This window comes from Malus domestica, chromosome 15, assembly GCF_042453785.1.
Source record: "Malus domestica chromosome 15, GDT2T_hap1".
Lineage (NCBI taxonomy): Eukaryota > Viridiplantae > Streptophyta > Magnoliopsida > Rosales > Rosaceae > Malus > Malus domestica.
The window spans coordinates 9845035-9915685 of NC_091675.1; the positions used below are offsets into that span (position 1 = coordinate 9845035).

General features: G+C 37.7%; 8 protein-coding genes across 13 annotated transcripts in view; 4 read left to right on the forward strand and 4 right to left on the reverse strand.

Moving 5' to 3' along the window:
• The window catches only part of LOC103415518 (2-oxoisovalerate dehydrogenase subunit alpha 2, mitochondrial-like), a 3403-nt gene extending 233 nt beyond the window's left edge, over positions 1-3170 (reverse strand). The window contains exons 1-9 of the mRNA XM_008353843.4: positions 2771-3170; positions 2093-2230; positions 1788-1970; positions 1459-1616; positions 1243-1342; positions 878-989; positions 642-781; positions 351-536; positions 1-211 (exon numbers count right to left, since the gene is read on the reverse strand). The exon at positions 1-211 is cut by the window's left edge and continues 233 nt beyond it. Of these exons, the coding sequence (XP_008352065.3) occupies positions 44-211; positions 351-536; positions 642-781; positions 878-989; positions 1243-1342; positions 1459-1616; positions 1788-1970; positions 2093-2230; positions 2771-2998 (1413 nt within the window). The 5' untranslated portion in view covers positions 2999-3170 and the 3' untranslated portion in view covers positions 1-43. The remainder of the gene's footprint in view (positions 212-350; positions 537-641; positions 782-877; positions 990-1242; positions 1343-1458; positions 1617-1787; positions 1971-2092; positions 2231-2770) is intronic.
• A 7860-nt stretch (positions 3171-11030) lies between these two features.
• LOC114821301 (uncharacterized) lies at positions 11031-11555 on the reverse strand. The gene is given in 2 exon segments (XM_029093342.2): positions 11031-11164; positions 11474-11555. Coding segments are annotated over 2 exon segments (216 nt in total).
• Positions 11556-15632: 4077 nt separating this feature from the next.
• On the forward strand, positions 15633-17904 carry LOC103424766 (ABC transporter G family member 5). Its single transcript, XM_008362863.4, has one exon. The coding sequence runs from the start codon at positions 15836-15838 to the stop codon at positions 17852-17854; it is 2019 nt and encodes a 672-aa protein (XP_008361085.3). The 5' UTR covers positions 15633-15835; the 3' UTR covers positions 17855-17904.
• Positions 17905-18349: 445 nt separating this feature from the next.
• Positions 18350-24784, reverse strand: LOC103424765 (protein trichome birefringence-like 14). Its single transcript, XM_008362862.4, has 5 exons — positions 24409-24784; positions 23661-23913; positions 21697-21897; positions 19956-20151; positions 18350-19473 (listed from the first exon to the last, which is right to left on the reverse strand). The coding sequence occupies exons 2-5, from the start codon at positions 23815-23817 to the stop codon at positions 18639-18641; spliced, it is 1389 nt and encodes a 462-aa protein (XP_008361084.3). The 5' UTR covers positions 23818-23913; positions 24409-24784; the 3' UTR covers positions 18350-18638.
• Positions 24785-33518: 8734 nt separating this feature from the next.
• Positions 33519-36159, reverse strand: LOC139192530 (uncharacterized). Of its 4 annotated transcripts, XM_070814752.1 has the most exons (5): positions 34629-36159; positions 34448-34521; positions 34267-34364; positions 34086-34178; positions 33519-33910 (listed from the first exon to the last, which is right to left on the reverse strand). In XM_070814752.1, exon 1 carries the CDS (start codon positions 36001-36003, stop codon positions 35329-35331), a length of 675 nt encoding a protein of 224 aa, XP_070670853.1. In that variant the 5' UTR covers positions 36004-36159; the 3' UTR covers positions 33519-33910; positions 34086-34178; positions 34267-34364; positions 34448-34521; positions 34629-35328. The 4 variants fall into 4 exon arrangements, with proteins under 4 accessions (XP_070670853.1, XP_070670854.1, XP_070670852.1 ...); XM_070814753.1 differs by lacking the exon at positions 34448-34521 and having other exon boundaries at positions 34086-34159; XM_070814751.1 differs by lacking the exon at positions 34448-34521.
• A 5978-nt stretch (positions 36160-42137) lies between these two features.
• LOC103456266 (probable methyltransferase PMT26) lies at positions 42138-47499 on the forward strand. Of its 3 annotated transcripts, none has more exons than XM_008395951.4 (9): positions 42138-42646; positions 42895-44004; positions 44089-44238; positions 44716-44986; positions 45432-45542; positions 45638-45812; positions 46201-46473; positions 46675-46869; positions 46979-47499. In XM_008395951.4, exons 2-9 carry the CDS (start codon positions 42946-42948, stop codon positions 47205-47207), a joined length of 2463 nt encoding a protein of 820 aa, XP_008394173.3. In that variant the 5' UTR covers positions 42138-42646; positions 42895-42945; the 3' UTR covers positions 47208-47499. The 3 variants fall into 3 exon arrangements, with proteins under 3 accessions (XP_008394173.3, XP_008394174.3, XP_017178626.3); XM_008395952.4 differs by having other exon boundaries at positions 42357-42761; XM_017323137.3 differs by having other exon boundaries at positions 42357-42646; positions 42862-44004.
• Positions 47500-48402: 903 nt separating this feature from the next.
• On the forward strand, positions 48403-49469 carry LOC103400271 (nuclear transcription factor Y subunit B-7). The gene has a single exon (XM_008338924.3). The coding sequence runs from the start codon at positions 48551-48553 to the stop codon at positions 49259-49261; it is 711 nt and encodes a 236-aa protein (XP_008337146.3). The 5' UTR covers positions 48403-48550; the 3' UTR covers positions 49262-49469.
• Positions 49470-51745: 2276 nt separating this feature from the next.
• LOC103431441 (DNA topoisomerase 3-alpha) overlaps positions 51746-70651 on the forward strand; it is a 24101-nt gene continuing 5195 nt past the window's right edge. The window contains exons 1-19 of the mRNA XM_029094613.2: positions 51746-52152; positions 52340-52518; positions 52605-52677; positions 52942-53064; positions 53203-53324; positions 53402-53474; positions 53557-53673; positions 54255-54338; positions 55271-55450; positions 55577-55705; positions 57302-57376; positions 58216-58305; positions 58448-58552; positions 59203-59237; positions 60340-60469; positions 61440-61492; positions 61571-61670; positions 62464-62502; positions 69927-70005. Of these exons, the coding sequence (XP_028950446.2) occupies positions 51859-52152; positions 52340-52518; positions 52605-52677; positions 52942-53064; positions 53203-53324; positions 53402-53474; positions 53557-53673; positions 54255-54338; positions 55271-55450; positions 55577-55705; positions 57302-57376; positions 58216-58305; positions 58448-58552; positions 59203-59237; positions 60340-60469; positions 61440-61492; positions 61571-61670; positions 62464-62502; positions 69927-70005 (2080 nt within the window). The 5' untranslated portion in view covers positions 51746-51858. The remainder of the gene's footprint in view (positions 52153-52339; positions 52519-52604; positions 52678-52941; positions 53065-53202; positions 53325-53401; positions 53475-53556; positions 53674-54254; positions 54339-55270; positions 55451-55576; positions 55706-57301; positions 57377-58215; positions 58306-58447; positions 58553-59202; positions 59238-60339; positions 60470-61439; positions 61493-61570; positions 61671-62463; positions 62503-69926; positions 70006-70651) is intronic.

The window sequence follows — 70651 nt, forward strand, 5'->3', positions numbered from 1 at the left end:
TTCTTCCCATATTTCTTCACCGTGCCTTGAATCTAGTCAGAAGTTAGAGAGGAAAGTCGGATGGGTAATCGCAGGGGTGTCTTTGAATTGTATCTCTGAGCAATTTCTCCTGCTCGCGGAGATCGGAAGAGGGAGAGTCATATACATCTGTGAAAATGTCAGCAATTGGAGGTTTGTCAACTTTCTCTGCTTCTTGGATTGCATGTAATATCTGCATTGCAACAAAAACGCATAAACAATTATTCAGAAAACACGATTCTCATATTTGGATCTTACACCTTCCATATCTGTTCTGTTCAACAACATGTTCTGAAGCGTTTCTTCCAAAAAGAAGTAATAGTACGTCTTACCCGCTTTCTCGCACTGTTTCTGGCCTCTAACTCTTGCTTATCACTCCACCAACTATTGTTTTCCATCCACTTTCTAAACCGAGATACAGGGTCTCGTTCCATTTTCCACCATTCAATCTCTTCGACTGGACGATACTTTGTCGAATCATCTGAAGTGGAATGGTGTCCTACTCGATATGTTAATGCCTGTCAATGGAAAAGATCGAAACCAAACATCAAAAGTTGAAGAATACGAGTTTCAACAATGTGGCTCACAAGGCCAGGAAACCAAATAAAAATCCTTTTCTTTACCTCAATTAAGATTGGTCTCTGTTCTCTGATTGCCATGTCACGGGCAGCATGAACTGCACCGTACACAGCAAGTGCATCATTACCATCTACTCGGATGCTTCGAATTCCATAAGCCCGGCCTTTGACAACAACGCCATCACCTGCCCAAAGAAGAGGAATAAATTATTACTTTGCTTCTATGCATCAGCACGACGTTTGATAGAAATTGTAAAAATACAAGCAGAGAGATGGAATACTCCGAAACTGGTCTGATGTAGGTGTACTGATAGCCCATCCATTGTTCCGACAAAAGAATATAACCGGAGCCTCCTTAACAGCCGCAAAATTCAAGGCAGCATGGAAATCACCCTAACATAATTTGCTTGATCAGAAAAGAAGAACCAAAACCAATGACCTCTAACTTATAGGGACACCCCTCCACAAAAACAGTGAAATGCTGGGCATCAATGGGATAAATGCAGAGGCTATAACAAGATTTTGAATCAACAGAAACATGAGGGACTTAGTAACCTTGTTCGCCGCTTTTAATTATATTCGCCTAAGGCTATTAAAAACGTTGGAGGTGCGAGCACTTTTAGGATAAGATTCAGTGGTAGTTTACCTCGCTTGTGCCACCATCACCAACATACGCGACCACACATGCATCTTTCCTGTCCATCTTTAAAGAATATGCAGCACCAACAGCCTGTGGAAGTTGTGTGCTGCAAAGCAGTATAAATTATTTGTGGTGTGACCTTAATCATTTTAGTGAAACATTTGGAAATGGTCTACATATCAGCCAAAAATAATCTCCGACATAAAAAAATTTATATCTTACGCCACGGTTGATGCTATAGTTACGTAATTGAGCTTGTTAGATCCATAATGGATCGGCATCTGCCTGCCTTTCCCATAATCAGCTTTGTTACTGAAACACTGGTTTGCAAATTCTTGTAGAGTGAAACCACGCCACAATAGCACTCCTGCCTCCCTGTACTGCATACATGTCAAAGAAAACTTCTCTCAGCACCTCTCATGATAAACTATTGAATCAACTGATGAGGAAAAAGAAATTGAAATCTTAATGAGTAGGAATGCAGGTGTGGCGTATTTAACTAGAAAGGATATTATAGAAAGTTGTTATATATGCATATATGTGCTGGAAACCTGAGGAAAGACAATGTCGTCAATGGTGAGTGCTGCCGCAGATGCAATATTGGTAGCCTCTTCACCAACTGTGGTCAAATAGAACGAAATCCTTCCTTGCCTTTGTGCTTCATAGAAAATGGTGTCCATGGTCTGAAGAGTAACCATGTTGGTATACATTTTCACAGCAACTTCCTTACTGACCTGTTTAAATTGGTAATATATAAGTCGCAAGGTTACTTCCTTTGGGTTATATTATATTCGTGTTCGTAGAAAAGAAAACGGAAACTCATTATTGGAAGCGAGACAGAGGGAATTTCCAGTACCTCTACATAGTTGCTGGACAAAATTTGGTTCCCATTGTCATCAAGGATGCGATAACAGCATTCCCGCTCCTCAGCAGTCTCGGATATGAACCTCATTTCAGGAGTGAACTTGACCTTTCCTTCGGGAAACACTAAAGCCTGTAGTGAAGAAGCGATATTCTTCAGCGATTATATGTGTATATATGCAATGTGCAAGCTCACAGGCCTCTCGGAAGCAAATTTATGAAATTACGCAAGAATGTCTCATCTTGTAATTCATCCAAGATACTTAAACACCACCTCAATGGTGCCTTACTTGGTTCCTAGCTAAAGTGCAGTACTAAATCTCTCGGAAGTAATAACTGCAAGAGTGTTTTAGCAAGAAGGTAAAACTGCAAACTCCTTCATAACAGATCACACGGCCCATCGGAGTCACTCTTTTAGGTAATGATCCATCAATTCAATGCTGGATCATTCATCACGGAGTCAAATTTGACAAGAACATCTTTCGCTTCTAGTTTGCTATATTTTCGCTTCCGCTAAACTAGTCTAAATTCCGCCGCCTGACTCTGTCCTAAATCAGTGCTGCATTTCAACATAATCTAGTTGTTGTATAGAAAGAACAGGAAATGAATGCAAGCCGGACGCAATCAAACTGGAAATTAAAGAGTAAAGCCATAATTTACAACAAGAAGATACCTGATCGTGATTGCGATCAGTCGTATCCGAATCCGGCGTCTTTTCTGCATTGACGGATTCAAACCGGCGAGAGCAGAAGTTACTGAAATCTCCGGCTGCCGGGATTTGGAGAATTTGAGGAAATGAAGGAGGAGCAAGTGGAAGTGGAGATTTTGGAGTCCAAGAGGTGAGACCGAACGATGATGATTTGAGATGTTTGATAATGGTGCTACCTGATTTCCTCATCATCTTCTTCTTCTGAAAATGTCCAACTTCCCAGGGAGAGAGGTAGGGTTTGTTAGCTGTCAGTGCATGGACTGTCGTGGGAGAACCAGTGCTCTGCTTGTACTATATGGAATTGAAGATAAGAGTGCCAAATCAGTAGGACTATAAAACAGCCGTTTCGGAAGCAAACTTGTTTGATTACTCTGGACCCACTGCCCACTACCAAAAGGCATCGATACCAATCTTACAACTCAGATCCCACGTGTCTCTTCCTGGTGTTTAACAATAAATTATTAAGGGAAATGGATCCTCTCCGGATCCCTTCCTTTTAATCCACAAAATCAGAGAATCTGTACCATTGAAATTTGATCTAATTGCTATAAACAGGGATTTACTTTAAAAGTTATAATAACTTCAGCCGTTGGATCAAATTTTAATAGCATAGATTCCTTGATTTTGTGAATTAAGAAGAAATGATCCATAAAGGGTATTTTTCCATTATTAAGTGATACAGTAATACCACGGACATTGCTGAGTGGTAGTACATCTCTACTCATAATTCGCCATCTGTACTGCTAATACAAATCATCAACAAACTTAAAATAGTAATAATATTCGTACTATGTTTTTGTACCACATTTTCATACCATCTTAGGTGGCATCTAATGTGGACAACTACATCATTTGAAAAATTTGCAAAATCCAAAAAAATGAAGGAGAAAGACTTCTCTTATACCACAATCATAATTTAATTAACTAGTTTTTCTTAATTATTAGTTTATTAAATAATAAACTAAATTTAAAATTTTGATTAGTTCAAATGATATGACTGTACACAATATCACTTAAGATACTATGAAAATATAGTACAAAAACATGTTATAAATAACGGTACTCAACTTAAAATTCTGCCGTTTAACAGCTAACACCACGTAAAAGTGTTTTCCTTTTATTCGGGTTTTTTTTTAATTTTTTTATTCGGGGGTTAATTGTTTTCCTTTTGTTTGGGGGTTAATTAATCTTTATGGCTACTCCGTCGCCGTCGCTGTCGCCGCCTCTAGATTTGACCACTTCCTTGCGGTCGCATGCCATTGAATAAAAATGCAATTGCAGATGTTTGATAGAAATTAAGAACTTTCTTTATTTTTGCCGTCGTAAATTATTATTATGCATAAAATTGATGATTTATTTCTCAAAATTAAGAATTTTCTTAAAGAGGATTGAAGGGGATTTGATAGTAACCGAATCAATTGAAGAAACAGAATTGAGCCGCATCGAATCATCGATGGCTGTTTGCCTTCAATTCAAACAGTGGCTTGGCTTCCACCATTAACTGGATTTGGGATTTATCCCATCTTCTTGATGTCTTTCATGACTATACACTTATAGAAAATATTATTGCAGATAAATTGCAGATGCAAAACGTAAAGCTCTTGCTACTAGTCTCGCCACCGTCAGTTCGTCAGTCAAGCTTTTGGGTAGCGTCGGCCGTATGGTGGTTAACCATCCTGTTTAGAGCAAGTCCACCTTAAGGACTTTGCACCAGCACTCAGCGTATTTATCCGTTCAAGTGAACAGTAATAGGTTAAGGCATCTCCACTTCTAAAAAAATGCGCTGGCACCCAACGTATTTATTTGGTGTGTGTGTGTTTTTTTTTTTAAGTTTATTTCGGATAAGATTTTTAACCAATTTTGGATAAAATTTCAAATAAACTTAAAAAAAATACACACTAAAATAAAATTACATACTCATCAAATAAACTTAAAAAAAAAACACACTAAAATGAAATTACATAAACTCATCAAATACACTTTATTCTTCAACCACAAACTTTATTATTTATAGAAAAAAAAATAACATTTTAAAAAAATTTCTGTTTTTTTTTTAAGTTTTCTGTATTTTTTAAATAATTTTTATGTATTTTTTTATAATTTTTAATATAGTTAATTAATATGGACAGTTGGATTTGAAAAATATTCAAATCCAAGAGTCAGGGAGTTGCCACGTGGCCACTTGCCCAGCTTCTTGGTCAGTCAGTTTTGAGCTGGCCCAGAGACCAGCATGGGCTGGGCCCCAGGCTGTTGCGCGGGCTGGAGGTAATGGACAGAGTGCTGGGCTATTTTTTGGACTGAGTGCTGGGCAATGTCCACGACTTGCTCTTAGGGTTTGTAACTTTAGAATTAATGGCAGAAGTTTATGTGTTTTAATGTACAGATGGCAAAATTTGAGTGGAGATGTACTACCACTCAGCAAAGCCAACTGGTGGTACCGTATCACAATGAAAAATAATAGCCACTTATTTTTAAAATTAACGTAACTCCTCATTTTAGTTTCTAAAATTTAAAATCGATGAAAATGGTTCTAATTTGTTCACATCAATTATTTTGTTAAAAAATCTCCGTTGAATAAAAATAAAATGACATAAATACCCTTTATTTTTTGTCAATAATTTTAGGCATTGAATAGATTAAGGGTAAGTTTGTCATTTAGACTAACATTGTTCTTTAATACTCTGGCTAAATTTTAAGGATGGAAGAAGAAAAATTATTTTTGGTTTAGAACCTAAAATTTTTAGACAAAATTTAAGTTTCAATTCTAACCATTAATGTTGGTCTAAATAGTAATTGCTGGGAGAGGAGATCAGTACAAATCTAACTTGTGTGCATAAATATGATTGTTTTGTGCAACTAAAACCATCTACAACTTTAGAGCCAATTTTTTTTTTCTTGGAGAATAGATTTGTCATGTGATGAACTTAAAAAATCTGAAGTATCATGTGTGTTCCGTGAGCACCAAGATTTAAAAAAACGTTAGGCGCTAGTTGGGCCGCAGACAGGGGTCTAGCGCCTAGGCGGCTATAATGGCCTAGACGGATTTATGTAAAATCTATGGTATATCTTGTAAATACGTGACTATTTAATCTTAAAAAAAAAACTAGACTTGTATGAATAATAAAAAAATGAAAAAATGCAAAAATAGAAATAGAAGAATACACAAAGTATGTACATCTAACAAGTTCAATACGTAAAAAACAGTAAGCACATAATCATGATAAGCAGTATTATTGGATGATAGACTAAATTCTTCTTGTTCAGGATCCTTGCATTGGATTGGATATAGACTAAATTATTTAATCTTGTTGCATCTAGTTTGTTCTTGATCCATTTCCATAAGTATACCACCATGAAACAAAAAGAAAAAAAAACACAATTAATAATAATAATAAAAAAAACCAGACCGCCTAGGACCGCCTATGCGCTGACTAGGACCACTTAGCTCTAGACCAATTTTTCAAAACGATTTGCACTAAATTGCGGCAGGCCTTCATCACCTAGGCCGGTTTTTAGAACACCAGTGAGAAAAGGGACATAAAGAACACCAACACCAAGAAACTCGTGAAATACTATGAAATAGTATGAAACACATAAAAGAAATATACATATACAATGGATCAGCCCCACTAACCCAGGGAAATCTTGGGCTAAATTTGGCCTGGAAATGAGTTTTGAGTTTTAAGTCATATTTGTCCTAAAGGTTGAAGCAAGTTAATATAAGTTTAGAATTTAAAATTTGATTTTTACTCTAAATGTTGGAGTAGGTGTTTTTAAAAGAAGCATAAAAAAAAAAAACTTTTCAATAATTAAAAACACTTTTTAAAAATATTTTTAAATAATTGTACGCGTTTACTGCTTCTTAAGGAAAATATTTGAAACAAAAAACATTTTCGGCAAGCGATTTCAGCACTTAAATAACTCTTCCGAAACAGATTCTCTCTCACTGCTCGACAAAAGAAATAAACTTTCTCCGACTCTCTCAGTTACTCTCTCTCGGCGATGGAATGAAGCCCTAGGTCCGCCACCTCCAACCTTTTCACCTCTCGATGCAGCACCTTCCTTGCATTTTTTAATCGCCCTCTGAGTCGGATCCGCCTCGTCCCCTTCACACTGTTTGTTCATTGTATAAACCTCGATTCCTATTTCAGTTTCTCTTCTTCGAGGCGCTTTTTTGCTTTTCGAATTTTTACAATTTTTTATATATCAATCAATTTTTTCCAGGTTTACCGTTCCAGAGACTGCCCCTTTCGCTGCCGTGCTGAAATTCGCTGCTAAGGAATTCAAAGTATGTAATTTGCTAATTGATTATTTGAGTATTATTTGAAATTTGGGATTGGTTGGTTTTTTTTATCGGGCATTGATCAGATTAGGGTTCTTGGTTTCTGGGAAGGGGAAATCCTTTTTTATATTTCACATTATTATACTTTCAGAAGTTTCTGCTTTTTCATTTATTGTTAATAGAATTATTCTTTATGCTTTGAGTGTGAAAATAGAAGTCTGTATCGAAACTCGAAGAGAATTTGAATATTTGATCAATTTGGGGACAAAAGTTTTCTTCCAGCTTTTAGTTTTACAGCTAATAAGTCATTTTCCTAACTATTTGTATATTTTGTGATGATTGTTGGCCTTAATATCGCATAGTTGGTTTATCGAGTATTAACTATATTAGAAAATATTTACTATTGGAAGCATACGGGTTCTTGTGGGATTTTGTATATTTATTAAGGTTCCTATGGAGATTCCTGTGGAGTTAGCTTAATGTGAATGCCTCTAACTTACATATGGACATTATATAATTGCCAATTATTTAAAAAGTTGAGCATCTGGTTGAAGTGTAATAGAAGAATTTTGAGGATTATAACAGAGTGGGAATAGATGAACTATGGGATAAATTTAGATACTGGGCAGCCTTTGAGCATCGGTTTTGAATGAGTTCAGGGATTTCTCATCCTTCTTAATGATTGATGTGTTAGTAGCTGTAAGTTTTGTTTTATAAATGAGTCCTTTTTGAGAGGTCTGGTGTAGTACTATAGGTTCGCTTTTAGTTGCCGAGAAAATGCTAGGAAAATTTAGTTTCTGTTATCCTATATTTTACTTGTCGAGTTCAACGAACATTTTTGTGATACTTACTGTCAATTGTAATGTCAATTTTGTTTCTTTATTATCCTGGGTTTTGAAATTTGAGCCTTTTTTTTCATTCTTGTTGAAATGTTAGTTTTGTTTAATTTCATTGTTGGGGTTTTAGGGGGAATTAGAGAATCGATTATTTCACCTACTTGTATTTTAATTTTAATTTCTCTGAATTTTGAGAAATCTTCCAGAGAAGTTGTTTGTCTCGGCAACCAAGCAGAGAATTAGGCTTGCCATCTAATGGCTTTGAAGCAGTTACGTGTTGTTGGAATGCTAGAAATGGAGAAATTTCAACTGATCCAATTATCTGCAATCAGCGAAATATGATGGCGTTAGTTTGATAGTAGAATATATTTGAAGAACAATTCATAATTGCATATTTCAATTTGGGATTCTCGATTTGTCCCGAAATTCCGAAAATATTTTGGAATTCTCGAAAATTTGGTTTGGGATTGGTCTTCAATTTTCTGTCCCGAAAAATTTCGGTTTGAGATTCGAGATACTAGTTTCAGTTCGGTATCCCATATCGAACCAGCCCTAGATATTCATATTCCTGTTTTTGTTAATCAATAAGAGATTCTGTATATTTAAGACTTAAAGTTTACAAGTGAAAAATGAATTTGAGATTCTCTTTAGTGTTTAGACTTGAATTTTTACAGGTAAGTGATGAATTTGAGATTCTTTTTAAGAGTCAAATGTCCCGCTCATATTGTTTCTTCCATAAATTCTAAATCTCTTACTGTAAGCTCCTAATACCCGTGTCTTGGTCTTCCCTTAGGGTACTTTCTCCCAAGTTGAGCTCCGTTCCTTCTTTAGACATTCCCAGGGGCTGAAGAAGCCAAGAATCACTGCTACTGAAACTGAAAGTTTCCTAAAATCCCAAAAAAAGTATGATGGAAGAAACAGGCAGAGCAATGGTCGTCTCACGCCCTTCAATACTTTCATCAGGTTCCGCCCGAGCAGATTTATGCTGCTATAGCGGTCTGCTATTCACCTCATTCTTACTTTTGTTGGGTACGTACTCTTGTAATATATTTTTTTAATTTATTTTCAAAAGAGTCCACAGTAATATATATTTTCTTTATCTCTGTGTTGTAGTAAGGTTTAAACGCCCAAAAGCTAATAAGCGGGCATAGTGGCAGTGGGAAGACTGTTCTTTTCTATCAAGTAAGCTTTGAGATTATTGGATTTTGTTCTTCTAAACATTATACGAATCACTTTTGTAGACTCAATAGTTGATCCAATTTTCTAAATCATTCATTAGAGTGACTAATTTGGGAGCAGTCTCTCCATAAATGGGGGTAAGGCTAGCCGACATTCACCTCTCCCAGACCCTGCGTAAAGCGGGAGCCTTGTGCACTGGGTACGACCTTTTTTTATTCATTAGAGTGACTAATGTCACACTTAGTCTTTAATATGTAATGCAAACAAAATTTATCTAGACCATATGACTCTGGTTATTTTCTCTATGTCAATTAGAAACTTGATCGGGTTGGTCCTGTGCTGATGTTGTATCCCTATCTTTTTTCTGATATAATTTGGAAGTCTATGTCTGTTTGAGATAATTTGTTGTTTAATGCTTGGAAAATAATATATATAGAAATTCTAAATGCCTTTTATTAAGTATGTCCATCTTTCCCTGTTTCAAGTTACTTTGGTGATCTATTTATGCCTTAGAAATGTTCATCTAACTTTTATGCCATGATTTGATGCACATGCCAGCTTCGGGATGGCTCTTCACATCAAGGTACTGTCACTTCCATGGAACCAAATGATGGATATTTTGTGCTCCATTCGGAAAATTCAAAGGTATATTTCAGCCTCTTGTGCTCATATGCAAATAACTATGTTCAAACAATATTGCTTGTCTTGTTAAGTGAGGGCAGAGTTTAACTTATCTGTTTGCTTTTGATATGTAGAAGACATTAGCCACATGATCATTTTCTTCCCTTTCTTTTGTACTGTTGTTTTTGTTGATTGTCAACTTGATCATGCTTACCCGTCTATTGGTTTTTAATGACAGGGTGGAAAGGAAAATCCTGTTCATCTTATCGATGTTCCTGGGCATTCTCGCCTTAGAGCCCAACTAGATGATTTTCTGCCTCAAGCAGCTGGGATAGTATTTGTGGTTGATGCTTTGGAGTTCTTACCTAATTGTCGTGCTGCTTCTGAGTGAGATTTCCTCTTTCCAGTATAAAAGCTACAATATGATATTGAAAAATGGCTACTCTGTTCGTGGCACTTTATTTGCTATGAATTGAAAGGTCCGAATGACCAACTCTGCAATCAGTTGTTAGAATCAATAGGTCTTCAAATCGTTCATTTGAAAAAATTGAAACCCTTCTTATTGGATGATCATGATACTTCCCAAAAATCAAAATTCTTGATCAACGGAGGAACAATATCACCATTTTTGTTCAATAAGATACCAAAGTGGATGATTGACTCATTCCATACTAGAAATAGTCGCAGGAAATCTTTTGATAACATGGATTCCTATTTCTCAATGATATCCCACGATCCTATATGATATTTTGACTAAGGCAACTGTGGTGAGGAAGAAAATTCCAGTTCTTATTCTCTACATCAAGACAGACAAAGTAACAGCACATATCAAGGAATTTATTCGGAAACAACTGGAGAAAGAAATGTAAGATTTGAACTCTTGTAATTATAGGTTTCTTTTCTCTGATTGATTATAATGTTTTACTCAAACTTTTCAATTCCGTGTGGGACTAAATTAACTGGTAGTTATATGCACTCGTAAATCATTTCCTGCATCTTCATTTTTTTTATGAGAAATATCCACTGTCTTCATGGTTTCCGAGGAAGATAATTCCTTCTGATCAACATCTATGTTTTCCATAAGTACATCGGTTGGACTTTAAACTGTTTCGCTGTGATTTTCTAACTTTCGTCGATGATGCATTGAAGACAAAATTTTCCATACAATTCTCTGTTGGTTTTGTTTTGTAAAGTGTTCATTCGCCGACAGGGCTCTATGATATGGTGATTTGCATTCATTATTCTGTTTCTGCTTCATAAATCTATTTTATTGTTCATTGTTCTGATACATTTGACATATAACATCCTACAGCGAGAAGTTACGGGCATCAAGAAGTGCAATATCAGCAGCTGATATTGCAAACGACTTTACCCTTGGAGTACCTGGCGAAGTATTTTCGTTCTCTCATTGCCAGAACAAAGTTACAGTTGCAGAAGCGTCTGGTCTAACGGGTGAAATATCTCGGGTGGAGCAGTTTGTGAGGGAGCATGTGAAATCTTAGGATGTGTCATCTCCCCCATTTGATGAATTTGTGATACTTTTTCTTTGAGGTTGGGTTGAACATTGTCTCTTGATGATTGAAAAAAAAACTGACTTGATGTGCAAACTGGGTTCAACTATTTTTTCCAAGGAAAGTGAAGGGAGGATGGAAGGAATTCAACAGAAGGGAAGAGAGAGCAATGAACAAATAGATTCATGAGACGTAATACCGACGACTTGTGCTTAAATTGTTTCGTTGATTCTCATACTGTATTTGCACGTTGTCGAAATCAGCTCAGCTCGTCGGAAATCCAGCATAGTTTTGCCTTTGCTGTTGTTTCCGACCACCATTTCACGGTTTTGGATTTCAAAAGAGCCATTGATATGGTATGCGTTCATTTTAAACCATACACGAGTGAGTATAGTAAGGATTTCAGCCTAAAGTGTCGATAAACTCTTACAATATTTTCTCCGGTCCTTCAACTTAACCCCATGTTGCACGAGTGAAGTTTGCCTTATCTTTTATCGAATCCCTCACTCGTATGGAAAGGACCACTTGTGCAACGCCAAATCCCTCACCCTCATGGAATTCAAATATCTCGTCCATCCAAGGAGTCCAATTCTTCCAATTCAAGAGTTGGATTTCTTATTTTGCGTGGGCACCGCCATTCTATTGATTTCTTCAAAGTTAATAATCGCTTTACTATTCTGTAATCAAAATTTAACTCCTTGTTTCAATTATGATTACGTAAAATCTTCATAAAAGGTTTAGGGACAAAAACTAAACTCGAGTAAAGTTTAGGGACATTTGTCACAATTTTTTTTTTTAGTAGAACGATAGATTTTACACCAAGAGAATGGGGAATTCGGTTAACTGCACAACGGACAACCTAATTTGGTATTGAATTCGCCATCTATGAGAATCGAAACTAAGACCTCTCACTTAATAGTAAAGAGAAATATCACTAAACCGTAGTACTAAGTAACTTTGTCATAATTTAAGCTATGAACAAATAACTAAAAGAAAAAGGCAAAACAACCTACTTGTAAGTTGGTTTAGGAGTTGAGGAGAAGGAGTAATGCTATTCATACTATATTTTTATACCATATTTCTATACTAGCTTAGGTAGCATCTGATGCGAACAGCTATATCATTTGAAAAATTTGCAAAACCCAAGAAAATGAAAGACTCTTCGTATACAATAATCATCATTTAATTAACTAGTTTTTCTTAATTATAAGTTTATTAAATAATGAACTAAATTTAAATTTTTTATTAATTCAAATGATATGACTATTCATATCAAATGTCACTTAAGATGGTATGAAAATATGGTACAAAAATATGATATGAATAAATTACTCGAGAAGAAGCGGGTAAGAGGATGATGGATGGATGGATGGATGGATGGGATCAGTCGGTCACGGGCCTAGTTAAGTTGCGTTTGCGTGTATTAGACATAGTCAACGGATGTAAAGTAAAAGCAGTGAATGAATCCCATTGGCCACTGGGCATTGGTGGGGCCCATGTCCCGGCAGCCGGTGGTGGGTTCGCTTCGGGATGGGGCCGTCCCTGACCACAGACCACCACGTAGTAATATAATATTATATATAGAATTCACGGGCGCTACAACCCTTCTTGCTTGCATGCATGACATGTCGATTCTTTCTTGATCCAGACAAAAGCAAGTCTGTAACAGCAACCACTAGAATTAGATGAGATGAAACGAGAGCCACAAATTAAGAAACCTAATCATTCACAAGCTTGAATTAATTAAGGTTCAACGCCAATGAACATCATCTTACCTCTCTTTCTGTCTGTCCGTCTGTTTGTCCCTCGATCATCCTCCGCCACAGAAAATATTCACTCCTTCCATGCCATCATTTTCATTTCTTTTCCCCTTCAAATTTCAATGGACAGGGAAATGTGGAGGAAGGGGAACTTTCTACTTGCGCTACTGCATACGAAGGAGTGGGAAATCAGTTTATTGGGTTATTAATGGGTACTTATTAAGGTTCATTTACTTTAATATCGTCATAATATTTAGACGATATTAGTAATTGTGATGATAGTGTAAGGTGAAATTAAATTAAATAAACTATAATGTAATCATTAACAACTTAATCCGGTTGATTTGCCACCTTTTTTTGCATATGTATATGTCTATTTTGGCGAAATGAAAAACTCTTTAAATTCGTAGTATTTTGAAAGTAGACGAGAAGGACTTTTTATTTTGTGAAAATTAGAAGAGGATTAAAGTCTTGATAAATAAAAAAAAAAAAAAAAAAAGAGGATTAAAGTCATTAGTCTCATTACTCGTGAAGAAAACTTATCCCATTTAATTGAAATATGACTCTATGGATTCCTTTCATTTGGATCCTCAAAATCCTTCAATCTTGTACGTTCACATGAAAATCGAACGTCTAGGAATTAATTAATTTTTCTTTTGCTTTTTAAGTTTTAACCAAAAACAATGTACAAGTCTGTTCACTTTCTCCCGTCTATTGATTGATGGTTGTTCGATTTTCATGTGAACGGAACAAATATGATTGAAGGATAATGGAGGATTTGAATGGAAGGGATTCGGAGATAACCATATTCCCCTCTAATTATCTCATATAAAAAGGATTGGAATGATCGTAATGTTTCTTTTTAAGTAATTTATCTCCTATCTTAAAATTAACTACAAAATTTTCATTGCTTTTTTAACATAACTTACAAAACGAAGCCATAGGGATAAATCCTACCAGTACGTAGGGTATAATATGATTTCATCTCAGCCACAAATTCAAGGGCCAACGGGGCCACTGGTTTATGTCTTTGCTCAAGTCCCTAGCTAAGCTAGGGGTCCTATACTCCTACTCCTACACATAATTACAAATTGATGCGGTGGGCACTTACTCTAATCTCCCTTACTTAATTACCTAATTAAACATGAATTTCATCAATTAGCAGCAGGGTTCTTAGAGTAACAAAACAAAACAAAAAACAGAATAGTAGATAGCAATCATCTTAATTTCAACTTTCAACCCCCTCGAAAGCCATTTTTGTTTTGTTTTAGTTAATTAATTAGCATTTCAAGTTTAAGAAAATTATTAATAATATTTCTCCAGAAATAAAGGCTTTGATTATTAGGTTACCAGCTGGATGTAAAGTGTTAACACAGCATTATCGCATGGTCCCAAGGATATGCGATCGCTAGCATACAAATACGATGTCGTATAATGTAGAAACAAAACAAACTTTCATATATATATATATATATATATATATATATATATATATATATTATATACACACACTTGTATTGACATATTGTGGAAGAGCAAGAGTTGATTGTGTAAAAGAACAAATTTACACCGAGGATCTGAGAGATGCCACTTACCAAAGCCACGTGAACTTTCTGCATTTCTGCATATGCAACTTTCCAGGACAAAAATCAAAACAGAAACATAAAGCTTATGTTGGAGAGATTTTCCTCCGTGCATGGACCATCGGCATATCTCATATGTCATTGTGTAATTGGAACGACACTCAAAAGAAAAACTTATCTCTACTTGAATAATGATATATGGTGTATTATCATATATTTCGAGCACATTGAAAATCTCTCTTTATAATGAGCTACATGTAAGTGAATCTTATAGAAATAAATTCTAGGATGTCCAATCAATCGAGGTTCAAATGAGATAAAGCTTATCTTAAGTTATATGATTATGATAACTCTCACACTAAATACGATTCACATTTTATTGAACCACAAAAATAAGTGCATGAAGTTTCATAGTTTTGTGATATATACCTTGCCAATGACGTGTTTGCCCGAATATTTTTTTCCACTATCATATATACAATTAATAGGAATGTTAATAATCTATTTGTTTACCTTTTCGGCTTGAAAGATAATCTCTACAAATATTAACTGATATTCGTAGCTATTTAATCATATAACAATATCTAGTAAATAAATAAATTATGTTTCTCACTTAAAATTAATGTTAATCAAACGGTTGAATAATTTATATTTTGATTGAACTTTTCAGAGTTGATCCTTAAATTGTGATCTAAAAATTAGACAGTTCCAATCCTCAACTAACATTGCTACAAAAATATTAAAAGAATAACTAAGAATGTCAAGTGAAAAGTTTGCTAGCATCCTGTTTAATTAAGGGTAATGCTAAGCAGACAAAATTTGTAGACAAAATTTTGGAAACTAATTAAAGGGCATGAAAGTTGATGATTGATTTATTACTTAAGCGTTGATAAATTTGCTCATTCCTATTGGTGACATTGACATATTATTTAATTTGCAAATTTATCTTCGAATTTAGTCTCATTAACATTACCCTCTAATTAATCACTTTGCAATACTCATATACTCATATCCTATCCATGTATTTTACAGGTTAGAAGAGAAGGAAAAAAAACTGGAGGAAAAATTAGAAAACATAAATTAGGAAAAAGAAACAACAAAACAATGTATCAGCTAGCTGGAACCCTTGTTCACCCAAAAAAATAAAATAAAATAAAACTGAACCTTATTTAGCACTGAGCTGAGCTTTGCAGAGACAAACAAGAAGTAAAGAAAAAACAGAGAGACAAACAAGAGAGAGAGCTCTTGAAATCTTCAATGAAGAAACAAGGCAGTGAGATTGAGGCAGTAGGCATCTCCTACAAGATTAATCACACACCCCACCGCAACTTCTTCAACATCTTCAGCCAAAACAAACAACCTGCTTCTGCTTCTGCATGTGCTGCAAAAGTAGCTGTAGTAGCAGTTGAAGATGATGGAAGATCATCGAGAGGAAGAGCAGGAGGAGTTGGTGGGCAAGAAGTCCTCAAGGACGTCAACTTGCGAGCAAGGCCATGGGAGATCCTCGCCATTGTTGGTCCCAGTGGAGCTGGTAAATCCTCCCTCCTTGAGATTCTCGCCGGCAAGCTCACCCCGCACGGCGGTTCCGTTTTCGTCAACCAAAAGCCTCTCCGCCAACCCTACTTCAACAAGGTCTCCGGCTACGTCACCCAAAAGGACACATTGTTTCCTTTGCTTACAGTCGAAGAAACCCTAATGTTCAGTGCCAAGCTCAGGCTCAGGGTTTCTCCCCTTGAGCTCAGCTCCCGCGTCAAGGCCTTAATCAACGAGCTCGGCCTCGCCCATGTCTCCGCCGCCAGAGTCGGAGACGACAGAGTTCGGGGGATCTCCGGCGGAGAGAGGCGGCGTGTCTCCATTGGAGTCGACGTCATCCACGACCCCGAAGTGCTCATCCTCGACGAGCCCACTTCCGGGCTTGACAGCACCTCCGCTCTTCAGATCATCGACATGCTCAAGACCATGGCTGAGACCAGGGGCAGAACCATCATTCTGAGCATTCATCAGCCGGGATTCAGAATTGTGAAGCTCTTCAACTCAATCCTTTTGCTGGCCAACGGCTCCGTCCTCCACCACGGCACCGTCGATCATCTCGGCCTCAACTTAAGGCTCATGGGGTTGGAGCTCCCTCTTCATGTCAACGTCGTCGAGTTTGCAATCGACTCCATCGAAACCATTCAACAACAACATCAATCCACACCACACAATAATATTCTTGTTCTTGATCGTCAGAGTCGAACTGGTAAGCTGACTCTGCAGCAGCTGTTTCAACAATCGAAAACTAATAATAGTAATGCCGGTGGCGGAGGCGGAGGAGGAGTAGTGCCACTTGAAATTGACGACGATAAAATCACCAATAATGAAGTTTTTCCCGATTTGGATTTTACTAATTCGAGACTGCGAGAGACGATGATCCTGAGTCATAGGTTCTCGAAGAACATATTCCGAACAAAGGAGCTGTTCGCATGCCGGACAATTCAGATGCTCGTCTCCGGACTAGTTCTAGGCTCCATCTTTTACGACCTCAAAGACGATCTCACCGGAGCCGAGGAAAGGGTAGGTCTATTCGCATTCATTTTAACGTTTTTGCTGTCGTGCACGACGGAAGCACTGCCGATATTTCTTCAAGAGAGGGAGATTCTGATGAAGGAGACTTGTTGCGGAAGCTACAGGGTCTCGTCTTACGCCATCGCCAACGGATTGGTTTACCTGCCCTTTCTACTAATCCTGGCCGTCCTTTTCACTCTGCCACTGTACTGGCTGGTCGGACTCAACCCTAACTTCACGGCCTTTTTCCATTTCTTGCTGTTGATCTGGTTGATATTATACACTGCGAATTCCGTGGTGGTGTGTTTCAGTGCACTCGTGCCAAATTTCATCGTGGGAAACTCGGTCATTGCCGGCGTCATGGGGTCTTTCTTTCTGTTCTCCGGTTACTTCATCTCCAAGCATGAGATTCCCGGGTACTGGATTTTCATGCACTACGTATCGCTGTTCAAGTATCCGTTCGAAGGGTTTCTGATAAACGAGTTCTCAGGGTCGGACAAGTGCTTGGAGTATTTCTTTGGGAGGTGTATGGTGACGGGAGAAGAAGTTCTGAGAGATGAAGGGTATGGGGAGGAGAGTCGGTGGAGGAATGTGGCGGTCATGGTCTGCTTCGTCTTGTTTTACAGGTTTATTTCTTATGTCATTCTTAGATGTAGATGTCGATGCTCCCAGTCCCAAAGGGGCTTCAAACCTACTCCTCCTCCAACCCTCACTGCAACTCCTTTTCTTTAACTAGTAATTATATGATTATATATATATGATGACTGTATTATTTTGTGCTCTCTCTCTCTCTCTCTCTCTCTCTCTCTCTCTCTCTCCATATTTCTTTTTCTCTCTGATCACGAGTGTGATATGGACGACGGTTCACAATTCACATGTCTTTGGAATTTAGTACTTTGCGATGAGATGAGATGAGATAGCATCCCGAGAAGAAAATATCGCTTCATAAGAAACAAAAATGAAGGAGCGATCTCAAGCTAACAAGTCTTTTTGTCCTGCACGTCTATCGTATACAGTCTTACTTTAGCTTTGCAAAGAGGTTGTTTCCACAACTCAAACCCATGACTTTTTAGCCACAAAGAGCAACAAAAATTAAGAAGCAAAATATGCATAGATCCTCTAACAATTGTAATAATATCCATTTGAAAAGTTGCCACGAATAAAAAGCAACAAGGTGCCAATAGCATAAGCTGCATAAACAACAAAACATGCACGACTAGTTCCAACTTGCTACGAATCGAAAAAAAATTCCTCATTATATTAGCAGCAACTCTTACTGCAATGGTACAATACACAGTACAACATTTTTCGTTGTATGAATAACACCTATATGAACAACTAGAATTCGATTCAACAGGAAATGGATTCGCAATTGGTGCCTTACCTTATATTCTATCAAACACTGAAACTTACAAAACAAAAGAATTTCATACCGGATAAAACAATTGGCCTTCTTATCAGACCATGAAGAATATCGGAATTGGTGTATACGACGTGGCAAGGCCGCCGCCGCCTCCTATATCTGTGCAACAAGGAGTTCATTCCATGCATCTGGAATTCCAGGTAAGCACCAGTGTAAGCAATCACTTGTGCCCGCATTTCCTTTTCCTCTAATGGTATAGTGGGATATGTGACCTTCATCTCTCAATTGAGAAATGGCAGTTATATCCAGTAACTTTACTTTTGTACCTTTCAAAGCACCCTCGATCACTGAATCACTGGATCCTTCCTGGACTACTTCACTTCCTCCGACCAACGGAGTAGTATTGTCGCAGGTACCCCCAGTATTCCAGTCACCATTGAAGAAATGCCTCGGTGAAATTGTCCGAAAGAAAGCTTTTAGGCGGGGATGTGATGGTAGTTGTGAATCAACCCACCTGGTAATACTGTACACAGTAAAATTTTTAGCATTTCCAATTTCTGCACGCATCTTTTCTTGATTGGGCTTTCCGTTTACATGCATTACCCACCGGTTACCATTAATCTTTCCCCTATTCCAATGATGCCCTGTATTAAGAACCAGCACATCAAACCGATGAAGGTATTGTCTCAAGAAAGCTGGGGGACGATCCAAATGCATGGCAATATCACTGGCTCGGTCTGAGATGTTAAGGGGCACTAGATCACACAGGCTTGCTGACCAATAATATAAGATAGTGGTATTGGTGTTAGAGAATTGATAGGCCCAGCCATCAGGACGAATGGCTCCACGACGTTTGACAAGGCCATATTCCTTTCCGACATTCTCAACTTCGGGGCTTTCTTCCCCGCCAGTGGCCATACACATCAAAGACTGGAACTGCTGTCTACCCAATGAATCTCCTATGAAAGCAATCGTTTTGTCCTGCATCCTGAAAGGCACATTCACATTTAGAAGACTGACCACAGCAAGATAAACCATTTCTCTGTATTGCACCAAATCTCAAACTCGGGAGAACAGTGGTCCATATTGTTGAAAGGATTTAGAAGTAAGATCGTATGAGATGATTCATTCACGACTCAGGGAATATTCTAGACTTCTAGTTGAAAAGTTAGGTGTGCTTGAAGTGGAAACCAAGCAAAATTATATGGTTTCAGTCCAAAATATTATGTACACAAATCGAAAAGTAAGTTGAAGCTTTTCACGAGTTAACCAGGCAGGAAGCCCTTAATTAGACAATGACTGAGTTCTATACCTGGGAAAATGATAGCCAACATAAATGCAAGTATAAAAAAATGAAAAAACAATCAAAGCGTTTACTCATCCAGTGGAATTGTCTTTCTAATGAATGACAAGACCGCAATTGGCAACTTCACACCAAAATTCATATAAGTTCAAACAGAAAAGAGTTACCTTCTCAAGAATGCAGACCGTTCAAAATCTGGTATTTCACAATTTGCTGGCTTCCATCGGTAACCCTCAAAAGAAAAATCTGTTCGTTGTGTCAGTCTACACGCCCACATTTCTGATAACCACTGCTTACATTTAAACCCAGAATATAAAGGGCGCCTGTTGTCCGCAACCCATCTACCCTTGGCATAATTACACACTGCAGAGGTGAAAACTCCACAAGCTTAGGAAACATTGAACCATGAAGCATGAGATGATAAATCTGAGCAATGGAAACCTTTCAACATAGCAGAGAAACAGCGTAAACAACAACTCTATAGATGGATAAGACTTTCCGGTGAAAAAATACATGCATAATGTATTTATATTTATGTGTACTTCAACATAGTTTAATTGAACAACTCTGCCATTACTATTGCAGTGAATTATTCAACGGGAGTCAAAATTTACAAGAGTCAACGACTCAAGTGACACAAAACAAGAGCAAACCACTGAAGTGATGAAAACAAGAGTAAACCACTCAAGTGATGCAAAACAAGAGTAAATGACTCAAGTAATGCATAGCAAGAGTAAACGACTCAAGCGACATAAAACTGAGAATTCTGATGTTCAAGAAAGTGCTAGGTTAAAATTTGGTTCAGAACACTTTCACTCAAGTGTTTCTTAGATCCTTCATATCAAACAAATTCTTCAATCTTCTCTTCAATAGAAACAATCCGATAAGCAACAGGTATTATGCAATTGATGGCTTGACATAACTTTATGTCGTTCTACACCATAACATGATATGTTAAGTGTGAAATCATTTTTTCACTTGTCCGTGAAATACATGGTACTATCTTTTAACTATTTATTTGTTTTTCTTTTTGCCTTTCTAAAATTAGGGAATGCAGCAGATTTTTGTCTCCATTCATAATATCTCCAAGACCTCCTTCCGCCGAAGTTGATTTGGTTAAAATTAAATGTAGCAGCATTTTCCATACAGAGAGAGAGAGAGAGAGAGAGAGAGAGAGAGAGAGAGAGAGAGAGAGAGAGAGAGAGGGCATCTTTTAATCATGCAGTACCAAACCTCAAATCAGATCTCATAGTGTGGTAACATAGGACCTCATCAGATATCAGATTACCACTTTAAAAGTAAAGCCAGTTTATATTTTGAAGAATTGGTTGCCATTAAGAAGAGAAAAGTTTACTCTCGACTTTGTGCACAAAGAAAAAAGAATATGAAAGGAGAAATTACTATTTCACTTTTGGGGGATCATCAATCCATAAAACTGATTCACAGACTGGTAAGGAATAGGGTTGGCATGTATTCAACCAGTAAGACAATCAAACAAGGCAAAGAATATATATCTTCAAGGACATTAGCTGCCGCAGGACAAGGTATATAATAATATGTAAATGTTATGTGCCTAACCAGAATTAGGTTCAGCCTGACCAGTTTCCATAAACACCACCTAGAATTTAAATTTTCAACAAACATCAATAAGAAAACAATCATTCCATGTCAAATGAGCTATTGGCGTGAAATCATCATGGTAAACTGACCACCAATCAATGCTGTATACAATTATTTTTTTAACAAGAAATACAATTCAGAGAGACAGATTTAATGTACTATTCTATTCTATGGGACCCCTCAATTGCATAGTGTAGTCCATGAGCAATAAAACAATAAGATAACTGTAATTACCTACAAAAGTTAACAATAATGAAGCTTACAGCCCTATGAGAAAGGAAGCTATACCTTTAGTTTGGAAAGATGTTGCATTCCTATTACTTTCATGCATTCCAGGAGAGAATGCATACATAGAATCTATTGGGGCTGTGCCAAACTTTTCTATTACTTTTGTATCTTCTGCCGTATTCAAATGTAAATCCTTCCCTTCAATATTTCCACTTGTCTTCATAGGTTTGGAGGAATTATTTGAGAAGTCCCCAAAAAAATCTGAATAAAAAATGAAAAACATTCATCAGCTGGCAGACAAAGAAGCAGGTATAAGATGAGGTCAGTCCTTTCAGCATTGAAGACAAAGATAGTAGATCATTTCAAAAGACAGTAAAACAACAAGGGAAGAACATGAGTGGTCAAGAACAACACTAAAAAAAAAACACGAAAAAGTTACCAAAAAACTAAAACTAGACACAGCCATCCAGACTAAAGAACTCCAGCCTGCCAGTCAAGCCAATATAGGAGAAAAGGAGATGTGCTTAAACTCCTTAGAAACAGAAGCCCAAAAGGCTGACCAAAACTGAACTCCTTTCAGCACTGACTGAAGAGGCAGGCAAAACTAGTGATAAATAGCTGAAACAGCAGCTTTCAAACACTTAGCAAACATTTTAGCATTTACTAATGAGGTCAACTAGTGAGCCTTAGATCCTAATTACTTCAACAGATAAGAAAGTTAGCAATTAATATAGCTTTCAAGAGTCGTTTGGTAAGCAAATAACCACGAACCATGTCATTCTCATATCTTCATTTGGCTTTTCCTTCAGCACTGACCAACTAGACAGGAAAAACATTATTTCATCTCACCCTAATTTGTGATATTTTCATGCAAGCAATAGTTATCTACATATCCCGCATAGCCACCAAAGTTCACCCATCATCCCATCCTAATTCTGACTTTTTTCTATAATAAACAAGCTTTTTGACATTTATTTTATCCTTATGGCAATTTTACTTGTACAGAAAATAAGTTTCTAAAAACCTGTGAGTTTCTCCAAAGAATAGTCACTAGAGTACTATAACAATCATGTCATGTGCAGTCCAGCCATTCATTATTATATATCACAGCTGAATCATGGATGAAATAAACTAAAAACCGCACTCAGGTACTTCATGGCCATCACTTTTCTTGCGTAATTTTATTGTCATATGTAATAAAATATTGTTTCCTCCTTAAAAAAAAATAGAGCAATAGAAATGCAAAAGATGCTAGTATGGGGAGTTACATAAAAGGTAAAGGTCGTACCCAGTGCACAAGGCTCCCGCTTTACATAGATAATCAAAATTTAAATAGGCAATATAAATAGGTAATGTTTTGGTACAGTTGCCTTCTCATTTCTTATAACTACTTTTTAAGCTTTCTGCAGACAAGGCATCTTGTTTTCTTAATGGTGCGGTATCATTTAAAGGTGTGATCACTGAAAAACATCAATAGATGATAGATCAGATTAATTTTTCATTGCCTTCTCACATTATCTGGAAAGTATGGGATTTGAAGGACTGGACTAGGCAAGTAGATTCAGTTCTTGAGAGCAGCTATGTTGTACAAAAATGAAGTTATAAGTTTCTATGCCACTATAGTTTGGCAAATAGGCCGTGGCACAGGGGACTCATGTTCAAATTAAAGAAGAGAACCCAAGTCCATGTTTCGAACAAAGTGTAGGCACATCAAAACATTTGGAATGCTATAGCAGGCACAATACCAACGGTATTAACATAATACGGCAGGCAATCTTGTCCCAAACATTAAACTAGATATTTGTCCAATTAAAAGATCAGGGGTAATATACATCTTAAACTATTTACAAATCCCAAGAGCATTGTTCACCATTTTCTCTAAGGTAATCTCTAACGAATTTTCATGCACATTTTAACCCTTAATCGTATCTTGTTATTTTGTTGCATAACTGTACAAGAAAATATAAAAAACTTGATTGGTAAAAAATAGAGAAAAGATAACATCTATTGATGGGGAAACAAACCTATGGAAGGCATTGGAAACCGCTGGCGCGGCAATAGTAGAGTATCAGCAAAAGGATTTTTCTCCCACGCCCAAAGTAATATTGTTGTGAATACAAGGGCAGCCAGAGTGAAAGAGATTGGTTTCCCAATCAATTTGTAGTTATATCCCCCTTTCATCTCCCAAGCAAAAGGCAATTGCTTTGATAGCGGAACGCGATCAGCAAAACTCCATCAACCTTAAGCGTCTGATTGTTTAATTACTGGAGAGTTCAGCTGCACGCAATGCAGAAAATGGAGAAAAATGAAATAAATAAATAATTGGAGGGAAGGGGAATTAAAGTCACAGGAAGAAATAAAATCCAGGAAAAGAATTAATTAACCAAGTTTTATTTTATTAATTTTGGAGGGAATGAATTAACAAAGTAATTAACTAATTAGCATATATTTGGTAAAAAAAATCCTGTATAAAATAGTCCAAAAAAAGAAAAGATAGATACAGATACAGAGAGGCACAGCATACACACTATGAAACCAAAAGGTAACAGCAATAAACGAAATATGAGATGAACAGATGGAAAATTCAAACCCTAATTAGAGGAACGGAAGCCAAATCGAACCCTTAATTTCCCAGATTAAGGTAACGATCCACTGGCACAGGTAATTAACAGAAAACCAAAAATAAAAGGAATTGAACATGATAGAGAAGTCCGTAGTACTTGGTTTTAGAAAAATGGAAAGAAAAAGAGAAGGAAATAGGTGAATCAGTACCTCCTCGTTGTGCTGGTTGAGGCTATTTTTGCAGGCAATGTGAGTCTGCGAAGCATCTCTACCGACTACCATTCAACAGAGATCGCCACCGCAGACCACCACCGACCTTTTCCTTCCGATTGAAAAGCTCGGCTATCTCTCTCTCAGACTCTCACTCACTCTACCGTCAAAGGAAATTCGATTGCGGTAAGAGAAGAGTGTGAATTAATTAATTTAGACGATTTACGGGGAAGGGAAGATGTAAGAGCAAAGCAATCAAAGAGAGAGAGATGACTGAAGAAAAAGAAAGGGATCGCCGCACATGGATGGAGACACTTCGGGATATTTTTTTAATAAATCGATACGGATTATTTGTCCATAATTCCAATTAGCGCCACTTTAGGTGTAATGTTATAATACATATCCTTTAGTTACGCGTTAGAATTGATTTTTCACAAGTTATATAATTTTAAGAAAAATAATGAAATTTTTGAATTTTAACGATAAAGATAAAATAAATGATAAAATGAATAGTATCAGTATTGATTTTTAGTGTAAAAATATGGTTTTTCGTTAAAAGTGAACAGTACCGGAAGTTTTTCGTTAAAGTTCTCATAAAAAGCTTCTGATACTGTTCATTTTAACGAAAAATCACATTTTTACACTAAAAAGTCAATAAGATACTATTTACTTTACCCTTTATTTTGTTATTATTGTTAAAATTCAAAGTTTTCAAACATTTTTCATTAGTTTTCCTTATTTTTATTCCAATCACTTATTTATTTTTCGTGTAATTTATATGCTACATATCTTTAAAGAAAATCTCGCTATATTTGCTTGTTTGGTTTTTGTTTCGCTATGTGTTCATGGCGATGTTTGAACCAGGATAATGGACATAATTATCCAATTTAAGTCAATGATCATAAGAAATAAATGAATAATTAGTTTTCGGTCTCTAATTTCTTATATTTATTGATTAAGACTTTATCTTTTTTTATTTTTTAATTGGAAGCGATGTATTCATTAATCAAACTTATAAAGAGTTACAAATATCTTAGAATAGAAGCTCCTGAATAAGAATAGGAGGCTCCTCAAACCAAACTAAATTATTGCTACTAGACAAAGCAAACTTAGCAAGCCGGTGTGCAACACCATTACATAAACTAGAGGCATGAATAAACCTCACCACAGGGAAAGTGGAAGCCAGATGCAGTACATCGTCTGCTATCATACCAATCGTCAATGAGTCTGACTTAGTCCAATTGAGAGAATTTTGATCAAAGTCCTAGTATTAATATATTAATGAATTACATGTAAGTTACATAATTTTTATGAAAAAAAAATAGTAATTGATTTATAGTTTTAATACTACACCCTTATTAAACTCTAAATAATTTTGAATTCAAACATTTCCCAAATATAAAAAATAAAATTAGAATAAGTTTGTACCTATTAAATTTTTATAAAAAAAATAATTTTTTAATCTTGTATGTATTAATTCTTAGATATACCAATTTATTAAAAATGTACCCTTTTTAAATTTAAATACCCATTTTTTATATAAAATTTCATTCAATCTTTTATCTAATCTATTTTTTAAACTTATATAGGTACATTCTATTTTGTTGATTTGAGAATGTATTCATGTCAAGTTTAATAGAAGAAATTTAATAATGTTATTCAGCCTTATATCTTTCTTTTTTTGTGCTTTTGAAAAATGTACCCATACTTTGGTACAATAAATTTTTTGTTAGTTTTGATGAACGTACTCGTGTGTGTGTGTACGCACACAATATATTGAAGAGTATAATTCATTTTTAATATTTTTAATCCCATAAATTATGGGTTTTATTTAAAATCTCATTAATATAAATAATTACAAATTTTATTTTTAATTTTAAAATATTATAATTAACATAAAAATACATTATTGCATTAATGTCAGAGACTTCGATAAAAAACTAAACCACTAAGGTTTCAGTCAAATAATTTAGAGACCGCATCCAAAGTGTCACTAAAAAAATATTCTCACTAAGTGGGTTAGAATTATTCAATTTTCAAGTCAAATTAATAAATTAAACTTTGAAAAAAGAAAAACTCAAACAATAAGTCAAATTAATAAATTCATGACGATTATATACCTTAAAAAATCTAACGGACACATATACAAAAAGCCATGCAATAAGAATATGGGGATGCATATTTATGTCCGAATGTTTTGGAATATAATTCGGATTTCCTACATTTTATAAGAATTTAGAAGTTTTTAAACTTATATGTACCAGCGGATCAATGATTTTTTCTGAATTTTTACCATTTATTTGTGTATATGTCTAATTAATTTCTAGTATATAAGTAAGTTTACGAATGTATATAACATAAAATCACATTAAACAAGATAAAATTATTTATGTACTCCTCTTTTTTAGTATAGAGTGCTAAAAAATCTAAGTCCAATTTACGCTCATGAAGTCTTGAAAAATTCACTTTTTTTTGTTACAAAAGTTTGGAAGAATTTTTTATTGTGTCCAGAACAAGACTCGGTACACATGTTGTAATACAAATAGAGGGACATTGAAATGTATATCTTCTTATCACTTATAAGTTATAACGTGTAACATACAGTTAAAACCTCTCTAAAGTAATGCTCAGATTTGTGTCCAGGGGAAGGTTGAAATGTTTCTGTGAGTTTTCTCGGCCCCTGAAATAGGTGGATAACCGTGGTTTACCACCAGTTGTCCATCTTTTAAAAAAAATTATGGTCTCAACTTGAGACTAGTAATGCATAAGAATAAACTCTCTACATTGTGTACGTCATAACTTTTCTTGGTCCCCTCTTAAAAGGTACGCTCTACATAGTAATAATTGTCAATGAGTACAAAATTATATTACAAAAAAAAGTTTTAGATGAACGGAAATATTTATACTTGTTTGAGACAATGCTTTAGTTTATAGAGCTAATTTCACGTCTTTAAACTTGCAGTACATATGTGTAAGAAATATAATACTTAATACTTAAGGAAACGTATTTAAAAAATACAACATTCATTAATAATAAAGACGTTCATAAATAATATTTTTAACTACAACTATATTAAATAACAGCTCTCTAAAATAATAAAATTGTTTGATCGCACATATTGGCTTGTACGTCGGTACAGATGAGAAAATAGTATACAAAAATCAAATTGTATTTGTCGGTGCACGTAGCATGTCGTATTCGTCATGAGAATAATTTTATTTTCCATAAAAAAAAAATTACACCGACACATTAGAGCAGTTCCAGCCTTGTCAATAGGCCGGGGGACAGTGGAGAAGAAAAGGCCTGAGGGCCTGTCAAGTTGCTCCAGCGGTAAGGAGCCCGAGCTCGTGGAGAAGGCCCGAGCAGGGGGCCTGTCAATTTGTGACAGCCCCGGAGCCTGAGCTCCAAGCCCATTTTTTATTTTTTCTGTCAGGCGCGTGCACCCCACTTGCGCGTGGGGGCGCGTCGCCCGACAACTTTTCAGAAGAAAAAAAGACAACTTTTCAGCCTTTCACAGTTACCGTTGGGAAGCCACGTGGCTTCCCACGGTCCGTTAGATCTCAACGGCTCCTTCATTTGGACCGTTGGATCTCAACGGTTAAAAAAATAAAAAATATCTGATTTAATATCAACCGTTCTATCTGAGATCAACGGTCGATATTAATATGCTTTATAAATTAAGAAAAAATAGTTTTAAAATTAAGAAAAGTTACCGTTGTAACACGTGGCACAATCTGGAGTGTTGAAATTCAAATTTTTTTAAATCCAACGGCAGAAATTAATTATTGGAAAAAAAATTTAAAAAAATGGAAAAAAATCTTATCGAAATCAATCTCCAATAATTATATTTTCGGATAATGACACGTGGCGCAATTTTGAACGAGTTAAAATCTGATCAAAATCTATCGTCAAAGATTCTCAAAAGATAACGACACGTGGCACGATGACATTGGATAAAAATCTTATCGAAATCCATCGCTAAATAATTGTTTTTTTTTATAAAATGACACGTGGCGCAACGAGAACAATTTAAAAAATCTTATCCGAAATTACATATAATTTTATTTTGTATTATTTAAACAAACAAAAAAAACTAATATTTTATTGCCTATTGCCAGGGGGAGGGCTCCAAGGGTGGAGATGCAAATGGCAATTACTGTTCATTAATGGTAGTTACTATTCATTAAAGGCAATTACTGTTCAAAATGGTGGATTCAATAGTGGATTGCCAGGGGGAAAGGCTCCATGGGTGGAGTTGCTCTTAGTGGAATCCCACTCATCTCCTCCTCGGTCATCATTCATTAGATTGGGAAATACAACTTTCAGTCTTGGATGGTTGGACCAATCTGTTGTTTTAAATTGTTAGGAGAAAAACCAAATGTATCAATTTAAGGGTTTTTATCCTAAATAGTCATTGAAATTGACTTTCACCAATAAGATGATTCTTAAAATTAAAAATCAATCAATGTAGTTCCTGAAAATAAGTGTCGCAAAATCAATATGGTTCATCCGTTATAATTCTGTTAAAAATTTTGTTAAGTGCTAATGTGGCACATAAATGGATCCCATAAGATTTATAGATTTTTTTCACAAATGGTCCCTGAAATTGACCCACACCATCAAGATAGTCCATGAAATTGACCCACACCATCAAGATAGTCCATGAAATTGACCCACACCATTAATATGGTCCCTGAAATTGAAAATCAATCAATGTAGTCCTTGAAAATAGGTGTTTCAAATCAATATGATTCTTCAACCACAATTATGTAAAACAATTTGTTATGTGTTAATGTGAGTTTAATAATTAATTAAAAAAATTTGTCTAAATACCTTTTTGCACGATGGAATTTTTTTTTCTTATAGCAGGGCCTACTCCGAATAGAGCTCTCTTCCATAAATTATCAAAAGCACAAGGCTTAACCAAGGCCTAAGAGGGGATGTTGAAATAATTTTCAACCAACAATGGACACACCTCGGTTATAACCTCATTATCTCAAGGCAAACCTTGTCGTTCTTTGCATTACCAGACCACCAGGGAAGTGCATAACAAGCTCTCCAAGATTAAGGTTGTGAGGATGTTGATCGCCTATATGTTAACGGTAATGTCCCATAAGTTGTTGCTAATGGGTCAAACCGTCACCAAAGGTGATCTCGATCCAGGTTCAATTCGGTAAAAGGTGTCGAAGTGTGTAAAGATGAATGTATTGAGATTTATTTTTAGATAACAGAGAGTGAATGAGGTATAGAAATATGGATTGGGATTGGAGGTGATTGCAAGATTAGGTTTTTGTGTTGACAATTTTTTTATTAACTATTAAATTATTAAGCCTATTTGTAATTTTTTTAATTTAATTAGACTTGTGTGACCCATTTATGTGTCACATTAGCACATAACATAATTTTTGACAGAATTGTGATGGAATAACTACATTGATTTGAAACATTTATTTGAGGGACTACATTGATCAATTTTCAATTTCAATAACCATTTTGATGTCGCGGGTTAATTTCATGGACTATTTTTGTAATACCCCATATATAAAAAATGACAATATATATGCGTGTGCATAAGTAACTATTTTTATGCAATGATTTTATTGAGTTTCTTTATATGTACTATGAGTACAAAAAACTTGTATTTTTGGCATGTAAGTTAGTAGGAATTCTTTCACTACAAAACATTATTTTTGTGCCTAGCTAATACTTTTTGTTTGTACCATACTTGACCAATCCCGAAACTACCGAGCACCGGCCAACGCTATACTGTCAAGGACCCAGAAGAGTTCCCCTCCGACCAGGAGGCCAATCACTACTCGACACGTGTCAAGATTAGAAGCCAATCAGAGCGCAGCACGTGTCGACATCAAGAACCAATCATAACATGACACATGTCAATGTGACAAAGCTACAAGTTTTTCTATAAATAGGGGTCATTCCCCCACAATATTGGCTAATGCCATTTGTGTTAAATCATTCACAAGAACTCACTAAATTGAGAGCTTGATCATTTGTACTTGTGTAAGCCCTTCACTACTAATAAGAACTCCTCTACTCCGTGGACGTAGCCAATCTGGGTGAACCACGTACATCCTGTGTTTGCTTCTCTGTCTCTATTCATTTACGTACTTATCCTCACTAGTGACCGAAGCAACCAAGCGAAGGTCATAAAACCTGACACTTTCTGTTGTACCAAAGTCTTCGCTGATTTTGTGCATCAACATTTGGCGCCGTCTGTGGGAAACGACACTTATTCCTACTCTCTTCAGCTGTGTCAAGCTGGTTTCTATCATTCGTACACTTTCTTTTGATCAGGCATCCCTCTCCAGCATGGGAAGCGAAGGAAGCCACAGCACACAGAATGACACCCCCCTTGCACATAGTGCGAAACAACGAAAGAAGGAAGGAAAACGAGTTCTTCTTCAAGCTAAAGTCGATGAGTTGGAAGCTCAGAACAACAAGATAGCAATGAGGAATGAGGTCCTCCAGGAGCAATATGAGAAGCTCTTCGAGACACTTCACGAAGCTAGGCAAGCTCAGACACGCGAGCTTGTTGCCCCCGTGGAAGTCAACCATCAACTGGGTGCCCTCCAACATGGAGGGTCACATGCATTCGACATAGATATCCCTGATAGGGAACAAATTACCCTTCGATTTGATAATCAACATGAGGCTTCTCTTAACCCAGTTGCTTCGACCCGAACCATGAGAAGCGGAGGGAGACACCTCTTTGCTGAAGGGGCAGAAGGATCGAAAGCCGTCTTTCACGATTGTCGGGATTTCCTGAAGCAACGTCGAGAGAATTCCATCCATATAAGCTCAAAGATCAATGACCCAAGGATTTCTGAGAGACTCGGTCCCCTGCCACGGCCCGAGCCGGCCACCAACTTGGGGAAGGTGCAACAAGTCCTAGAGAGACATGAGGGTACAGGGGACTCAGAGGTGTTCCGACAGACATACCCTGGAAGCTAGTACAGCGAGTCCAGGGAAAAATCACATGCCCTTGATCAAACCTTCCTAATTCCAAGAGGAGATGGAGATTTACGAAAGAAATCTCCAGTGGCACATAACTCCGCTCAGGACCCCCTTGTCCTACAACTTCTTGAGGAAGTAAACAAGTTGAAGGCTGAACGTCAGGCTGAAATACCTGACTGGAACCAACCCAGGCCTGGCCCTCTTACAAGGAGGATCCTCAACACCCCCTTCAAGCAAAGACAAAGCAGAAGCTTGGCTTGCAACTTTATACTGGAAAAGAGGACCCGATTGAGCACCTTAACCTCTTTGAGTCCACCATGGCATACCGGATGCACACCGACGAAGAGCGATGTCTTCTCTTCCCCTCCACCCTCTCTGGCGGAGCTCTAAATTGGTATTGTCGTCTTACACCTGAGACGGTAGACTCATTTGAGGAATTGAGGAAACTATTTGTTTCCCAACACATTTTCCAAACCGATCGCTTGCACTCTGCAGATGACCTGTACACTATCCGCCAGAGACCAGACGAGTCATTACGTATGTATGCTGGCCGCTTCAGCCATGAATACTCCCGGTGTGCCGAGGCAGACGACAAGACTGCCCTCAAAGCCTTCACGGCAGGCCTACGTGATTGTTTCTTTAAATACATGATCAATGCCAATACTTGAAAGACTTACTCTGAGGTGATGGCGCAGGCTTATAACCATGCCTCCGCCGAGGCAAAGACATATCAGGAGAAACCCCCTCACCCAACGCCATGGAGGAAGAACTAGCAATAGCTAAAGTTTGACGGTTGGGAAGATCATCCAATGTTTCTCTAGTACAGGACTCTAACAAAGACCCTGAAGACTCCGACATTGCAGACTCAGACTTAGAGCTAAAGCTAGAAGAGCCCTCATCACTAGAACTTCCAGGCTCTGACATCTACAATAAGAAGAAACAAATTCTATCACTACATGCATGATCAAAACATAAGGAAGTTCATATATTACCCACATGAAGATGGTGCAAAGCGATGCCGGAACCCTTCTCAATCAGAAAGCAATCCGTCTTCCACAGTCACTACAAAACAAGCAAATGAAGACCGTGTCAAGCGCCAAAAAAAAAAAAAAAAAAAAAAAACAGCTTCATCCAAAAAGCTTCACCCGAAAAGCTTCACCTCCAAAACTTCACCCAAAAAGCTTCATCCAAAAAGTTTCACCCAAAAAGCTTCACCTAAAAAAGCTTCACCCAAAAAAAAACTTCACCTCCAAAAAGCTTCACCCAAACAGCTTCACCTAAAAAAGCTTCACCCACAAAGCTTCACCTAAAAAGCTTCACCCACAAAGCTTCACCCAAAAAGCTTCACCTCCAAAACTTCACCCAAAAAGCTTCATCCAAAAAGTTTCACCCAAAAAGCTTCACCTAAAAAAGCTTCACCCAAAAAAAAAAAAAAAAAAAAAAAAAACTTCACCTCCAAAAAGCTTCACCTAAAAAAGCTTCACCCACAAAGCTTCACCTAAAAAGCTTCACCCACAAAGCTTCACCCAAAAAACTTCACCCGAAAAGCTTCACTTAAAAAAGCTTCACCTACACAGCTTCACCTAAAAAAGCTTCACCTAGAAAGCTCCCTCTACATACTTTCACCTACAAAGCTTCACCATCAAAGCTTCACCTCGAAAGCTTCATCTACAAAGCTTCATCTACAAAGCTTCACCATCAAAGCTTCACCCAAAAAGCTTCACCTAAAAAAGCTTCACCCAAAAAAAACTTCACCTCCAAAAAGCTTCACCCAAACAGCTTCACCTAAAAAAGCTTCACCCACAAAGCTTCACCTAAAAAGCTTCACCCACAAAGCTTCACCCAAAAAACTTCACCCGAAAAGCTTCACTTAAAAAAGCTTCACCTACAAAGCTTCACCTAAAAAAGCTTCACCTAGAAAGCTTCACCTACATAGCTTCACCCAGAAAGCTTCACCATCAAAGCTTCACCTAGAAAGCTTCAACACCAAAGCTTCACCTACAAAGCTTCAACACAAAACCTTGCTCCAAATAAACAAATTTTGTTCACAAAACCCAAGATGCCCTTGAACTTGTACAAAAACACAGGTCAACACAAACATTTGTTTTGTTCTACACCCACAACATCCCTGTCATAACCAAACAAGCAATTATGTATATGTTTCCAAACATATTATAATAGATCCAACAACAAGCCAAAGTCCCAAGTTTCATAATGGACAAAAGTACAAGCAATTCATCAATAATGAAGGTGCTACAAAACTTGGAATCTGCCCCAAAATAGAAATCCAACCCAAGAGACTTTTTCTCTCTCTCCCTCTTCCGCCTCCTTTCATCTATCAAATTTCTGCAACCTCTGCTCTTCTCCAATGGAGCTGAATTTTGGACACCCTATAGTTTTTGAGCATATGAACAACTTTCAAGAAGGAACCATTTCTGTTTGAGCGACGGAAATTAAAGTGTTGAAGCTCCAAACATGACAGTCGGATTCTTGCAGATTTCGAAGCTGCTATGATGTTTCGAAGATCTGGAAATATTTAACCATTAGTTCATTCTGAATTTTTGATATGTTATGAAAGAGACGATGAGGCACAACTTCAATGAAGAAAGCATGCTGATCTGAATAATAGAAAATGGAGTTTCGAAGCTCACAACAAATCTGACGGGTTGACAGAAAAATAATAACCAGTCATTCATCATACCTGAATTTCTTGAGTTATATAGCTCCGAGGGATCTCAAATTTGGATATGTTGTAGTTCACAAGCTGAGGAACAACTTCAATGAAGAAAGCATGCTGGTCTGAGCAAGAGAAAATAGAGTTTCAAAGCTCACAACAAATCTGACGGGTTGACAGACAAATGATAAACAGTCACTCATCATACCTGGATTTCTGGAGTTATACTGCTCCGAGGGACCTCAAATTTGGATATGTTGTAGTTCACAGGTTAAGGAACAACTTCGATGAAGAAAGTATGTTGATCTGAACAAGAGAAAATGGAGTTTCGAAGCTCACAACAAGTCTGACAGGTTGACAGAAAAATGATGAACAGTCACTCATCATACCTGAATTTCTGGATTTGTACTGCTCCGATGGATCTCAAATTTGGATATGTTGTAGCTGACAAGGTGAGGAACAACTTCGATGAAGAAAGTATGTTGAGATGAACAAGAAAAAATGGAGTTTAGAAGCTCACAACAAGTCTGACGGGTTAACAGAAAATTGATGAACAGTTACTCATCATACCTGAATTTCTGGAGTTGTACTACTCCGATGGATCTCAAATTTGGAGATGTTGTAGTTCACAAGATAAGGAACAACTTTCATGAAGACGACTTTGCGATCTGAGCTATAGAGAATGGTGTTATCTTGCATCCACTCAGGCTGATTAGTGGAAACGAAAAGCAATTCCACCAAAGAAAAGATGAAAAAGAGAGAAAAGCTACTAATTGCACTTGATCTTGTCTAGTCAATAGCATGCAGCATCAAACACACAAAAGTTGGAAATATTTTTAGATAAGGCATATGCGAATGTGTGACATCGAAACAAGGATTCGTTACTTTGACAAATTAGTAACAAGCGAGACACCTCATTCGGCAACTCTCTTCGCCTGAAGACTTGGGGGACTCCCACCATATGCTACTGCACCTTAATACTCGGCAGTCTCACAACCACTCAGTGACTTGGATTTTTCAAGTCTCCAACCGAGAAGTTTTCCTCACTCGGGAAATTAAGGGAACACTACCTCAAACTACATGCTTCACTCACAAAGCTTCAACAATACAGGTTTCAACAAAAGCAAAAATTCAAAGAACTTTATGAAGAAGGCTTTGGTGTATTTAACACAATATATTGAAATGAAGCAAAGCTTATTTATTAATATTTTCGATAAGCCACAAATATGTACATATACATGAGTCAAAATAAACAAACAAAAGGGAGCCTTCACAAAGGTTGCTTAGGGGAAGTCTCAGCAGTCGGTAGAGCCCCAGAAAGAGAAAGCACCGGAGGGTGGTTATCCGGAGCCTCAGTACTTGACAAAACCCCAGAAGGAGGAGGCATTGGAGGTTCATCATTTGAAGCTTCATTACCAGGTACAGCCCTAGAGGACGAAGGCAATAAATGTCTTTGGAACAAACCCACAAACCGCTGATGATCAAGTAAAACCTTACCATCAGATTCCTTCATCTGGTCAAGCTTCCTCTTCATGTTTGTAGCATAGTCATGGGCGAGCCGGTGCAACTGCTTATTCTCATGCTTGAGCCCTCTAATCTCCTGTTTGAGACTCATCACTTCAGCAGCCAATGATTCAACTTGGCGGGTTCTAGCAAATAGGCGTTGGGCCATATTAGACACAGAACCTGCACACTGAACACTAAGAGCCAGAGAGTCCTTAACAGCCAACTCATCAGACCGTTTGGAAAGTAGTCTGTTATCTTTGGGAGTGAGAAGGTTCCTGGCCACCACTGCAGCGGTCATATCATTCTTCATCACAGAATCCCCAACGGTAAGAGGACCAGTAGGGGATATGAAGGATGGGCGCCATATGTTGTCTGGAGAAGGCGTGGCTGTCTCTTCTCCAAGGTTCAGGTCAAAACGACGGTCGGAGGGTCCAGACATTTTCAAATGTGTTGAAGAAGGAATAGGTCAGACAAATCAAGATCTTAGAAGTGCAAGAAATGAGCTTCTACTGGTAGAGATTCAGGTGTGCTGTGGAACTTAATGCCAGCCTCTATAAAAATCTGCACTCGACGGAGCTTCAGAAATCGAAGAGGCGTTTGCTTTCTCAAAAGCTGGGCTGCTCAGAGACTACGAGGGCCGATCTCAGAAATCGAAGAGGCATTTGCTTTCTCAAAAGCTGGGCTGCTCAGAGACCACGAGGGCCGATCTCAGAAATCGAAGAGGCGTTTGCTTTCTCAAAAGCTGGGCTGCTCAGAGACCACGAGGGCCGATCTCAGAAATCGAAGAAGCACCTGCTTTTTCAGCCTCGTCAGCACCTGTCACATGCACAATCAGCTTTGCGAAAATTATGGGCAATCTGTCGAAGATTTCTGGTGAAGTAAAAAGCACGTGAATCTTACTGTTCAATCACCGCTCTCCATATGCACCATCAACTCCTCGGGTACCACATATAACTTTGTCAAAGATCTCTGACAAAGTTTAGGCACGAGAATTTCGAAGTTCCAGCTACCCTACTATTACCCATAAGGGTAAAGGAACAGCACCACTGCTTGACAACTGGAAAGTCCCTATGTGTGTCGACCTCCGTGTTTTGCGGCAAGACAGGTTGGCAAGAACGTCCAACCTTTACTCACATTCGAGAAAAGACTCCCAACATAATTACTTTCTCAAAAACCGGAGTAGCACCGCTTTCCGAATCTCGAGAGTCAGATCCTCGACGGGATTGCTTGTTCGAAAACCGAAGAGGCACAACTCTCAGAACTTCGAGAGCCAGATTTCCTTAGATAAAGCTTGTCTGTAATCTTCACACGTAATATCAGCTTTCCAGATACCACATACCACTTTTTCAAAGTGCTCTGACAAAATTAAAACACGTGAAGCTGGCAATTCCCACTACATTGCTGTGACCAAGAAGGGTAAAGGAATAGCATTACTACTTGTTATTGGGAAATCCCTATATACATTGACATCCCTCCTCAACGGACAGGCAAACCTGCAAAAATGCTCAACCCTTTCTCGCATTCGAAAAGGCACCCTCAACATAACCTCTCGAAATACTCAGCTTTATTTCCCCTCGATAATACCTCAGCAAATAAGCCACACCAAGAACAAGAGTATCTCATATCATCAGGGTCGAAAGCAAGAGTATCCCATATCATGCTTTCTCCCTATCTTTGTCTTTGTCCTTGTCCACACCTGCAGGACAAGGAGAAAGAGAGCAGTCAGTCGGAACCTGAAATCAAACCTCCAATTTGGAACTGACTGCCTGGAGCCTTTGCCTGGTTGCTTACTTAGCATTGCTCTCGAGTACTCATCCTCAACTGCTGTCAAGGTCACGAATTCCACCGGCAAATACCTCATGACAGTTGATCAGATATTGGCTCTTTACACTGAAGCTGCCAAGCGTGGATGAGTCACTATGAAGGAATGTTCTGAAGGACCATTTAAATGCAAAGGTTGCACACCACTTCTGCCATGCAAAAGATTGAAGCAGAAGGTTCAACGGTGAGCTGAAACAGATCACTACAGCACGACACCTTTCCATACCACATTCATTATTCCGTCAACAGCAAAAGTATCCCATATCATCAAGGTCGAACGTACTCTAGATTTGATGGACTTGTTTTGACCCTCAAATTTTTGAGTCGGCCTTATACTCTGAAGGGCACCAGAAAACCCTCCAGCACAGTTCAAGAATAAGCCTGTGGAAAGTTACTTCTTCAAAAGCAAAAGTATCTCATATCATCTCTTATCCATTTGCTTCTCCTTATCCTGGCAGTTGAATGAGAGACAAGGAGAAGGAGAACAATCAACCGGAAGCCGAAGTCAAACCTCTGATCCTGGGTTGCTTACTTGGAAGTTTGACTGCTTACCTTGTCTGTCACCTCTTTCGGCAGATCTCCTAGCTCGGCGACTTGGGGGACTCCTACTATAGGGTTTGTATCACACTTGACTAAGCCCGAAACTACAACTAAGCTTCAAGTGAAATTGATACATTACCTTGTGCGTCAACATCAGCTAAATACACCATTCCCGGATGGAGGAAAGGTACTTCCAGAGAAGGGCAGATGAAGATCAGACCACACTTCGGTACTTAGAAGTTTCATGATTACTCAAGGGATTGGATCTTGCAAGTCCCCAACCGAGGAGTTTCCCTCACTCGGGAACTTAGGGGAGCACTGTTTGTACCATACTTGACCAATCCCGAAACTACCGAGCACCGGCCAACGCTATACTGTCAAGGACCCAGAAGAGTTCCCCTCCGACCAGGAGGCCAATCACTACTCGACACGTGTCAAGATTAGAAGCCAATCAGAGCGCAGCACGTGTCGACATCAAGAACCAATCATAACATGACACATGTCAATGTGACAAAGCTACAAGTTTTTCTATAAATAGGGGTCATTCCCCCACAATATTGGCTAATGCCATTTGTGTTAAATCATTCACAAGAACTCACTAAATTGAGAGCTTGATCCTTTGTACTTGTGTAAGCCCTTCACTACTAATAAGAACTCCTCTACTCCGTGGACGTAGCCAATCTGGGTGAACCACGTACATCCTGTGTTTGCTTCTCTGTCTCTATTCATTTACGTACTTATCCTCACTAGTGACCGAAGCAACCAAGCGAAGGTCATAAAACCTGACACTTTCTGTTGTACCAAAGTCTTCGCTGATTTTGTGCATCAACACTTTTATACTCAAATGTCTCCAACTAGAGAGGTTTCTATTTTTTTGGCATCCTCATAATAATTTTGTAACTTTGTCTGGTAATTGTGTATCTTATATGTATATATGCATTAGTTTGATTTTTTAAGGTTTCTACATACCCTTTTTGTGCCAATAGCAACTAAGTTACCCTTGCTAGCCATTTGGATCTTTAATTAGTGAAGTGTAAAAGGGTTGGAGAGCTAAGCTCCGAGAGGTGGGAAATTTCTAGTAGAGTTAGCTTGATTTTTTCTCCAAATAATGGGTGGAAGTTAGTAATTAATAAAAGCTAATAATTAGGGTGAAGAGGTGGAGTCTATAGCATGTGTATGTTAGTCTATTTGCATGTAGATGACAACACTTTGTATTAGAAGTGCTTACTCATCAATCTATAGGAATCTTAATCATTAGGATGATATTCACCACCCTAAATAGAGGAAGATGACAACTTATTGGGGTTAGAACATTTCATGTGGCCTTTGATGTAAGGAACATCTTGCATGATATTCATTAGTTCATGATTAGCTTAACATTTGTTGTTTTTCTATTGAACCACATTTCATTCTTAATGATTACGACAACAATTGTTGATTTGTTATCGGAACTCATTTTATGTCTAATGATGGGCACGACACTTGATTTCTTTCTATTGGCACACTTGTGGAGGTTTTTGGAGAGGAAGATGTCATGCAATCTTTATAAGGGAAGGAGCAAGAACCAACGGAGGACATGGAGAAAAGAAAGGAAGAAGAAGAAAAAAAGAAAGAAAAATAACAACTCCAACAAAATGTCATCCTCCCTTTCATATTACCTCTTTATTTTTCTTTTACATATTGTTAAGGCTTTAAGCCATCTTTCATTGTATTTGTAAGTTTCTCATATACAGTGAAATACAATGAAAGCAAACCCCAGTGGATGTAGTCGATTTGGCGAGCCACTTAAATCTTGTGTTGTTTATGCATTTACATTTTGAGGTCATTGTTATGAGAACACTCCCACTAAATCATAAAAAATAAGGGGGACAAATCCCATAAAATGCATGAGAGCTTACCCAACATAATTGCTATATGGAACTCATATGGAGTCATGTATCAATATCACCTAGAGAGAGATGGAGTAAAATGGTAAAGTAATATTTCGCAATCAAATTGTTATGTGTTATCAATACTATATTATCAGTAATATACTAAAATTTTGACTACTATCTATTTTGATTAGTTTTGCATATTATATTATAGAACGTGATTATTGATATCTATATTACGTTGCATATACATGAGCATTCATGCAAAGCATGGAAAAGAGATGTGTTGTGTCATGTGCTCACTTGTGTAAAGTGTTTGTGTTGTGAAGTTATTCAAGGGCTAAAGCTTGTCTTGAATATAAAATAATGAAATCTTGTATATGTCAGGCATCGGGGGAATGGCTTGAATATACAATTGGGTGTCGGGGGAAGTGCATGTATAATAAAGTGGAAACAGAGAGTTTAGTTGCAAAAATTGGGTTAAGGGATGAACAGGAGTTAACTCATATTCTAAGGTATTCGGAGCCAAGTGGTATAACCATGATACGGGACGTGCAGGCTTGGGTGCCTTAGGTATGTGTTAGCGGGATTAGAAGGGAGTAAGTACATTCATGCATCTCACTTGCATATATGCATTTGAAAGAATTTAATTATTGTAGTTTTTGTTGTGAATTAATTTGTACACTATAGTTATTTCCGCTGTGTATTCAATAAATTTTATGTAGTAAACTCAAACGTTTTATATGTAAAAGTTGTTAACTAGTGTTATAGGATGTATTGAGTAATCAGCTCCAAAATTTTCCACCATATATTGGTTGTATAATTTATTTTTATAACCAAGAGATGACTCACACCCTAACTTGTGAATAGTCTTTATTCGCAGGTTAGGGCGTGGCAATTTTGATGTCATGGGTTAATTTCAAGGATCATTTGTGAGGAAAAAAAGGACTTATGAGGCCCATTTATGTGCCACATTAGCATTTAACTGATTTTTTAACATTATTGTGACGGAATGACCACATTGATTTGTGACACCTATTTTTAGGGACTACATTAATTGATTTTCAATTTTAAAAACCATCTCGATGGTGAGGGTCAATTTCAAGGACCATTTATGATAAAACCCATTTTCTTAATATATACGACCTTATTTAAATTAAAAGGTGAGACATGCTTCATAATAGGCTAACCACAATAATATGATTTGTAATTGTTTTTGCTAAAAATCGAACTAAGATCTCTTATAATGGGCTAGCCACAACCTAAGACCTATTAGTTACAAATGAAAAAAATATCACTAAATCGTAGTATTAAGTGTGACAATACATCAATTTTTATATTTGAACTATAAAGTGACTACTCTCAAAGCTTATTAACCTTTTGTTAAAATTTGTTTAATCATTAATCATATAGCTCAAAATTTTCATATTATGAAAATAGTAAATTGCACTAATAAAACAAATCATGACAACAATGCAAAGCAAACATAATTCGCAAATTTGAGTTTAACCAAGTTGTATATAATAATGTGTTTTGTTTTATGTATTGTAGTTTAAATAAAGTTTAGACAAATTTAATATCTTTGTACTCAAAATTCTAACGTGTCATTTTTTTTTTAGAAAAACTAATGAAAAAGACTTAAAAACTTGAAGTTTTAACGATAAGGACAAAATAAAGGGTAAAGTGAATAATATCAGGATTAACTTTTTAAGGTAAAAATGTGATTTTTCGTTAAAATGAACAATACTAAAAGTTTTCGTTAAAATTCTTTTTTTTTCCCGATTACATGAGAGGAAATCAAATATTTTGGACTATCTTAAAACTCTTAGTTAACACACACTGTCTCTCTCTAGAAATCTCTGTCTTGATCTTGGATTTTGGACTAAGTCCGATGGTTTAGACTTTCATATTCACAAATCGCATTAAAAAAAAGAGCGTACGTTGATTATATGACAACGACTTGGGTTTAGTATAATGGTTTTCCACCCAATAAGCCACCACGGTTCCATTTGCACCCCTTTCCTTGCATTGACTGCGATATTGATAATCCACCAAACCAATTGACGTCTGGCATTAGTCCGTAATTTAAGCATTAAGTTAAGTAAACCCCAAGCCTCAATAAAACTTTTCAAATTTCAATCCAATATAATCATTTCAATTTGAAGTAAATTTGACGACTAAATTAAGAAAATTATTATTAGTATTTCAAAAAAATCTTATTTGGCACTACTTACAACTGTATTTTTCTTCGAATTTTGAAGTTTTAATAACAATTTCCTTAAATTATTGCTCATTTAAATTTATACACATAAGAATTTCATGATATTCTAAGTTATTGGCTTTGGAATCCGCGACAATTTTAACAATTATTCTTGATATCTTTTCTCTCTGTATTTTTATATATTTGTTAGTGTAAAATAATCGCCATAAAACGATGTCATCGTTATAATAGTCATCATTTTTTTACCGACGCAGACTGTTAACAAATTTTGTTGAATCTAATTACTTTGTTTTGGCCCACCTTCTTTGTTTTGTTGTAGGGTACTGGAATTTTCTCCATACTTTCAATAGAAAAACTAAACTAATCGGGCCAAGGATTGGTCGAATTTAGAAGGATATCTCTTCTCTCTCGGGGTTGGCGTTCTTCCGCGTTCTCCACCCTCTCTCGTCTACAGGAAATCTTTCTGCTTTTCTTTTCTCTTGGTTTCTTGTCTTTTCTTTTCCTTTCCTTTCTTTTTCTTTCTTTTCTAATTGGAGGTGTTTGGAGATCGGAGAATGCTGGAATAATCCCTCAACAGCAACACAGAGGTAGCAGATCTGCCCAAGCAACCAAACAAAGAAGCAAACAAGGTACCTACTTGCCTCCAATCCAAAATATTTGAAAATCGTCAGCTCAGATTTCAACATTTCGGATCCGGGTTCGGATCTACTCTGCCATTGCTAGTTTGTTTGTCATTCTCAACCGGTATTACGTTATTTTGGGTTATTGGGTCTTTTCCGTTTTTAGAAATCTGTTTCCCTCCCTTATTTTCCATTTTTAGTTCGTTCCCTGTTAATTGTTACAGATCCTTTGCCGGATCTGTTGTTTCGGTTTTCAGGTGTAGATTATTTGAGAACAATCGGGTCTGTGATCTGCTTCTGGGTCGAACATGGCGACAGGGGGAAAATATACTAGAGTAGATAATAGGAGGCCGTCCTCCGCGAGTGGTTGCTGCTCCACCGTCACCGTTGGGGTGTTTGTGGCGTTGTGCTTGGTCGGGGTTTGGATGATGACCTCCTCCTCTGTAGTTCCCATTCAGAATGTGGATGTGCCCACGGAGGAGAGTAAGAGTGAACTCAAGGAGCAGGGCAGCAATAACGTCGGCGTCAAGGAACAAGCGAGTGACACCAATGCCAGGCAATTTGAAGATAACCCGGGTGACTTACCCGACGACGCAACCAAAGGAGACAGCAGCGATGGTGCTGCTCAGGGTGGAGACAAGCTACAAGGGAAGTCCGAAGAGACGACTGAGGAGAAGTCTGTGGAAAAGACTCAGGAGACACCTGAGGAGAAAACCCAAGACAAGACTGAGGAGAAAAGTGAAGAAAAGATTGAGGAGAAAAGTGAAGAAAAGATTGAGGAGAAATCTGAAGATGGCGACTCTAAGGTGGAGAATGGAGAATTGAATTCCGAAAATGGAGAAAAAAAGAGCGATGGCGGCGAAAAGGACAAGTCTGATTCCGGTGATAATGAGAAGAAATCGGATGATGACAGTGGTAAAAAATTAGACAAGTCCGAAGAAGCAAACGATACGGAGAAAGTGGAGGTAACTGATACCAAGGAGTCAAATGGGGAGAAAAAGGAAAATGAGCAGGCCAAAAACCAGAGTTCAAATGAGGTATTTCCTTCCGTTGCTCAGTCGGAGCTATTGAACGAGACTACAACTCAAAATAGTTCGTGGTCAACTCAGTCGGCAGAGTCAAAGAATGAGAAGGAGGCTCAGCGTGCTTCTGATCAGAAGACCAGTTACAACTGGAAAGTCTGCAATTCCACTGCTGGGCCTGATTTCATCCCCTGCCTTGACAATTTGCAAGCCATCAAGAGTCTTCGAAGTACCAAGCATTACGAACACCGGGAGAGGCATTGTCCCGAGGAGGCCCCCAGCTGCCTTGTTCCTCTTCCAGAAGGTTATAGACGCCCAATTGAGTGGCCAACAAGCAGGGAAAAGGTATATAACTTAGTCGATGTATAAATTCATTACCACATTGTTTCTGTCGTTTCTGAGATAGATTGATAAGGTGCATTCTTGCAGGTATGGTACTACAATGTTCCCCATACAAAGCTTGTTCAAATTAAGGGGCATCAGAATTGGGTCAAAGTTACCGGTGAATACCTCACTTTTCCCGGTGGTGGAACACAATTCAAGCATGGTGCTCTTCATTATATTGATTTCATACAACAGGTGAATACTTTTAAGCATTTGGTTGTTTCAAATACATTCCACTTGTATGACTTTGCATGTTGGTTTGTTCTCTCCGTAAATATGTATGTACATTTTTCTTCAGATGTCTCAGTGTGTGCATTCAATCCTTGTCTTCTCCCTCTCCCTAATATTTTTAATCAGCTCATGCTTTGGAGAATATGTCAATCTTGCTGCATCTATATCGTATTAATACCTATGCATTTATGATGAAGTATATGGATTTCTGTGTTTCTTGTTGCAGTATATATGACGCTCTGGTTAGATATGCAGAGTTCTAAAGAATATCTTTTTAAGACCTAGGCAGGAATTTCATCTGCAGGGTGACATATCTTGGCAACATATGAATTTCATGAGTTTTGGATGTGATTTACCAGTAGGAAAAAAAACTAGAAAAGACACATCTTTCGTGTTACTGCTCATCAAAATTACACTAACTTGGGTTCTCTTCTCTTGCAGTCTGTTCCTGATATTGCCTGGGGAAAACGTTCACGTGTCATATTAGATGTTGGATGCGGAGTTGCAAGCTTTGGAGGCTTTCTTTTTGACAGAGATGTCCTTGCAATGTCATTGGCCCCAAAAGATGAGCATGAAGCTCAAGTGCAGTTTGCACTTGAAAGAGGAATTCCTGCCATATCTGCTGTGATGGGCACAAAGAGACTTCCCTTCCCCGGCCAAGTTTTTGATGTTGTCCACTGTGCCCGCTGCAGGGTTCCTTGGCATATAGAAGGTAGTCCTTGTGAATTGATTTACAGTGTGATATGAGATCAAGCTGAGATTGTTGTTTAAAAATGCAGTTTCCTTATGTGTGAAATCAGGGGGTTGTTTGGCTGAGTTTTCGATAACTGTCATGCCTAGTTTAGGGTTTAGGTTGATAACTGGAAAACGATAATTTTCAGTTTTCTATATTATAACTTCTAAGTTGATAACTGGAAAGAGATTTTCAGTTTATGGCGTATTTTGTTTTCAAGCTTGTTTTCTTCTTTGAGCAGTTTTCAAATTGTGCTGCATATTTTGCACTCGTTCATGGTTTTATTGATAGAAAGCTGTTTCTGAACTGACACACCAAAGAAGCCCCTAGATCTTGAGCCAGTCTTTTCTGACATAGTAAGCATAGGAAACTTATTTGGTTATTTCTTTTCGTTTGGATATTCACCAATAAACATGATGTGCAGGTGGTAAGCTTCTGTTGGAGCTGAACCGAGTGTTGAGACCTGGTGGTTTCTTTGTATGGTCTGCTACTCCAGTGTATAAGAAGCTGGGTGAAGATGTTGAAATATGGAATGGTACATAATTTGAAACCATATGTCTTTGGAACTTTTGAATTGGAGTTGTTTGATTAATGCTAACAAGTCTAAAAATTTATGGGAATTATCTGCAGCCATGAAGGAACTAACCAAATCAATATGCTGGGAACTGGTGTCAATTACTAAGGATACAGTAAATGGAGTTGGTATTGCTATATACAAAAAGCCTACTTCAAATGAGTGCTATGAGAAAAGATCACAGAACGAGCCTCCTATCTGTGCTAAGTCTGATGATCCAAATGCTGCCTGGTACACATTATATTCAGCTGAACCTTTTCTTTCTCTTTTAGTTTAATGAATCTAGTGAAACAATTTTTCTCTCCAGACCTTTGATTTAGTTGCCTAAAGTATTTCTGGTTGAATTACTAAGTTCTGTTTCTCGCTTAATGAGATTGCTGAACTTGGAGGAGAAAGGACATTGTTTCTGTATACTGTAGTTCTAAAACCATGTGAAAATAACATATTATGATGCGTTTGGAAAAGCAAAACTAAAACCTCATAGAATGGAAAAGCAAAACTAAAACCTCATAGAAATGGCAATTGTGTCACTCTTGCCAAAATTTGTTTGATGCGAACTCAGAGATAACTTTAATCTAAGCTCAATAGCTACCCTAATCTTAATTTTTGTTGTGTACAGGAATGTGCCATTACAATCATGCATCCACAAAGTGCCTGTTAATGCAACAAAACGTGGGTCTGAATGGCCTGAACAATGGCCGGTGAGGTTGGACAAGGCACCTTACTGGTTGTTAAGTTCCCAAGTTGGTGTTTATGGAAAACCTGCTCCTGAGGATTTCACTTCAGACAATGAGCACTGGAAACGTGTGGTGACAAAGTCATATCTGAATGGAATGGGGATTAACTGGAAATCTGTTAGGAATGTTATGGACATGAGAGCTGTGTACGGAGGGTAAGAAAAATCGTTCCTTGATTGTCATGAATAGTGTGTTTTGATGCATGGAAAACCACCATCTTTGTTATAATTTGTGCTTTACTGTTTATCTTTATTATTTTTCTTGACCTTGCCAAAGAATATGTACAAGTGAGATGTTGAGTTAGAGGCGGCTGCTTCTTTACTTTTTTTACCTGTGACTTCTGGTTGTGCTTGCAGATTTGCTGCCGCTTTGAAAGATTTGAAAATTTGGGTCATGAATGTGGTCTCGGTAGACTCTCCAGACACACTACCCATAATTTACGAGCGAGGTTTGTTTGGTATGTATCATGATTGGTGTGAGTCATTTAACACCTATCCAAGGTCTTATGATCTTCTCCATGCCGACCATCTGTTTTCCAAGCTTAAGAAGAGGTATGCATACTATTCCATTTCTCAGATTCTCTGTCCGCGGCAAAGCATTTGTTATTTCATTCACCAATTCATTTCGCTGTCTAACTTTGGAATGGCTTATGAATGACAGGTGCAATTTAGTGGCTGTAGTTGCGGAGGTTGATCGAATCCTTCGACCAGAGGGAAAGCTGATCGTGCGAGACGATGTTGAGACTATTTACGAGCTGGAGAACATGGCGAGGTCGATGCAGTGGGAGGTTAGCCTGACGTATTCGAAGGACAAGGAGGGATTGCTTTGTGTGCAGAAGTCCATGTGGCGGCCCAAAGAGTCGGAGACACTCAAGTATGCAATTGCTTAAGCGTGGTGGTCGGAAGTCGTGGTGGTCGGCAGTGGCTGCTGGCGTTGCTGAGGATATAATAGTTACCCATTTATATTTTGTTTTGGTTGCTAATTGAAATTCATGGTTATATTAGCCTTTTGTTTCGTTTTAGTTAGGGCTTGTAGTCTGTTCATTTTTTTTGTTTACAATATTTTGTTTTCGTTGTCGGGAGATCGGTGTTTGGAATTCCACTGTAATATTACCGTACTGGTTATTGATGGAAGAAAAACCAAACTATTGGTTTATGTAATATCTGAGGATTTCGATTCTATTGTTGTGCAGTGCTTTTGCTCTTCTTAGAGGAGAGATTTTTCAGTGCCGGGAACACGGTTAGTAGATTGGGTATATTGGTTGAAATTTAAAAAAAAAAAAAAAATCAAACCATTGTGTTATGACATTTGATGTATCGAGCAATGTTTTCAGCTTATTGAAAAATTTCTCTACTCAGAGGTACTCTCAGCCTCTTTTATTTAGTGATTCGGGGACATAATTAGTAATTAATCCTCGTATGTTTTCCCATAATATGATTGGTTCATAATTTATTTTATGAAAATAAAAGTTAGAAGTTCAAAGCTCAACTTTACTTTTCGTTTTATTTATAAAAATAAATAAATACAAGAGCATGACTTGCTAGGATAGGAGCTAGCATTTTAAGCTTGATATACCGTGTGATCGATGCCCTTATAATTCCTTGTGTCTAGACCCTAGTGGGTGTCGGAAATTGAATTAGAGTCTTATCTACAAGACAAAACTAGATGGTGGTCAAGTTGACGTGAGAGCCATTTTATAGTGTTAAAAAAAAAAAAAAATCAGAGGTGAAACCTTGTAGCAATGGGAAATGCCTCGCAACATAAATGTTTTTATGGTCACTTATTAACTAGTCATCCATCTGATGATCGAAAAATGTTGTTAAGGTTTTAATTTCGATCTTTGATATCAATTTCAATCAAATTCAAGGACGGATGATTACAAATTTTTAATCACCGAGTGACCAAGAGAATAAGACTCTGCCACGTAATTAGGGAGTGAAATTTATTGAGGGGAAAGGGTTGCTTAGATTAGGTGAAGACAGTTAATTAGCAGATGTTGACTCCGGGGAGATAGAGCGAGTCCCTGGGATTTTTAATTGCTCAAAATCAACCAAAGCTAACACTCCCTCTTCACCTGCCTATTTTTCTGCCCTCTTTTTTCCTTTGTTTTGTTTCTCCTTTTTTCTTTCTATTTTTCTGCGCTCTTTTTTCCTTTGTTTTGTTTTAGCCCATTCAAAAACCAAAATCCTCCAAAAGCTATCTCTCTCTCTCTCTCACCAATCAATCACTAATATGAAAAGGGAAACGGATGATGAGAGGCTATATGTGCCAAGTGGAGGAGGAGGAAGCCCAGAAACCCCATGCAGTTTAAAGAGCAGTACTACTGCTACTGCATGTGCAAGTGCTAGTAACAACAACAACAATCACCAACACCACAACCACCACAACAAAGAACAAGATAGGTTCCTTCCCATCGCCAACGTCGGTCGCATTATGAAGAAAGTGATTCCGGGCAACGGAAAAATCTCAAAAGATGCAAAGGAAACTGTCCAAGAATGCGTCTCCGAGTTCATCAGCTTCGTTACAGGAGAAGCATCCGACAAATGCCAAAGAGAAAAGCGCAAGACCATCAACGGCGAGGACATCATTTGGGCTATCACAACGCTCGGGTTCGAGGATTATGTACATCCATTAAAATCGTACCTCCATAAATATAGAGATCTCGAAGGAGAAAAGCTAAACGTTCCAAAGCAACAAAGATCGGAGCAAAGGCTGCACCAGCAACAACAACAACCAGATCAACAGGATCATCACAACCAAACTTTACTACCTTACGATAATAATAGTAGTAGCAGTGTATATTCTTCGACGACGAATGTCATATCTCAGCCGTCATTCATGGCTGATCATCATCAGGCCTTTTCTTTGCCTTTCTCCCCAAGTTCAATTCAAAAACAGTTTCAGCCACAACAGGATCAGATTGATTCAGTGGGGCATTGGTAAGAAGATATTCAATCGGGCCTTTTCTCTTCGTTGTTGCTTGAGTTTCCCCGGCCTACCTACCCTCCTTATATGTACACATATATACATACATATATATATATACATATACATATACATATATATATATATCTATATCGTGCTAATCAATACAAATGTAATTTAATTAATGTTGTTGACAATATATATAAACACTTACGTATGAACTCAACTCCACCTTGATTGTTTGGATCATAAGGAAGTAAAAGTGTGTATTTAATTGGTAAGAGTTTATGTCTTAGGGTTTTCTTGTAGATAGGATTTGGTTTCTTTCCTATAAGGATTAATTAGGGTTTGTTTGCACCATATCATATCAACCACAAAACCATCAAGTACCTGTCAATTATGAAGCACCATGAATGCACCGAAGTGTCTCCTACTAAGGCATTCTTGCCGAAGCACATGAACCAACCCTGCAACAAGTGGGAGCCAGCCACAACACGCAACAGCCATGTACCCTTTAACTATCTCCATAACTAATCATAACGCGACAAGTGACAACATCATATTAGCTACATTCAAACCGACATTGGAAAAGTCAAAAAAGTTCCACCAACTTGCCTTTTTAAAATGGTAATCTCTACTTCCTTCTAAAGGTAATTGTTATTACTATTCAAAACTATATTTACCATTAAACTCGGCCACATGGTGTTTTAAACACATATTGCTAACTCAAGCATCGAAGGCTCTTAGGTCGGTACCACACTGATACCCTTCGATACTTATTCTACCTTCCATGCAAGTTGCTTCTCCCTCCTACCCTTGACAACTCGATTTTGTGCATCAACATAATTAGTTGTTTATAAACATAACGTTTTGAAAAGTAAGTTTAATAACATGTATTCTTTTAGAAGTATGGTGTTTTGACCAATATTGTAGTGTTCTTTATTTTTGTTTGATTGTTGGATTGTGTTTGTTTGAATTGAAAGTAACTGATTGAACTGACTATTATGATGTCTTCAATTTTGTTTTGGGAAAGTTTATTTGAACTCATATAACCTCTTTCTACACCTAACTTATTCTTTACACCCATATAGTTTTTAATTAAATTATCAATATCCCTTTAAACCCAATTTTACTACCTAAACTACCCTCACAAACCTAATATAATATGCAAATTTATCTTTACACCCATTTTAAAAATAAAAATCCAAAATCAATGTTCTACAACTTGTTTTCCACAACTCGTTGATTGAGAGTGTAATGTCCATACATATATGGAGTCGTGTTTGATGAATTGGTCAAACAAGCAATCTAGAACCGGGAAGTGATGTGAGCAGGCAAGATTAAGTGAAGTAATTAACTCATATGTTATGGTGTTTTTGTGCTTATTTGAGATTGAAATGTTAAACCAATATGTTTATTTCTCTTACAATATAAATCGAGTTGGTTTTAATCCTTGTGTGCTTTATTTGAATTGCATTCCCATTGTTTTTTTCCCATTGCCGCTTCATAAACAAATGCAGTAGCGTTTTTCAAATGCTTTAATCTCAAGTATTTTCCTCGGTTTTAAGATTAGGTGTATTGGGTGGTGGAATTGTAATCTGTAAATCCATATTCTTAGGCATCACTTGGGTTTTAGCCACAGTAATTCAAATCTGCATGAATTAGAGGACTCAAAATCATTTTATGCATACACATAAACTAGTAATAATAATTAACTTAGGCTCTCCGTTGTTATTGGAACCGGAGGTGAGTATATTGATTAGTGGGTTTATTGATAAATTTTAGTTTCATTTCTGATTTCATCTTGTGTTTTATGGTAATTATACAATAGGGTAAAACTCATCATTCACATTTTAAATTTAAGTTGGGTGTAGAGTGAGGTTATATGCGTTTAAATAAAATTTTCCTTTTGTTTTATCTTGGACCTATTTCTTTACATGTTTGTATCGCAATTAATCGATCTATTTGGTGCTAGTGGCGCTAACATTCAATCTATGTGACCTAAACCATACGACCACTTACTATCATTTCATATTTCTAAATTGACTCAGCAGTTGGTGCTATTGACACAATATACTTGTTAGAAACAACTGTGCCCGGTTTAGTTTTTTGACCAAAGTTGACAGTTTTTTTTATGGTTTATTCGTTGTGATTCAGTTTGGTTTCCCGATTCACGGATTTTTATGCTCACTCCTAAATACAACTAGATAAAAATCACACATTATATGTGTGTTTAAATACATGATAATTTAAAAAAGAAATTGAAATAAAAATAAAAAAAAGGAGAAAAACACGAAGCGGGAGAGAGAAAGTAGAAGAGTAAAACTATAGTTATATGTGAGTGAGAAAGAAAAGGAAGCAAAAACTTGTGGCTGGTGTCCTACAAATGGATCAAGATCTACCAGTAAAGCCCAACCCAAAAATACAAAAGCAATAACCCGGTTTGGTAAGGCGGGTCGGGTCAGAATCAGAAATGAAAAGGCCCAAAATAAAGAAAAAGGCTCCCTGAAAAATCCCTCCGAACAATTGGAGTTGGCGCAAGCGGGAAAATCCAGGAAGTAGAGTTCAATTCGAAGGCGAAATCAAATGGAGGCGGGGCGAGTAGAGTGGTGAAAATGTCAGGGAGTATTAGGGTGCTGAACGTGGCGGAGAAGCCATCGGTGGCTAAGTCGGTGGCGACATTACTGTCAGGGAACCAAGGGCAAGGGCTGAGAGTGAGGGAAGGCCGATCCCGCTACAACAAAATCTACGAGTTCAACTACTCAATCAATGGCCGCCCCTGCCACATGCTCGTCACCTCCGTCACCGGCCACCTCATGGAGCTCGAATTTGAGGACCGCTTTCGAAAGTGGCACGCCTGCGACCCCGCCCTTCTCTTTACCGCTCCCGTCCATAAAAAAGTCCCTGAGGTCAGCTCCTCTCTCTCTCTCTCTCTCCGTCAAGGATTCTGATATGTTAGGGCTATTTGATTTCTTTACCGTATTCTTACTGGTGTGTTAGGGCAGTAGCAAGAGTAGTGTGTTAATCTGCAATCGAATATGCAGCAATGTTGGCCTCTGATTTTTGTTTGTGTGGATTGTAAATATAAAAATGTAGGACAAGTTGGATATCAAGAGGACGTTAGAGGAGGAAGCAAGGAGGTGCCAGTGGCTTGTCTTGTGGCTCGATTGTGATAGAGAAGGAGAAAACATTGCGTTTGAAGTCATAGAAGTATGCACAGCCGTGAATCGTCATCTTACCATAAGGAGGGCTCGTTTCTCAGCTTTGACTGAAAGGTTCTGGACCTAATTAAATTCCAAATTTTCATTCCTCTTGGTTTCAAGTAGTCGAACCGCACTGTTTAATTTTATTGTCGTTTCAGGGATATCTATAATGCAGTGCAGAATCTTGTCAACGCAAACAAATTCTTTGCTGATGCAGTGGATGCTAGGCAAGTGAGTACCTTTCATTACCCAACTCTCTTTTTGTTGGTCGTAACTTCCAAGTTAGTTTGTTAGGTTATATAAAACCCTATAGACTTTTGGGAACTACAAATTATGCTCCAGGACACCTACGTTTCTCACCACCCACTATTTGTGGTTAACTCAAGGGATCACTGTTAGTCATATCTTCATACTAACATTTTGGGTCTATCATTCTTTGGTAACACTGTTTTCCTGTGTCAAATAAAGTTTAATCTTCTTTTCTTTTTTCTGCAGGAAATAGATCTTCGGATTGGTGCTTCGTTTACTAGGTTTCAGACTATGCTGCTGAGAGATGCATTTGTTATTGATTCCACTGCAAGTGACAGAAATCTTGTTCTAAGTTATGGTCCTTGCCAGGTATGTAATTGATTACAAGTTTACAAACTTTAGATCCATAACATATACTGATTTAAATGTCAGAATATTCAATCTGCCTCCCCTTTCAGCACAGTGCCCTACAATTATCTATGCTTTATAATTTCCCTTTGTTTGTAGTTCCCTACACTTGGATTTGTTGTGGAGAGATATTGGGAAATACAGTCGCACGAGCCAGAGGAGTTTTGGACCATAAACTGTTCACACAGATCAGATGAAGGCATTGCTACATTCCATTGGATGTAAATTGTGAAGACTTTGTGTTTCCTTTTCAGCTTCACCAACCATTTGAAGTTTAATGATTTTAATACTTTTGCAGGCGTGGACATTTATTTGACTACGCTTGTGCTGTTGTTATTTATGAAATGTGTGTTGAGGAACCTACTGCTACTGTAAGTCATGTTGAGTTTGTGTAACATTGCTAATTTTCGTATAACCATTTGCACTCTCCGCTTTAAAATTTCCAAAACACAGGTGACAAAGGTTAGACAACAGGAGAAGCTGAAAAAGCCTCCAAATCCTCTGAATACAATTCAGCTTGAACAGCGTGCCTCAATATACTTTCGGATGAGTTCTGAACACACAATGAAGGTGAGCACATGGGCCACAATGTTGTCTTGATGTATATCTGTTTCTGGGTTACAGGTAAATTGATAAAAAAATCAATGCCAATTGCTTCATAGTTCTCCTAAAGATTTGACTGTCCTTGTAATTGTTTTGAATCTACAAGGGAAAGAAACTAATAGACTTATCCATAGCATTGAACTTAAGTTACAGGCACTGCCATTCCTGGTTTTCTACTAAAGTTTGATTTGTGATTCAGATGTATAGTTTATGATTAGAATTTTCAATGGTTGTCTCATAATTTATAATTTTCTATGAATCTTCTAGTTGTGACTGAAGCTATTTAGGTCTTAGAGTTTGATGAAATGGGCTGGTTCCGTTGTATGTCAGTAAATGTTTCAGAGGGGTTATTTGCCATTATAATATATTCACTTTTCTTCTTCTCCAAAGGGGAGGATAAAAATAATATATTTCTTGTGCAGTAAAGGGGCAACATCCATTTTCTTAAATTCTATTTCATATTCATTTAATAGACATTTGACATGTTTTTGTGGCTGTGGATTTCATCACATTTTACCCCTGCACTCATTCACCCTTACTGATTGTAGGTGGCAGAAGAGCTGTACCAAGCTGGTTTCATCAGTTATCCTCGTACGGAAACTGATGGCTTCTCTGAAAGGACGGATTTGCGTGTTAGTAACCTTTTCTTCTATTGAGAATCACAAACTATGTTACTGGTTCTGGCAGTAGTAACTGTTGAAAAGCATTGAGATTTTGTACAATTTAGGATTTTGATATAGGCTGGGTAAAAGAATTTAAAAAAACTAATTCAGGAATTGAGGTCAAGCAGATGCAATGTGAGAGCAATGAAGAATTTGGAACAAAGATGGTTAGAGAATAGAGAATGACAGAATTCACAAAGAAACTATTTCATGTAGGTGGATGCAATAATAAAATGTATGCGTACATTCATGCATACGCACATAGAATCTGTTTATGGCATGAGATCTAATGTTCTCATAAAGTGAGTAAGGAGATTGTGGTTGACTTTATTTAAGTATTTTGATTCCATTTAAGATCAAAGTTTTTCATCTCGATAGCATGACCAAGAAAGTCCACGCTATATGATCAAGTTACTCTTTTCTTCTCCCACTTGCCACTTTGTGAAAAAATTTAGTGTTGTTGTCCCTTCCTAAGCCTATCAAATTTTGCTCTGTCTTGAGTGCCTTTCCTTCTTGAAAAGCAGATCTTTGAGACTAAATCTCAATCGATCCCTCTCGATTATAGATGCATGGGCAACTCCCCCCTTTCCTCCTTTCAATCTAGTTTTTATGAAGTCTGACTGGAGGGGAGGTTGAATGATAAATTACCAAAATGAGTAGTACTTCTGGAAGTGTCATTTTAACTCGTGGAACATGAAATGATTTCTGTTTTGAAGCCTTTAAAGTTCCCCTTTGTATGCCATTTATCATACATTAGCATAATTTGTCATTTTTATTGCCTTTTCACTCTTCGGGGTTTTAGCCTCATAGAACGCTGTATTGTGTTCATCTCTAGGTTCTTGCAGCTCTATTTTGGTAATATTCCTTTTGCTGCGTGACTGATTAGATGGATCGTAATGTAGGCGATTGTGGAAGAACAACAAAGGCATCCTGGATGGGGATCATATGCTCAACGATTGTTGGACCCAGCATCTGGGCTTTGGAAAAACCCTAGCAATGGTGGACATGATGACAAGGCCCATCCACCTATCCACCCCACTAAATTTTCTTCTGGAGAATCAGGATGGAGTCAAGATCACCATGTAAGTAGTCTAAGGCATGCACTGGTGATAATTTGTTCAGTGCATGTTCTTCAATTGTTCTTTTATTTGATCTAAGCTGAGATATATACTTTATCTTGTATTATTATTATTTTTTTCTGGTTTCAGAGATTGTATGAGCTGGTTGTTCGCCATTTCCTGGCATGTGTCTCACAGCCAGCTGTAGGGGCAGAAACCACTGTTGAGATTGATATTGCTGGTGAATTGTTCTCTGCTTCAGGGAGAGTTATACTAGCAGTGAGTTTTCCGTTCCAGTCTTGATTCTTCTTTACTCTTTGGAGTCAAATTTTGGTCTTGCTGGTTAATATATGTTTTTTATATTTTTTCTTAGTCCCCTGACTAAGTGTTATCTTTTTGTTTTTTGTTTTTGTTCAAATGTTGGAAACTCTGTAACCATTAAGCTGCCTGTTGACTTTCATGAGAAGTGTTGTCAAGAGTCAAGACTAGGTTTGCCTTGAAAAAATTTGGGTGGTTTGTTTTTTGGCCTACAGTGATCTTAGTGCCATTTCTTACTAGCTACTTGCACTGGGAATTCTTTAGATGTGTACTTTCTTGTGTTTTGGCTGGCTGAAAAGGGGTGATGGTAGGAGATCTGGTAGCGCATAAATATAAGAAATGATCAAAACTACTTACATCCCTCTAGTAGAGTTCCAGAAATCACTCGTAGTGTTCTTTGGAGTGAGTCCTAGACTTTTAAAGACTAGGAAAACATAGTTTGACTAGGACAATACATGAAAATCCTAGACTTTAAAAGACTAAAGTTTGTTTCAAAACATGAATTATCAATTTTGTAGTCCTTTGGAGTGATCCAAAAATACTTGATTATGTTTGTAAACATGTTTATAGAACTATATATAGAAGTATTGATATCAGCGGAAGTTTCTGCGGAAAATAGCAAAAGTTGGTTTCCTGACCAATTTCTTGAACCCCGTTTATAAAGGTTTAGCGAAACACTGTATGAGAGTGATCAATATTTTTATGATCTGCATGTGTATATAAATATGTTTAATACGGTAATACGATGGCCCTGTGGTGGGAGGAGGAAGACTGGCGTTGGAGGGTCACAGTGTCATTGAAAAGAGATGTGTTATCTGGATTTCTAGGGAAAGGTTTAAAGTAGGGTACTGCCAGCATTTGGCATGGTAAATCCCAAAAATGTATTAACTAAGGGGAATTGAAGTGGGGAAATTGCGAAACAATGAATGCTGATGTTCATTGTAGGAGCTTCACGTTTCCATGCTTCTCAAGCTGTACAAATACTTGTGACATTGGCTACTCTGCAGTGGACCCTCTTGTATAGCTTATATGGGTGACTTAGGGTTTGAGTTTGAGCGTTTATTTTCTTATTACTAGCATGTGATTCTTTGCTAAGATAAATGAGATGGACCCCATGTCCAGGACCTTAGACCCATTACCTCTAACTCAGGACCAAAATATGGGTCCCAACACTCCGAATTTGGGACCTGATTTGGGGAACCTGAAATCCATACCAAACCTCGGACCTGTAACCTTAAGACTCCAGATCCATTTTCTGTTCTACGTTCTTCCTAGTAAGTCTCTTTCTGGGTCCTGAATCAGCTCTAGGCTTAGAAGTTGAACAGTATCCTTGGGCCTTGCCGTTTTGTCTTTCCTGCAGTGAGTTTGATATGCTTTCAATGTGTTCGTACATCTTGCATGATTTTTGAATTGTCCGTATGTGATGGTTTGGCACTACATAATCAATAGTTTTTATATGTTTGGAAAATAAGCAGTACTACATAATCAAGTCTTTATATGTAAATAAGATTGAGTTTTTAAATTTTTTATTTAACTCAATCACTTTTTCTTTTCCAGAAAAATTACTTAGACGTTTATCGATTTGAATCATGGGGAGGTTCGTTGCTACCAACATATGAATATGGACAACAGGTGTGTTTATTAATCATTAAGCTATGCATCTAAATTTTCAATTGGTGTTCAGTTATTGTTTTATTTCATTCCTGTATATATAATCTCTCTGTCACCATTTCTCAAGCCTTTTCTCATATCCTATCAGCGAGCTGAAAACCATAACTAGCATATGACTCTAAATATACATCCTACTTAATATGAAATGATTTCAAGAGAATATGTGTGGTCGAACTGTTAGATCAAGTGATAAAACATGACTGAGTTACCCAAATTATCATGTAAGTCATCAAATTGCAGAGACTAGAAGTTTGGCTAATGTTATTGGTGATTTATGATGTATGCTTGACCCTTAATTAGGTGAGCATTAACTAAATTGGCCATTGATATGGCTTTAAAATTTCAAGTTTATTTCTAGGATCCCTTATTAATTCAGTGTTTTTTTTTTGTTCTTAAAGATTGAGTATTATTTCATTGAATCAATTTTGTACTTTGAATTCTTGTTTTTTTAGGGGGCGGATAAAAGGACTGTTGAAATTACATTTTTATTAAGTGCAACGATGGCATAACGGTTCAATGGGTGTGCAAAATTTGTGATTGAAACTCAGATCATGTTTTAATCCTTTTAAACACACACACATACACACTGCAGGCAAAAGAAGGGAAAAAAAAATGGGAAGACAAAGATTCTAACAAATTTGCAGTACAGATTTTTATGTTATTGAGCCTGTGGTTAACCCTCTGCTTTATGACTGGCCAACAGAAAAGAAAAAGAAATGAAACTGTGACTTATGTTGTAAATTGCATTGTAAAACCATAGTATGTGTTATACATTAAAACAATAATCATTTATCTTGCAGTTTGTCCCAACAACATTAACTCTTGATTCGGGAGTCACTAGGCCTCCACCACTTTTAAGTGAAGCTGATTTGCTGAGTTGTATGGACAAGGTATCGACTCTATGAATTTATCTCTTTAGTAATTTTCTTAGGCAGCTATATTGATTTTTATTACTTTTTTCATGCATATACCTTGTCTATGTTATTACATATTTTAAATATATTTATCTAACCTTTTTGTTTGATTTATTAGGAGGGCATTGGCACAGATGCAACGATGCATGATCACATAAAAAAGCTGCTGGATCGATTTTATGCAACCAAGGACTCAAGCATGCGTTTCTCACCAACCAATCTTGTAACTTTTCTCTGGCTATAACAATATGCTATATTCTTTCTCCCTCATGTTTAATCTTTGTATGGTTTTCCCGAATGTTGTTTTTTTTTTATTTGGGAGGGAGGGGCTTGCCTACTGTTTGCTTCTTGTTGTGAGGGAAACAATTAGTTAATATTAGAAAAAAAGAAGTGGGGAGCAAAATGAATTGGAAGGTTATTTGTAGTTCTCAAAAGGTCTTCTCAGTAAAATGTCGTGTTGCTCCCATCTAGGTATGATAGCAGAATTTTGGAGTTGGAATAGTCATGAGTCTTTTTTTTTTTTTTTGCACGACTTTTCCTACTTTCTCGTTTTTTGTTTATCTCACGAAATTTGAAAGGCTAAAGGTTGGGCTTTTTGCTTGGACAATTGCTCATAGTAGGTGAATTCCTATGACATGGTATAGAGGAGGAAACCCTGTTGGTATCATTCTCCTGAATGGTGTGTAATGTGCAAAAGTGATGCTGAATGCTTGAACTTCTTTTTATTAGAAGGAGAAATTTCATTTTATTAGAAATTCTTTACAGTAGAGTGGACAAGTAATCCACCAGGAGCAGAAAGAAAAAGAACATTTCTTTGTTGTATCCTAGTAGAAAGCTAGTGGAGTTTGTATTGATAATTTGGCATAATTGCAGGGCGAAGCGTTGGTGATGGGATATGATGACATGGGGTAAGAAATTCAAATTCATCTTCATTTCTGAAAAATAATATTTGAGTCTTAAACTACTGTTAAGAATCAGCTGCATTTTTTTCTTTCTTGATACAAGCGATAGAGTGAGAGGGGGGAATCGAGCCTAGGACCTTTAGTGTAGGGGTAAATGCTCTTAACCATTTGAGCTACAAGCAAGTCCGTTGTGAATCAGTTTCTATTAAACTAGTTTGCTATGGAATCATAATTTCTTGTTGGGTGGCTTGTTAATGTTTTAGTTTATCCGCAGAAACTAACTAAAGGAGTTATATGAAGATTGATTTTGAATTTTCTTATCATACCTGGAAATCTGTAAAACATGTTTTATGATCAATGAGATATTTTATAAATGAATGAACCATCGAATGCTAGTAAGAAGGGATATTGTGTGGTTCGGCAGTGGTCCATTTTAGATTCTGTTAGCAAATGCTGACTAGAGTCCTGGGATATAAATAAAAAAGTAAAGGATTTATACATCATGAAAAATATGATAAAACATTGTGTACCGTTCAAAATGAAGACTGCCAAAAAATTTAAAAAGTATACAAGGCGTTGACCGTTGAGGTGTAAGTCATTTAGGACTTAAACTACTACAATTTGAAGTATATATGAAACTATTTCCGATGAAAGTCCTCTTCTCTTTTGGAATTTTTTATGAGAGTTGTATCATATAGATTGTGGATCTTTTGTTCACTACACCTAGTCTTTGTACTGTGTTGTATGATTACTGCCAGTAGTTTTTTATTGCTCAGTAAATAAATATATCCAAGATCAGCAAGTCTGTTGAGTGAACTATTGAGGGTTACCTATATTCTATCTATCATGAAAAAACCTCATATTTGAAGTTTCAGTTTCTAGTTTACAATGTATGACATGTCAATATGCTTACAAAGCTGTCCAATAATTATTATTATATGGTTAGAAGTCTGAAGCTTCAAAGCTCCACATGAAGCTTACTTGCAGATATTTTTTGTTTCACATGATTTTTAATGACTTCATATCTAGAAAGAGCAATATTTGTTAACTGATGTATGTCTTTTCAAATTCAAGGGGAATCAAATTTATGGGAATCTTTACTTACTAGGTATAAACTGTGGAAACCATACCTTAGAGCTGTTATGGAGCGTGACATGAAAGCTGTTAGTGAAGGTGCTAAGAGCAAAGCTGAAGTTTTGGAAACTTGCTTGCAGCAAATGAAAGCTTGCTTCCTAGATGTAAGTTTGTAGTTTGATTTTTCAGTTACTATTTATAGCTTAATTTTCTTTTCTATTCTGATTCTAGTCTTATGCACATAGACAACCATATCATACTAATTAGACTTTAGAACATATATCGCCTAAAGATGAAACTGTCAGGCTACATTTTGCATGTGGGAAAGAGAACTTGAGAATGGAAAAGTGCTGACTTTCCCATGTTTGGTAAGTCCAAGTTTAAGAAATGATTTCCTGGGTCTTGGGAAAATAGGGGGTGGGGAGTGAATCCCTCCACCCCCTTGGTATTCACTTTCCTTCCCCTTGGGAAACCAAAAAATGTATTGATTGCCATATTTCCTATTTTTCTATGACAAATTTCTCCTCATTAAAATTGCCCTTTATATCCCCCCCAAAAAATGATATTTTCTACCTTCTTTCCCATTGTTACCAAGCTTGGGAAAGAAATTTTGCATCTCCCTTCCTCTAGGAAAAGAAATGGGAAATAATTTCCCATGAATTCCATTCCGCATACCAAGGCAACCTTAGTGTCGACTGATATACTGGTAGTTTTGTTTTATGAAAATATCAGTGGAAATATGAACTATTAAAAGAAATATCATGTAGTTAAAAAAATGACGAAAATTTATCAAAAAATATTGGAGATTTTATGAAAATTTTGGCAAAGCTACAAACACATCAATTAGACATGTAACATAGATTGGCATACCCATTGAAATATACAATGCATATGATGAACAGGCAAGATATTTTCTTTTTCTTTTTCTTTTTCCTGTAATAAAAAATTCTTCAAGCTGCTTCCATACAGCATGAAAATCAGTTTTAAATTGTGTAACATGGAATAATATCCATCCCAAAGACCTTTGGCTTTGAAATCAAATTGGCAGTTTTGGATCGATGCCAAGAAAAAATAGAAATTTCATTATGTTGTAGGATTTAAACCTTGACAATCACAAAATCTGGAATTTTGCAGGCAAGGTTGAACAAAGTAAAACTCTTTGAAGCCATGTCAGTATTCTTTGAGAGGTAACTTTACTTTCCTCTTGTTTCTCCACTGTATATATTTTTCTAGGATAGCAATGGCAGTCATTCAACTTGATGCAGATCTAGCAGGCCTAGTGGGGATGATCAGCACACATCTGGAGAGTTCATTCGGCGATGTGGACTGTGCCACGAAGCAGATATGGTACTTAGACAAAACCGGGTAATTATTCACTTGAGCCTCATTATATTTACGCTTTGCAAAGTTTCTTGCCTAAAATTATTCACTTAAGCCTCATTATCTTAAGTGTGTAAAGCCTTCAAGAAAACCTGAAGTTTTTGTTTAGCGAACATGTGTCTCTAGGAAGCAAGCTCGTTGCTTTGTTGATATGAAGTCATATAAGCAGGTTTCTTTGTAGTTATCATCTTTAGTGCTCTCAAAAAGTATAGTTAGCCATAAAAACCAGCATATAAAATATATATCATTAAAATTAGAGATTAAACTCGACAAACTCCTGTAGCAAGGAACCTTCAAAAAGAGAATAAACCATGTTAACTTTAGAATGAAAAAGGTGTGATTAGTGAAATTAAAATGTTATAAATTTCATTATATCGTTAAGCCTGATTCATTTTGATGTCTTTTCCTCTTAGAATATAGACCATTGATTAAGGGGATTTGAGTATGTGATGTGATTACAAGGAATTCTAATCGAAATAAGTGGAAACTTAATCGTTTTACCGAGCTTCCCTTTTTGGATGCTTGGTTTTATTATATTGCTTTAGAGTTCATGTAGTATGTAAATAGAGTATTGTTCAGATCTAAGTCTGTACATAGTTGTACTTTCTTGTAAATTATTTTTCAGGGATCTGGCTTTTGTTCTCCAGTTTCCTTTATGGCTGACAGTTATAACTTTGTCATAAGTTTATTACTGTTTTATGGAAGTCTACAACCATTTGTAAATTGTAATCATCTCCACCTTTTTTTCTTATGTAATTGTTACGTGTCTTTTGTACAGGATGGAAATTTCATGGTTGGATGCTTGGGTTATCCTCAGGTTGGTCCTTGTCTAAGATATACTTATTCTAGTCTAAATTGCATGTTTGTAAGAAGTTTTATCTGCATTACTTTTAACAGTTTGTTAACAAGAAAGACAATCTATTGGTTATATCATTGTTCTGACCTGACTGGTTAGTATGCCTCCTCATGTCCCCTTTTGTTTCTCATTTGTTAGTGTATATTTTATATGGAGATCAAGATTAAATCTTGATCAGAGGAAGAAGCAACATAACTGACATCCCTCAAATTGTTCTCTTCATGGGGCATTATTGGGTATAACCTTTCATGTGTTGCGTTAATTCTACTAGTAGGCTACAGGTTTCCATTTAGAATATTCACTTATATGAATTTTCATTTATTATATTGGTATTAGTAGCCTTAATATTTCTTTATGTTATTTGTAGTCTTTCTATGTTGGCAGTAATATCTAAAGACTAGTGAAGGATACCCATTGCTCTTTGCAGTCTAACTTAATGATTCTAACATTGTCTTGTGGGCTACTTATGCGTATAGTGGGGACTTAGATGTCTGGAGAAATTTGAATGAAGCATTGGTGGAGGAGCTATCTGAATTACTACTGCTGTTAGAAAGTGTGCCTTTCTCAAAGTAAACCAGATTCTAGGGAATGATTTTTAGATCCCTAAGGAGAATTTTCATGCAATCCCTTTCTCAGATTTCTTTGTGACAGGCTAGAAGTTCCTTCCTTTCAACCTTAAAGGGAAAATTTGGAATGGTAATGGCTTGCTAATGGCGCATGGGAAAGTCAATATTTGTGATATGGTTCAAATGGGAGAAGCTAATTTTTTTTAGTTTTTAGTTTTTCTTCCCAGTGGTGTTCTCTTTCTAAATGAGATAGGGAAAGTGTGAATCTCATGTTTCTTTGCTGCTCGTTTTAAGTCTATGGCGGAGGCAGTTGAGGAAGCAAGTTTGAGTTGTTTGTCCAAAATATTGTTGTTGACTGTTGGAAAGGCATTAGGTGGCTGGAAGGGGCAAGAAAGCTAAAGTAGTGTTTAGTATATGGACTGGGAGCAAATCTTTCGGTTGTAGTGGTATTCAAGGAGATTACGTTGTATTCTATTTACTAGGCTGCGTGTTGATGGTTAGAGTTCTTTATTTCTTGGGTCTATGGTTTACTTGTATTTGTTTCCACGTTGTAGCTTATCCTTGATTATTTTTGTAGAATAGGAGTTTTTTAGACAAGAAAAGTGTGTGAGAGACCAAGTCATCAAGTCTCCTCTTATTGATCTTCTTTTTTATCTCTTTTTTATTTAGGGCTTCGTGAGTCTTTCTCAAATTGGAACTGTTTATTTCTGTTGAAATATGATGTTTGAAATTTTATGAGACTATAAATTAGCTAGAGCAAGGGAAAAGAAGACAAAGGACCTAAACCAAGTGAGGTGCATCAAGGATGAGGATGGAAAGGTTCTTGCTACAGAGAACGCGGTTAAAGACAGATGGAAAGGTTATTTTCATAATCTTTTCAATGAAGGACATGAAAGGAGTGCTTCTTTAGGGGAGTTGAGTAACTCAGAAGAGTGTAGAAACTACTCTTTTTATCGTAGAATCCGGAAGGAAGAAGTGGTTGTAGCTTTGAAGAAGATGAAGCATAGAAAAGCAGTAGGCCCAGACGATATACCAATCGAAGTGTGGAAAGTTTTGGGAGAGACAGGTATAACATGGCTCACTGACCTTTTCAATAGGATTTTGAAAACGAAGAAGATGCCAAATGAGTGGCGAACGAGCACTTTGGTGCCTATCTACAAGAATAAGGGTGACGTACAAAATTGCATGAACTATAGGGGTATTAAGCTAATGAGTCATACAATGAAGCTCTGGGAGAGAGTCATTGAGCATAGATTGAGGCAAGAGACACGGGTTTCGGACAACCAATTCGGGTTCATGCCAGGGCGCTCAACCATGGAGGCAATCTATCTCTTACGAAGATTGATGGAAAGATATAGAGATGGGAAAAAGGATTTACACATGGTCTTTATAGATTTGGAAAAAGCGTATGATAGGGTCCCAAGAGACATTCTTTGGAGGATTTTAGAGAAGAAAGGAGTACGAGTAGCATATATCCAAGCTATAAAGGATATGTATGAAGGAGCAAAGACTGCCGTAAGAACTCATGAAGGACAAACCGAAAGCTTTCCCATAACTGTAGGATTACATCAAGGCTCATCCTTAAGTCCTTACCTTTTTGCGTTGGTAATGGATGAGTTAACAGGACATATTCAAGATGATATTCCTTGGTGTATGCTTTTCGCAGACGATATAGTGTTGATAGATGAAACTCAGGAAGGGGTAAATGCAAAGCTTAACCTTTGGAGAGAAGTGTTGGAATCTAAAGGTCTTCGCCTAAGCCGATCAAAGACAGAATATATGGAGTGCAAGTTCAGTGCAAATGGAGGCCAAAACGAGTTAGGGGTGAGGATCGGAGATCAAGAAATACCAAAGAGCGACCGTTTTCGTTACCTAGGATCTATCTTGCAAAAGAACGGAGAATTAGATGGAGATCTCAACCATAGAATACAAGCTGGATGGATGAAGTGGAAGAGTGCATCCGGCGTGTTGTGTGACCGCCGTATGCCACTGAAGCTCAAGGGAAAATTTTATAGGACGGCAATAAGGCCAGCGATGCTGTATGGCACAGAATGTTGGGCGGTGAAGCATCAACACATACACAAAATGGGTGTAGCGGAGATGAGGATGCTTCGTTGGATGTGTGGGCACACGAGAAAGGATAAGATTAAGAATGAGGATATCCGGGGTAAAGTAGGAGTAGCCGAAATTGAAGGCAAGATGAGAGAAAATCGGTTACGGTGGTTTGGACATGTGCAACGAAGGCCTACTGACGCTCCGATTAGAAGATGCGACTATGGGACAGAGGTTCAGGGCCGAAGGGGTAGAGGAAGACCTAGGAAAACTTTGGAAGAGACTCTAAGAAAAGACTTAGAGTACTTGGATCTAACGAAGGACATGACACAGGACCGAGCACAATGGCGTTCTAAGATTCATATAGCCGATCCCACTCAGTGACTTGGATTTTCCAAGTCTCCAATCGAGAAGTTTTCCTCACTCGGGAAATTAAGGGAACACTACCCCAACCTACATGCTCCACTCAGAAAGCTTCAACATACAAGCTTCAACAAAAGAAAATTCAAAGAACTTAGCGAAGAAGGTTTTGGTGTATTTAACACAATACGTTGAAATGAAGGAAAACTTATTTATTGATATCCCCGATAAGCTACAAATGTGTACATATACATGAGTCAAAATAAACAAACAAGAGGGAGCCTTCACAAGGGTTGCTTAGGAGAAGTCTCAGCAGTCGGTAGAGCCCCAGAAAGAGAAGGCACCGGAGGGGGATCATTCGGAACCTCAGTACTGGACAGAACCCTAGAAGGAGGAGGCATCAGAGGTTGATTATTTGGAGCTTCATTACGCGGTACAGCCCCAGAAGACGAAGGCAATAAATGCCTTTGGAACAAACCCACAAATCTCTGATGATCAAGTAAAACCTGACCATCAGTTTCCTTCATCTGGTCAAGCTTCCTCTTCATGTTTGTAGCATAGTCATGTGCGAGCCGGTGCAACTGTTTATTCTCATGCTTGAGCCCTCTAATCTCCTGTTTGAGACTCATCACCTCAGCCGCCAATGATTCAACTTGGCGGGTTCGAGCAAATAGGCGTTGGGCCATATTAGACACAGAACCTGCACACTGAACACTGAGAGCCAGCGAATCCTTAACAGCTAACTCATCAGACCGTTTGGAAAGTAGTCTGTTATCTTTGGGAGTGAGAAGGTTCCTGGCCACCACCGCAGCAGTCATATCATTCTTCATCACGGAATCCCCAACGGTAAGAGGACCAGTAGGGGAGACGAAGGATGGGCGCCATATGTTGTCTGGAGAAGGCGGGGCTGCCTCTTCAACAAGGTTCAAGTCAAAACGACGGTCGGAGGGGCCAGACATTTTCAAAGGTGTTGAAGAGAGAAGAGGTTGGACAAATCAAGATCTTAGAAGTGCAAGAATGGAGCTTCTACTGGTGGAGATTTCAAGTGTGCTTTGGAACTTAATGCCAGCCCCTATAAAAATCTGCACTCGACGGATCTTCAGAAATCGAAGAGGCGCCTGCTCAGAAATCGAAGAGGCGTTTGCTTTCTCAAAAGCTGGGCTGCTTAGAGACCATGAGGGTTGATCTCAGAAATCGAAGAGGCGTTTGCTTTCTCAAAAGTTAGGCTGCTCAAAGACCACGAAGGCCGATCTCAGAAATCGAAGAGGCGCTCGCTTTCTCAAAAGCTGGGCTCCTCAGAGACCACGAGGGCCGATCTCAGAAATCGAAGAGGCACCTACTTTTCCAGCCTTGTCAGCACCTGTCACACGCACACTCAGCTTTGCGGAAATTATGGGCATTCTGTCGAAGACTTCTGAGGAAGTAGAAAACACATGAATCTTACTGTTCAATCACCCACTTCCCACACGCAACACTAGCTCATGGGTACCACAGATAACTTTGCCAAAGTTCTCTGCCAAAATTGAGCACGTAAAGCTTGCAGCTCCCACTACATCGCTCTGACCAAGAAAGGTAAAAGAATAGCAAAGAAACAGCACTAACAAAGTTTAGACCCATAAATTTTGAAGGTCTAGCTACCATATTATTACCCACAAGGGTAAAGGAACAGTACCACTGCTGGATAATTGGAAAGTCCCTGTGTGTCAACCTCTGTGCTTCGTGGCAAGGTAGACTAGTAAACATGCCCAACCTTTACTCACACTCGAGAAAACACTACCAATAAGATTGCTTGCTCCAAAATCGAAGAGGCACCGTCCTCCGAATCTCGAGAGCCAGACTCCTAACATGACTACTTTCTCAAAAATCGAAGAGAGGGTAAAGGAACAGTACCATTGCTGGATAATTGGAAAATCCCTGTGTGTCAACCTCTGTGCTTCGTGGCAAGGTAGACTAGCAAACATGCCCAACCTTTACTCACATTCGAGAAAACACTCCCAACAAGATTGCTTGCTCCAAAATCGAAGAGGCACCGCCCTCCGAATCTCGAGAGCCAGACTCCCAACATGATTACTTTCTCAAAAATCGAAGTGACACTGCTCCCCGAATCTCGAGAGCCAGACCCCCATCATGATTGCTTTCTTAAAAATCGAAGATGCATCGTTCTCCGAATCAATCGAAGAGACGCTCGCTTTCTCAAAAGCTGGGCTGCTCAGAGACCACGAGGGCCGATCTCAGAAATCGAAGAGGCACCTACTTTTCTAGCCTTGTCAGCATCTGTCACACGCACACTCAGCTTTGCGGAAATTATGGGCATTCTGTCGAAGACTTCTCGAGAGCACATACCACTTTTTCAAAGTGCTCTGACAGAGTTAAAACATGTGAAGCTGGCAGCTCCCACTACCGTGCTATGACCAAGCAGGGTAAAGGAATAGCATTACTACTTGTTGTTAGGGAGACTCCTATATATGTCGACCTCCATCCCCAACGGACAGGCAGACCTGCAAAAATGTTCAACCCTTCCTCATATTTGAGAGGGCACTCCCAACGAAGCCTTTCGAAATATTCAGCTTTCTTTCCCCCCGATAATACCTTTGCAAACAAGCTATACTAGAGCAAGAATATCTCATATCATCAGGGTTAAAAGCAAGAGTATCCCATATCATGCTTTTTCCCTGTCTTTTCCTTTGGCCTTGTTGTTACCTGCAAGACAAGGAGAAAGAGAGCAATCAGTCAGCACTTGGAATCAAGCTTCCAGCCAGGAACTGACTGCCTGGAACCCCTTACCTGATTACTTACCTGGCATTGCTCTCGAGTACTCATCTTCAACATCTTATGTTTCCAGGGAAGATACCGCATCTGCTTGAGGAACAGATAGGGCAAGTGCGAAGGATACAAGGAAGCATGTGGAGACAAGCGTAACAGCACACGTGCCGATACATCCATTACTCTGTCAAAAGCAAAAGTATCCCATATCAGCAGGGTCGAACGTACTCTAGATTTGATGGACTTGTTTTGACCCTCAAATTCTTCAGTCGGCTCTGGAGGAAACCAGAAAACCCTCCAGCTCAGTTCAAGAATAAGCCTGTGGAAAGTTACTTCTTCAAAAGCAAAAGTATCCCATATCATCTCTTCTCATCTTTCTTCTCTTTATCCTTCATGCTGCTGCAAGATGGGGAGAAGGTGAACAATCAGCCGGAGCTCTGATTGCTTACCTTGTCTGTCACCTCTTTCAGCAGATCCCCTAGCTCGGCGACTTGGGAGACTCCTACTACATGGTTTGTATCGCGCTTGACCAAGCCTGAAACTACAAGTAAGCTTCAAGTGAAATTGATACATTACCTTGTGCATCTCCACCAGTTAAAGATACCACCCCTGGATGGAGGAAGAGTACTTCCAGAGAAGATGCCACATCTACCTATGAGACAGATAAGGCAAGTCAAGACGATACCACACTCCGATACTTAGAAGTTTCGTGATTACGAGATCATTGTCTCACAATATTTCCTAATGTCATTTGTACTAAATCATTCACTTGTACTTACTAAAGGAGAGCTTGAACCTATGTACTTGTGTAAACCCTTCACAATTAATGAGAACTCTTCTATTCCGTGGACGTAGCCAATCTGGGTGAACCACGTACATCTTGTGTTTGCTTTCCTATCTCTATTCATTTATATACTTATCCACACTAATGACCGGAGCAATCTAGCGAAGATCACAAAAAGCGACCGTTTTTGCTGCCTAGGATCTATCTTGCAAGAGAACGGAGAATTAGATGGAGATCTCAACCATAGAATACGACCTGGACGGATGAAGTGTAAGAGTGCATCCGGCGTGTTATGTGACCGTCGTAGGCCACTGAAGCTCAAGGGAAAATTTTATAGGACGACAATAAGGCCAACGATGTTGTATGGCACAGAATGTTGGACGGTGAAGCATCAACACGTACACAAAATGGGTGTAGCGGAGATGAGGATGCTTCGTGGGATGTGTGGGCACACGAGAAAGGATAAGATTGGGCATGAGGATATCCGAGGTAAAGTAGGAGTAGCCGAAATTGAAGGAAAGATGAGAGAAAATCGGTTCCGGTGATTTGGACATGGGCAAAGAAGGCCGACTGACGCTCCGGTTCGAAGATGTGACTACGGGACAGAGGTTCAGGGCCGAAGGGGTAGAGGAAGACCTAGGAAAACTTTAGAAGAGACTCTAAGAAAAGACTTAGAGTACTTGGATCGAACGGAGGACATGACACAAAACCGAGCGCAATGGCGTTCTAGGATTCATATATTTGCCGACCCCACTTAGTGGGAAAAGGCTTTGTTGTTGTTGTTTGTTGTTGTATCATATTTCATTTACTTGGCATCATTTTGGTCAAATAGTTGTAACACCTATTTGCTACACATTTAGTGTAGGAATGCTGTCTGGCTCCCTGGATCTGTATCAGAAGCAGCTGTAACAACTAACGTTTGCAATTCATGCACGCCAGGTTTCTTTCTGTTATTTTGTTTCCTTAAAGCTGCCTAAATAAATGATACAAATGCAATTTAAGATGTGCTTAAATATGAGGATTCATATATTACATATAATATATATAAATAATATATCAGTCCCTTCCGTTGAGGGATCCATCAACAAAAGGGGGCTGTATAATATGCATGTATGTAGAATCGATGGAAACTTCAAATATCATCTGGATGCTGAAGGGTAAAAGTCGTCAAGTTATTCCATCTATACCTGAACTTTGTTTATGCCGTCGCATGTTTAGTTTTTTGTTTTTGCAAAATGAACCAGTTTTTAATATTTGTATGATGAGGAAATTACTTAAAGAATCGTCTCTTTCGTTACTATGATAGTTATATGTTCCAAAGTGGGAGAAACCTGGTTTTAATCTCTGACCAATCTTTTCAAATGCATCAACTGAAAGGGGTGGTTCTGTCAGGGATTCCCCTTTTTACATGCATCCACTGTACCATACAGAACAAGGGGAGTTGCATTATGATGGAAGGCATGCACACATATCGGTTTTAATATTTTGTTTGTGAGAGGGGAAATACATGGGGGAACAAAGGGACGAAGAAGAGCGGATGAAGGATGGTGGGAGAGATGTAGAAGAAATGTACAAAGAAAGACGC

Excerpts from the sequence above, each read along its gene's own strand:
- LOC103424766 (XM_008362863.4), top strand. The coding sequence starts at position 15,836 with ATGAAGAAACAAGGCAGTGAGATTGAGGCAGTAGGCATCTCCTACAAG.
- LOC103424765 (XM_008362862.4), bottom strand. The coding sequence starts at position 23,817 with ATGAAAGGGGGATATAACTACAAATTGATTGGGAAACCAATCTCTTTC. Across the intron at positions 21,898-23,660 it reads GTTTCCAATGCCTTCCATAG|ATTTTTTTGGGGACTTCTCA; the intron begins GTTTGTTTCCCC and ends TTTTTTATTCAG. Across the intron at positions 19,474-19,955 it reads CGGTCTGCATTCTTGAGAAG|GATGCAGGACAAAACGATTG; the intron begins GTAACTCTTTTC and ends TGTGCCTTTCAG.
- LOC139192530 (XM_070814753.1), bottom strand. The coding sequence starts at position 36,003 with ATGTCTGGACCCTCCGACCGTCGTTTTGACCTGAACCTTGGAGAAGAG.
- LOC103456266 (XM_008395951.4), top strand. The coding sequence starts at position 42,946 with ATGGCGACAGGGGGAAAATATACTAGAGTAGATAATAGGAGGCCGTCC. Across the intron at positions 45,813-46,200 it reads GATGATCCAAATGCTGCCTG|GAATGTGCCATTACAATCAT; the intron begins GTACACATTATA and ends TGTTGTGTACAG. Across the intron at positions 46,474-46,674 it reads ATGAGAGCTGTGTACGGAGG|ATTTGCTGCCGCTTTGAAAG; the intron begins GTAAGAAAAATC and ends TTGTGCTTGCAG.
- LOC103400271 (XM_008338924.3), top strand. The coding sequence starts at position 48,551 with ATGAAAAGGGAAACGGATGATGAGAGGCTATATGTGCCAAGTGGAGGA.